General features: G+C 44.8%; 1 pseudogene; it reads left to right on the top strand.

Annotated features, from left to right (window-relative positions):
- Positions 1-15,610: 15,610 nt before the first annotated feature.
- LOC137367053 (probable G-protein coupled receptor 139) lies at positions 15,611-44,832 on the top strand (annotated as a pseudogene).
- The last annotated feature ends 27,257 nt before the right edge of the window (positions 44,833-72,089 follow it).

Raw genomic sequence — 72,089 nt, 5'->3', positions numbered from 1 at the left:
GGTGAACTTCCTCTGCACCCTCTCCAAAGCATCCACATCCTTATTAATGTGGCGACCAGAACTGCACACAGTATTCCAAATGTGGCCGAACCAAAGTCCTATACAACTGTAACATGACCGGCCAACTCTTGTACTCAATACCCCGTCCGATGAAGGAAAGCATGCCGTATGCCTTCCTGACCACTCTATTGACCTGCGTTGCCACCTTCAGGGAACAATGGACCTGAACACGCAAATCTCTCTGTACATCAATTTTCCCCAGGACTTTTCCATTTACTGTATAGTTCACTCTTGAATTGGATCTTCCAAAATGCATCACCTCGCATTTGCCCTGATTGAACTCCATCTGCCATTTCTCTGCCCAACTCTCCAGTCTATCTATATTCTGCTGTATTCTCTGACAGTCCCCTTCACTATCTGCTACTCTACCAATCTTAGTGTCGTCTGCAAACTTGCTAATCAGACCACCTATACTTTCCTCCAAATCATGTATGTATATCACAAGCAACAGTGGCCCCAGCACGGATCCCTTTGGAACACCACTGGTCACACGTCTCCATTTTGAGAAACTCCCTTCCACTGCTACTCTCTGTCTCCTGTTGCCCAGCCAGTTCTTTATCCAGCTAGCTAGTACACCCTGGCCCCATGCGCCTTCACTTTCTCCATCAGCCTACCATGGGGAACCTTATCAAACGCCTTACTGAAGTCCATGTATACGACATCTACAGCCCTTCCCTCATCAATCAACTTTTTCACTTCCTCAAATAATTCTATTAAGTTGGTAAGACATGACCTTCCCTGCACAAAACCACGTTGCCTATCACTGATAAGCCCATTTTCTTCAAAATGGGAATAGATCCTGTCCCTCAGTATCTTCTCCAGCAGCTTCCCGATCACTGACGTCAGACGCACCAGTCTATAATTACCTGGATTATCCCTGCTACCCTTCTTAAACAAGGGGACAACATTAGCAATTCTCCAGTCCTCCGGGACCTCACCCGTGTTTAAGGATGTTGCAAAGATATCTGTTAAGGCCCCAACTATTTCCTCTGTCGCTTCCCTCTGTAACCTGGGATAGATCCCATCCGGACCTGGTGACTTGTCCACCTTAATGCCTTTTAGAATAGCCAACACTTCCTCCCTCCTTTTGCCGACTTGACCTAGAGTAATCAAACATCTGTCTCTAACCTCAACATCCGTCATGTCCCTCTCCTCGGTGAATACCGATGCAAAGTACTCACTTTTCGTTGTGCAGCTTTTCCAGGAGCAGAGGCAGTGCGAGCGAGGAGTGAACAGCTGGGAAGTCAATTTCATCGGGAGTTTCGGTGGAGCAGGGACTGCTGGGTAAGTACAAACCTATATATTTGGGCTGTGTAAATTCTCTTCCCTTTTCGTTGTGCAGCTTTTCCAGGAGCACAGGCAGTGCGAGCGAGGAGTTAACAGCTGGGAAGTCAATTTCATCGGGAGTTTCGGTGGAGCAGGGACTGCTGGATAAGTAGAAACCTATATATTTGGGCTGTGTAAATTCTCTTACCTTTTCGTTGTTCAGCTTTTCCAGGAGCACAGGCAGTGCGAGCGAGGAGTGAACAGCTGGGAAGTCAATTTCATCGGGAGTTTCGGTGGAGCAGGGACTGCTGGGTAAGTGGAAACCTAGATATTTGGGCTGTGTAAATTCTCTTACCTTTTCGTTGTGCAGCTTTTCCAGGAGCACAGGTAGTGCGAGCGAGAAGTGAACAGCTGGGAAGTCAATTTCATCGGGAGTTTCGGTGGAGCAGGGACTGCTGGGTAAGTAGAAACCTATATATTTGGGCTGTTTCTGAACCCGAGACACTACTCTTGTAGTGTCTAACACCCGCCCTCCTCCTCTTACCAAAAAAAAGGACTCGGTTGTGTGTAGGTAAGGTAAGGCTTTTTCTATTTCTCTTCTTGTTTTATCGTGTGATTGGTTAAAAACTTGGGAATTTTGAATAGTGGGAATGGAGGTTAAGGCAGTTGAATGTTCCTCCTGCAAAATGTAGGAGGGAAGGGTCGCCAAGGGTGTCCCTGCTGACTGCATCTGCGGGAAGTACACCCAGCTCCAGCTCCTCGAGGACCGCGTTAGGGAACTGGAGCTGGAGGAACTTCGGATCATTAGGGGGGCGGAGGGGATTATTGAGAGGAGTTATCGGGAGGCAGTCACACCTCAGGTAAAAGAAGAAGGTAGATGGGTTACCGTCAGGGGAAGGAGAGGGAACCAGCAGGCAGTGCAGGGATCCCCTGTGGCCGTTTCCCTCAACAACAAGTATACAGTTTTGGATATTGTTGGGGGAGACAACTTACCAGGGGTAGGCAATGGGATACAGGTCTCTGGCGCAGAGTCTGTCCCTGTTGCTCAGAAGGGAAGGGGTAAGAGGAGCAGAGCATTAGTCATTGGGGACTCCATAGTTAGGGGAACAGATAGGAGGTTTTGTGGGAACGAGAGAGACTCACGGTTGGTGTGTTGCCTCCCAGGTGCCAGGGTACGTGATGTCTCGGATCGTGTTTTTGGGATCCTCAAGGGGGAGGGGGAGCAGCCCCAAGTCGTGGTACACATAGGCACCAACGACGTAGGTAGGAAGACAGATGAGGATTTAAGGCAGATATTCAGGGAGCTAGGGTGGAAGCTTAGAGCGAGAACAAACAGTGTTGTTATCTCTGGGTTGTTGCCCGTGCCACGTGCTAGCGAAGTGAGGAATAGGGAGAGAAAGGAGTTGAACACGTGGCTGCAGGGATGATGGAAGAGGGAGGGTTTTGGTTTCCTGGATAATTGGGGCTATTTCTGGGGTAGGTGGGACCTCTACAAACAGGGTGGCCTTCACCTGAACCAGAGGGGTACCAATATCCTGGGGGGGAGATTTGCTAGTGCTCTTCGGGGGTGTTTAAACTAATTCAGCAGGGGGATGGGAACCTACATTGTAGTTCCAGTGTGCAGGATGTTGAGAGTAGTGAGGTCAGGGATAAGGTTATATGGACACAAGAGGGCACTGGCAAGCAAGAGCTAGGTTTAAAATGTGTCTACTTCAACGCCAGGAGCATCCGGAATAAGGTTGGAGAGCTTGCAGCATGGGTTGGTACCTGGGATCTCGATGTTGTGGCCATTTCAGAGGCATGGGTAGAGCAGGGACAGTGATGGATGTTGCTGGTTCCGGGATTTAGATGTTTCACTAAGAACAGAGAAGATGGTAAAAGAGGGGGGGGGGGGGGGGTGTGGCATTGTTAATCAAGGAAAGTATTACAGCGGCAGAATGGACGTTTGAGGACTCGTCTACTGAGGTAGTATGGGCCGAGGTTAGAAACAGGAGAGGAGAGGTCACCCTGTTGGGAGTTTTCTATAGACCTCCAAATAGTTCCAGAGATGTAGAGGACAGGATAGCAAAGATGATTCTTGACAGGAGCGAGAGTAACAGGGTAGTGGTTATGGGGGACCTTAACTTTCCAAATATTGACTGGAAATACTATAGTTCGAGTACTTTAGATGGGTCTGTTTTTGTCCAGTGTGTGCAGGAGGGTTTTCTGACACAGTATGTAGACAGGCCAACCAGGGGCGAAGCCACATTGGATTTGGTACTGGGTAATGAACCCGGCCAGGTGTTAGATTTAGAAGTTGGTGAGCACTTTGGTGATAGTGATCACAATTCGGTTAGGTTGACCTTAGCGATTGGCTGGGACAGGCGTAGACAGCAGGGCAAGAATTATAGCTGGGGGAAAGGAAATTATGATGCGATTAAGCAAGATTTAGGATGCGTAGGATGGGGAAGGAAACTGCAGGGGATGGGCACAATCGAAATGTGGAGCTTATTCAAGGAGCAGCTACTGCGTGTCCTTGATAAGTATGTACCTGTCAGGCAGGGAGGAAGTTGTCGAGCGAGAGAGCCGTGGTTTACTAAAGAAGTTGAAGAGCTTGTCAAGAGGAAGAAGAAGGCTTATGTTAGGATGAGTCGTGAAGGCTCAGTTAGGGCGCTTGAGAGTTACAAGCTCGCCAGGGAGGATCTAAAGGGAGAGATAAGAAGAGCAAGGAGAGGACACGAGAAGTCATTGGCGGACAGGATCAAAGAAAACCCTAAGGCTTTCTATGGGTATATCGGGAATAAAAGAATGACTGGAGATAGGTTAAGTCCAATCAAGGATAGTAGTGGGAAGTTGTGTGTGGAATCGGAGGAGATAGGGGAAGCGTTAAATGAATATTTTTCGTCAGTATTTACAGTGGAGAAAGAAAATGTTGTCGAGGAGAATACTGAGATACAGACTACTAGGCGAGATGGGATTGAGGTTCACAAGGAGGAGGTGTTTGCAATTTTGAAAAGTGTGAAAATAGATAAATCCCCTGGTCCAGATGGGATTTATCCTTGGATTCTCTGAGAAGCCAGGGAGGAGATTGCAGAGCCTTTGTCCTTGATTTATATGTCGTCATTGTCGACAGGAATAGTGCCAGAAGACTGGAGGATAGCAAATGTTGTCCCCTTGTTCAAGAAGGGGAGTAGAGACAGCCCTGGTAATTATAGACCTGTGAGCCTTACTTCGGTTGTGGGTAAAATGTTGGAAAAGGGTATAAGAGATAGGATTTATAATCATCTTGAAAAGAATAAGTTCATTAGAGATAGTCAGCACGGTTTTGTGAAGGGTAGGTGGTGCCTCACAAATCTTCTTGAGTTTTTCGAGAAGGTGACCAAACAGGTGGATGAGGGTAAAGCCGTGGATGTGGTCTATATGGGGTTCAGTAAGGCGTTTGATAAGGTTCCCCACGGTAGGCTATTGCAGAAAATACAGAAGTATGGGATTGAAGGTGAATTCGTGCTTTGGATCAGAAATTGGCTAGCTGAAAGAAGACAGAGGGTGGTAGTTGATGGTAAATGTTCATCCTGGAGTATAGTTTCTCGTGGTGTACCGCAAGGATCTGTTTTGGGGCCACTGCTGTTTGTCATTTTTATAAATGACCTGGATGAGGGTGTAGAAGGCTGGGTTAGTAAATTTGCGGATGACACGAAGGTCGGTGGAGTTGTGGATAGTGCCGAAGGATGTTGTAGGTTACAGAGGGACATAAATAGGCTGCAGAGCTGGGCTGAGAGATGGCAAATGGAGTTTAATGCGGAAAAGTGTGAGGTGATTCACTTCGGAAGGCGTAACAGGATTGCAGAATACTGGGCTAATGGGAAAATTCTTGGTAGTGTAGATCAGCAGAGAGATCTTGGTGTCCAGGTACATAAATCCCTGAAAGTTGCCACCCAGGTTAATAGAGCTGTTAAGAAGGCATATGGTGTGTTAGCTTTTATTAGTAGGGGGATCGAGTTTAGGAGCCACGAGGTCATGCTGCAGCTGTACAAAACTCTGGCGCGGCCGCACCTGCTGTATTGCCTGCAGTTCTGGTCACCGCATTATAGCAAGGATGTGGAAGCTTTGGAAAAGGTGCAGAGGATATTTACTAGGATGTTGCCTGGTATGGAGGGAAGGTCTTACGAGGAAAGGCTGAGGGACTTGAGGTTGTTTTCGTTAGAGAGAAGGAGGTGAAGAGGTGACTTAATAGAGACGTATAAGATAATCAGAGGATTGGACAGGGTGGATCGTGAGAGCGTTTTTCCTCGGATGGTGATGGCAAACACGAGGGGACATAGCTTTAAGTTGAGGGGTGATAGATATAGGACAGAAGTCAGAGGTAGTGTCTTCACACAGAGAGTAGTAGGGGCGTGGAACGCCCTCCCTGCAACAATAGTAGACTCGCCAACTCTAAGGGCATTTATGTAGTCATTGGATAGACATATAGATGATAATGGAATAGTGTAGGTCAGATGGTTTCACAGGTCGGCGCAACATCGAGGGCTGAAGGGCCAGTACTGCGCTGTCATGTTCTTTTTAGAATCTCACCCATTTTCTCTGACTCCACGCATAACTTTCATCCTTTGTCCTTGAGTGGGCCAATCCTTTATCTAGTTCCCCTCTTGCTCCTTATATATGAATAAAAGGCTTTGGGATTTTCCTTAACCCTGTTTGCTAAAGAAGACTAAATCTAGAATTGCGCCCCCTCTTCGTTTGGCTTGTTACATTCTGGCTAAAAAGAAGTTCACTTGAATGCAGTTCAAGAATTTTGTGCCCTCCGTGCCCTTCACACTGTTTGTCTCCCAGTTAATACTGGGTTAGTTGAAATCCTCAACTATAGCATTAACACTCAGAAATTTGCCTACACATTTGTTGTTCTATCTCTTTCTCGCTATTTGGGGGTCTATTGTACACTACTGATAGTGTGGCTGTCCATTTTTTACATTTCTGAGCTCCACCCATGTGGCCTCGTTTGATGATTTATTTAGCACATCATCCCTCCTCAAAGTTGTTATTGATTCCTTAACTAATAATGCTGTATCCCTTCTTTTTTATCTCCCTCTCTATCCCGCTTGAAAACTCCATATCCAAAGATGTGGAGCTGCAATTTTTGCCCTACTTTAAGCCAAGTTTCCATTATAGCAATGCTATTGTGTTACAATTTGTCTATCTGTGTCCTCAGCTCATCTCATTTATTTGCGAAACTCCTTGAATTTGAATAAATACCCTTTAACACTGCCAAATTCTTGTTCTGCACACTTTTTAACATTTGCTTCTCCTGTCTTTCCGAGTCACGCGCTAATTTTCTGCCTTCCGTCCCCTCGCCTGAAATTGTCCTATCTGAAATTGCCTTCAGATTCCCATGCCCCTTCCAAACTATTTTACACCATCCCCAACAGCTCTGGAAAAACTTCCTGCAAAGAAATTTGTCCCAGTCCTGTTCAGGTGCAGACTCTGTGGCTTTTACTGGTCCCACCTTCCCCAGAACCGGTCCCAATATCCCAGATATCTGAAGCCCTCCTTCCTGCATCATCTCTCCAGCCACACATTCATTTTCCTATTTACATACTCACGAGCACGTGGCCTTGGGAATAATCTGCCCTCGGGAGTAATCTGCCCTAATATCTGCTCTGTGGCTCGGTGACATGTTTTGTTTTATAATTCCTCTGTGATCAGCTTGGAACTGTTTATGACATTAAGTACACGATATAAAGATAGTTTGTTGTTGTTGATATTGGTGCCTTCGGGACAACAATGTGTATAACTCTCCAGCCAGAAAAAAAACAATGGCTCACCACTTCTCCCTATTTTCTGTGCCTTAGCCAATGCAATGTTTACAGAACCATTGCCAGATTGATCCATTGTTTCCAGTTTTCCTAAGAAGCCTATTAAGTGGCAATTTATCACATGCCTTTAAAAGTCTAAATACTTAACATCACCTGCACCACCCTCATCAATTCCCTCTATCACTTCATCACATAACTCCTTCACGTTCGTAAGCTACAATTTGCCTTTAACAAGTTCATGATGGTTAAGATTTATAAACCCTTGATTTTCAAAACAAGGATTTCGTTACCAGTGAGCATAAATGTGATTGGTGAACGGCATTAGGTGCAGGCTAGGAGAATGGCAGTGTAGGTTTAGATGACCTAAAGTTTTCAGAGGGCAGACTGTGTGAATGTTGTCACGACAGCATTGAAATAGCCAAGTCTAAAGATAATAAAGGCATAGATGAGAGTTTCAACATGAGAAGGCCTGAGGTGGGGTTGAGTCGTGGTCGCATACAGAAGTAGAAACCTGGCGACAGGGTGACCAAGACTGGGAATTCAATATTCAAGGATATTCGACATTTAGGAAGGACAGGCCAAAGGGAAAAAGAGGTGGTGTTGTGAGGGTAAGAAAGGGTGAGATCAGTGCTTTATTACGGGAGGATCTCCGATCGGAAGAGCAAAATGTGGAATCTGTTTGGATGGAGCTAAGAAACAGCAAGGGGCAGAAAAGCATTGGTAGAAGTTCTTTATAGGCCACTAAACAGTAGTGGTAGTGTGGAACATGGCATTAAACAGGAGATAAGAGAATCATGTAGCATGGGTAATACAGTAATCACGGGTGCCTTCAATCTTCATGTAGACTGGGTAAACCTAATAATCACTAATGCTGTGGAGGACGAGTTTCTGGGTTGTGCTTGGATGATTTTCTCGAGCAGTATGTTGATGAACTGACAAAAGAACAGGCTATTTTAGATCGAGTGTTATGCAATGAGAAAAGATTAATTAATAATCTTGTTGTAAAATAATCTTCAGGGATGAGTGATCATAATATGAAGAAATTTACATCATGTTTGAATATGAGGCAGTTTAATCTAAAGCCAGGGTGTTAAATTAGAACAATGAAAATTGTGAAGCTATGAGGGGCAAATTGGCCGAGCTGGATTGGGAAAATACATTAAAAGGTATGACGGTACTTAGGCAATGAATAATCTTTAAAGAAATATTACATCGTTTACAGCAACTATATATTCCTTCAAGGAATAAAAAAAAACAAAGTAAAGGCAGTCAACCTTGGATAACAAAGAAAATTAAGGATTGTATAAGATTAAAAGGAAATGCCTATAAAGGTTCCAGATATGGTCGTAAACCTGAGGATTGGGAGTATTTAGAATACAGAAAAGGAAGACGAAGAAACAAATGGAGAATAGAATACGAATGTTAGCCAGTTTAAAAAAAAATCATTAAAACGGTCTGCAAAGGCTTCTCTCGGTATGTAAAACGGAAACGTTTTCTTAAGACAAATGTGCGTCCTTTACAGGCAGAGTCAGGATAATTTACGGGCTGCGCAGTGGTTAGCACTGCCGCCTCACAGCTCCAGCGAACCGGGTTCAATTCTGGGTACTGCCTGTGTGGCGTTTGCAAGTTCTCCCTGTGTCTGCGTGGGTTTCCTCCGGGTGCGTCGGTTTCCTCCCACATGCCAAAGACTCGCTGGCTAGTAGGTTAATTGGCCATGATAAAATTGCCACTATTACAGGTAGGTGGTAGGGAAATATGGAGACAGGTGGGTATGTGGTAGGAATATGGAAATAGTGTAGGATTAGTATAAATGGGTGGTTGATGGTCGGCACAGACTCGGTGGGCCGAAGGGCCTGTTTCAGTGCTGTATCTCTAAACTAAACTAAACTAAACATCATGGAAAATCGACAAATGGCATGGAAACTATATGATTACTTTGTGTCTGTCTTCACTGAGGAAGATACAAGAAATCTCCCAGAGATTAGAGATCCAAGGGATTAGGGAGAATGAGGAATTGAAGGTAATTAGTCTTAGTAAGAAGGATGTATTGCAAAATTTAATGGGTCTGAAGGTTGATAAGTCACCAGGACCTGATATTTTACATTTCTGAGTGTTGAAAGGGTACCTATGATGATAGCGAATGCAATGGCGGTCATCTTCCAAAATTCTATAGTTTTTGGAAAGGTTCCTGTAGATTTCAAGGTCACAAATGTCACCTCACTATTTAAGAAGGGAGAGAGAAAAAACATTGAATTGCAGACGTGTTAGCCGTACATCAGTCGTTGGGAAAATGCTAGAATCTATTTTAAAGGATGTGATGAGCGGATACTTGGATAATAATGATCTGATTGGGCATTGTCAACATGGATTTATGATTGGGAAATCATGTTGCATGAAGCTGTTGGAGTTTTTTGAGGATGTTACCAACTGAATTGATAAAGGGAATTCGGTGGACGTACTATACTTGAATTTTCAGAAGGCATTTGATAAATTCCCTTTAGCAAAATAAAAGCACATGGGATAGGAGGCAATATACTGACATGGATTAAGGATTGGTTAACGGGAAAAAAGCGGATAGTAGAATAAATGGGTCATTCACAAGTTGGAAGGATGTGACTAGCGTGGTATCACAGGGATCAGTGCCAGAGCCCCAGCTGTTAACAATATATATCAATGATTTGGATGTGGGGACCAAATGTAATATTTCCAATTTCGTGGATGACACAAAACTAGGTGGGAGTGTGTGTTGTGAGGAAGATTCAAAACAGCTTCAATGGGATTTGAACAGAATTGATGAATGATCTAGTGCCAGACAATGATCATCTCCAACAAAAGAGAATCAAACCATCTACCCTTGACATTCAATGGCATTACCATCGCTGTATCCCCCACTATCAACATCCTGGGGGTTACCATTGACCAGAAAGTGAACTGGAGTAGTCATATAAATACTGTGGCTACAAGAGCAGGTCGGAGGTAGGAATCCTGCGGCGAGTAACTCACCTTCTGACTCCCCAAAGCCTGTCCACCAACTACAAGGCACAAGTCAGGAGTGTGATGGAATACTGTCCACTTGTCTGGATGGGTACAGCTCCAACAACACTCAAGAGGCTCGACAGCATCTAGGACAAAGCAGCCTGCTTGATTGGCTCCCCATCCACAAACATTCACTTCCTCCACCACCGATGCACACTGGCAGCAGTGTGTACTATCAACAAGATGCACTGCAGCAACGCACCAAGGATCCTTAAAGAGCACTTTCCAAACTCACGACCTCTACCACCAGAAGGACAATGGCAGCAAATGCATGCGAACACCACCACCTGCAGGTTCCGCGCCACGCCATACCCCATCCTGACTTGGAGCTATATCGCCGTTCCTTCACTGCCACAGGGCCAAAATCCTGGAACACCCTTCCTACCCCACGTGGAGTGCAGAGGTTCAAGAAGGCAGCTCCCCACCACCTTCTAAAGGGCAATTAGGGATGGGCAATAAATGTTGGCCTCGCCAGCGACGCTGGCCCCATGAATGAATAAAAAAAAACATGGCAGATGGCGCATAATGTGAAAAAAAGTGAGGTTATCCATTTTGGAAGGAGGAACTGATGTGCAGTGCATTTCTTTTTAACGATAAGGCATTATAAAGTGTAGATGTGCAAAGGGATCTGTGAGTCCTTGTCAATCAGTCATTGAAAGCTAATATGCAGGTGCAGCAAGCCATTAAGAAGGCTAATGGTATGTTGGCCTTCATTGCAGGAGGATTTTAGTACAGGAGTAAGGAAGTCTTGCTTCAATTATATAGAACCTTGGTTAGACCACACTTGGTGTGCTATGTGTAGTTTTAGTCCCCTTTCCTTAGGAAGGGTATTATTGTAATAGAAGGAGTGCAGCGACGGTTCACCAGACTTTGTTCCTGGGATGGCGGACTGTCCTATGAAGAGAGATTGGGGAACCTGGGCTGTATTCTCTGAAGTTTCGAAGAATGTAACCTACAAAATACTTAAAGGGATAGACACTGTAGATGTAGGTAAGATGTTTTCCCTGGTTAGGGAGTCTGGATCCAGGGGACACAATTTCGAAAGAGAGAAGCCACTTAGGACCGAGATGAAGAGAAATTTCTTTACTCAGAGGGCTGTGAATCTTTGGAACTCTCTACCCCAAATGGCTGTGGAAGTTTAGTCATTGAGTATGTTTAAAGAAGACTTACCAGGGGTAAGCAATGGGGTACATGTCTCTGGCACAGAGTCTGTCCCTGTTGCTCAGAACGGAAGGGGGAAGACGAGCAGAGCATTAGTCATTGAGGACTCCGTAGTTAGGGGAACGGATAGGAGGTTCTGTGGGAACGAGAGAGACTCACGTTTGGTGTGTTGCCTCCCAGGTGCCAGGGCTCGTGATGTCTCGGATCGTGTTTTTAGGATCCTTAAGGGGGAGGGGGAGCAGCCCCAAGTCGTGGTACACATAGGCACCAACGACATAGGTAGGAAGATAGATGAGGATTTAAGGCAGAAATTCAGGGAGCTAGGGTGGAAGCTTAGATCGAGAACAAACAGAGTTGTTATCTCTGGGTTGTTGCCCGTGCCACGTGCTAGCGAAACGAGGAATAGGGGGAGAGAGGAGTTGAACACGTGGCTGCAGGGATGATGTAGGAGGGAGGGTTTTGGTTTCCTGGATAATTGGGGCTCTTCCTGGGGTAGGTGGGACCTCTACAAACAGGATGGTCTTCACCTGAACCAGAGGGGTACCAATATCCTGGGGGGGGGGGGGGGGGAGATTTGCTAGTGCTCTTCGGGGGGGTTTAAACTAATTCAGCAGGGGGATGGGAACCTAAATTGTAGTTCCAGTGTACAGGATGTTGAGATTAGTGAGGTCAGGGATAAGGTTTCAAGGACGCAAGAGGGCACTGACAGGCAAGAATTTGGTTTAATGTGTGTCGACTTCAACGGCAGGAGCATCCGAAATAAGGCGGGTGAGCTTGCAGCATGGGTTGGTACCTGGGATCTCGATGTTGTGGCCATTTCGGAGACATGGATAGAGCAGGGGCAGGAATGGATGTTGCAGGTTCCGGGATTTAGATGTTTCAGTAAGAAAAGAGAAGATGGTAAAAGAGGAGGGGGGGGGGGAGGTGTGGCATTGTTAATCAAGGAGAGTATTACAGCGGCAGAAAGGACGTTTGAGGACTCGTCTACTGAGGTAGTATGGGTCGAGGTTAGAAACAGGAGAGAAGAGGTCACCCTGTTGGGAGTTTTCTATAGACCTCCGAATCGTTCCAGAGATGTAGAGGAAAGGATAGCGAAGATGATTCTCGACAGGAGCGAGAGTAACAGGGTAGTTGTTATGGGGGACTTTAACTTTCCAAATATTGACTGGAAATACGATAGTTCGAGTACTTTAGATGGGTCAGTTTTTGTCCAGTGTGTGCAGGAGGGTTTTCTGACACAGTATGTAGACAGGCCAACCAGGGGCGATGCCACTTTGGATTTGGTACTGGGTAATGAACCCAGCCAGGTGTTAGATTTAGATGTAGGTGAGCACTTTGGTGATAGTGATCACAATTCGGTTAGGTTTACCTTAGCGATGTACAGTGACAGGTATATACCGCAGGGCAAGGATTATAGCTGGGGGAAAGGAAATTATGATGCGATTAAGCAAGATTTATGATGCGTAGGATGGGAAAGTAAACTGCAGGGGATAGGCACAATCGAAATGTGGAGCTTATTCAAGGAGCAGCAAAAGCGTGTCCTTGAGAAGTAAGTACCTGTCAGGCAGGGAGGAAGTTGTCGAGCGAGGGAGCCGTGGTTTACTAAAGAAGTTGAAGCGCTTGTCAAGAGGAAGAAGAAGGCTTATATTCGGATGAGACGTCAAGGCTCAGTTTGGGCGCTTGAGAGTTACAAGCTAGCCAGGAAGGATCTAAAGGGAGAGCTAAGAAGAGCAAGGAGAGGGCACGAGAAGTCATTGGCGGATAGGATCAAGGAAAACCCTAAGGCTTTCTGTAGGTATATCAGGAATAAAAGAATGACTAGAGTTAGATTAGGGCCAATCAAGGATAGTAGTGGGAAGTTGTGTGTGGAATCAGAGGAGATAGGGGAAGCATTAAATGAATATTTTTCGTCAGTATTTACAGTAGAGAAAGAAAATGTTGTCGAGGAGAATACTGAGATTCAGACTACTAGGCTAGATGGGATTGAGGTTCACAAGAAGGAGGTGTTAGCAATTTTGGAAAGTGTGAAAATAGATAAGTCCCCTGGGCCAGATGGGATTTATCCTAGGATTCTCTGTGAAGCCAGGGAGGAGTTTGCAGAGCCTTTGTACTTGATCTTCATGTCGTCATTGTCGAGAGGAATAGAGCCGGAAGACTGGAGGATAGCAAATGTTGTCCCCTTGTTCAAGAAGGGGAGTAGAGACAGCCCTGGTAATTATAGGCCTGTGAGCCTTACTTCGGTTGTGGGTAAAATGTTGGAAAGGGTTATAAGAGATAGGATTCATAATCATCTTGAAAAGAATAAGTTCATTAGCGATAGTCAGCACTGTTTTGTGAAAGTAGGTCGTGCCTCACAAACCTTATTGAGTTTTTCGAGAAGGTGACCAAACAGGTGGATGAGGGTAAATCAGTGGATGTGGTGTATATGGATTTCAGTAAGGCGTTTGATAAGGTTCCCCACGGTAGGCGATTGCAGAAAATACGGAAGTATGGGGTTGAAGGTGACTTAGAGCTTTGGATCAGAAATTGGCCAGCTGAAAGAAGACAGAGGGTGGTGGTTGATGGCAAATGTTCATCCTGGAGTTTAGTTACTAGTGGTATACCGCAAGGATCTGTTTTGGGGCCACTGCTGTTTGTCATTTTCATAAATGACCTGGATGAGGGTGTAGAAGGCTGGGTTAGTAAATTTGCGGATGACACGAAGGTCGGTGGAGTTGTGGATAGTGCCGAAGGATGTTGTAGGGTACAGAGGGACATAGATAGGCTGCAGTGCTGGGCTGAGAGATGGCAAATGGAGTTTAATGCGGAAAAGTGTGAGGTGATTCACTTTGGAAGGAGTAACAGGAATGCAGAGTACTGGGCTAATGCGAAGATTCTTGGTAGTGTAGATGAGCAGAGAGATCTTGGTGTCCAGGTACATAAATCCCTGAAAGTTGCTACCCAGGTTAATAGGGCTGTTAAGAAGGCATATGGTGTGTTAGCTTTTATTAGTAGGGGGATCGAGTTTCGGAGCCACGAGGTCATGCTGCAGCTGTACAAAACTCCGGTGAGGCCGAGTATTGCGTGCAGTTTTGGTCAACGCATTATAGGAAGGATGTGGAAGCTTTGGAAAGGGTGCAGAGGAGATTTACTAGGATGTTGCCTGGTATGGAGGGAAGGTCTTACGAGGAAAGGCTGAGGGACTTGAGGTTGTTTTCGTTGGAGAGAAGGAGGAGGAGAGGTGACCTAATAGAGACATATAAGATAATCAGAGGGTTAGATAGGGTGGATAGTGAGAGTCTTTTTCCTCGGATGGTGATGGCAAACATGAGGGGACATAGCTTTAAGTTGAGGGGTGATAGATATAGGACAGATGTTAGAGGTAGTTTCTTTACTCAGAGAGTAGTAGGGGCGTGGAACGCCCTGCCTGCAACAGTAGTAGACTCGCCAACTTTAAGGGCATTTCAGTGGTCATTGGATAGACATATGGATGAAAATGGAATAGTATAGGTCAGATGGTTTCACAGGTCGGCGCAACATCGAGGGCCGAAGGGCCTGTACTGCGCTGTAATATTCTAATAATGTTCTAATAAAGAATTGGTATTTAGAAACCTGTCAATGATATAAAGTGATATGAGGATAGTGTTTGAAAAAGACAGTGAAGTTGATGATCAGCCATGATCATATTGAATGACACGGCATGCTCAATGGGCTGAATGGCCTTCTGCTTGTCCTATGTTCCCATGTAAAATAACAGGCAGCTTTGTGCTTGTTCATGACTGAAACGTTCCCACCATCGTATCACCTTGAGATTCTTACTGCACTGCAATTACATGGTTTATTCTATCCCTCTTTTTTCTTAAACAAAGTTTAACTGATGCAAACCACCAATCCAATGGCACCACTTCCAGAACCAAAGAGGAATGAAAGATGCCTCCAATTGACTCTGCTATTTCCTCCTTCCCTTCCCTCAACAACTCTCAGTTAACCCATCCAAATCGGCTAAATGTCCTACTTCATTGTGGTACAAAAATATTTGATTGAAAGGGGTTAACTGAACCTTGTTTGTTCAATGACTGTAATTAATGTCAGTCTCCATAGACCCTAATTGTAGCATTGGAGGGTTTTGTTATTCTATTAATAAGGGATTGCTTTCAGTGTGTTATTCCATTGTGTCAGTGGGAGCATCATCCCCGGCAATAACAGAGATCAGCAGTTGCAGAGAAACTGAGAGAATAGATCAGAATCTGAGAGCAACAGATTGGAATGTTACAACAATGGGTCAGAATCTGAGAACGATAGATTGGAATGTTACAACAATGGATCAGAATCTGAGAACAATAGATTGGAATGTTGCAACAATGGAAAGGAGTTTATCCTCTTGTTTTTTCCATCTTACTGCAGAATATTATTGGGTAACATTAGACCATCGGATCTATTGGGCACTGATGATGATTCAGTATATTTACTATCCGATTCTCGCTATTGTTGGTGTCCTTGGTAAGTCTCTCACTCTCTATCTAGCTATTAATTAATTAATTAATTAATCGAGCTATCCATCATGACTAATTACATGACCGACTAACACCTTTTTTAATTCATTCATGGGATGTGTGCGTCGCTGGCCAGGGCAGATTTTATTGCTCATTCCTAATTGCCCTTGGTAAAGCCTTGTTGATCCGCTGCAGTCCATGTGAGGTACGTAGTCCCACAGTGGTGATGGTAAGGGAGCACCAGGATTTTCACCCAGCGACTGTGAAGCAATGGCGATATAGTTCCAAGTCAGGCTGGTGTGTGACTTGGATGGGAACTTACTGGTGGTGTTGTTCACATGCATTTGCTGCCCTTGTCCTTCTAGGTGGTAGGGGTCGCGGATTTGGAACGTGCTCTCAAAGGATCGTTGGTGCGTTGCTACAGTTCATCTTGCAGATGGTACACACTGCTGTCACTGTTTGTCAGTGGTGGAGTGAGTGAATGTTTGTGGAAGGGGTGCCAGTCAAGCGGGCTGCTTTGTCCTGGATGGTGTCGAGCTTCTTGAGTGTTGTTGGAGCTGCACCCATCCAGGCAAGTGAAGAGAATTCCATCACACTCCTGACTTGTGCCTTGTAGATGTTGGCGGGCTGTGGGGAGTCAGGAGGTGAGTTACTCGCCACAGGATTCCTAGCCTCTGACCTGCTCTTGCAGCCACGCTATATATATATATGGCTACTCCAGTTCAGTTTCGGGTCAAGGGTAACCACTAGGATGTTGATAGTGGGGGATTCAGCGATGGTAATGCCATTCAATATCAAGGGGAGATAGTTAGATTCTCTCTTGTTGGAGATGGTCATTAACCTGCACTTGTGTGGCACGAATGTTATTTGCCACTTATCAGCCCCAGCCAGGATATTGTCCAGGTCTTGCTGCATTTCCAGAAGGACTGCTTCAGTATTTGAGGAGTTGTGAATGGTGCTGAACATTGTGCAATAATCAGTGAAGATCCCCCCTCCTGGCCTTATGATTGAAGGAAGGTCATTGATGAAGCAGCTGAAGATGCTTGGGCCTGGGACACTACCCTGAGGAACTCCTGCAGTGCTGTCCGAGAGCTCAGATGATTGACCTGCAACAACCACAACCATCTTCCTTTGCGATAGGTTTGTCTCCAACCAGCGGAGAATTTCCCCCCTGATTCCATTGATTCCAGTTTTGCTTGGGCTCCTTGATGCCGTACTCGGTCAAATGATGCCTTGATGTCAAGGGCAATCACTCTCACCTCATCTCTTGAGATCAGCTCTTTTGTCCATGTTTGAACGAAGGCTGTGGTGTGGTCAGGTGCTGAGTGTCCCTGGCAGAGACCAGACTGAGTGTCACTGAGCAGGTTATTGCTAAGCAAGTGCTGCTTGATGGCATTGTCGATGATACCTTCCATCACTTTACTGTGATTGAGAGTAGACTGATGGGGTGGTAGTCAGCCCTATTGGACTTGTTCTGCTTTTTGCGTACATGACATGCATAGGCAATTTTCCACATTGTCGGGAAGATGCCAATGTGGTCGCTGTACTGGAAAGGCTTGGCTACGGGCGCGGTAAGTTCTGAAGCACAGGGCTTCAGTACTATTGCTGGAATACTGTCAGGGCCCACAGTTTGTGCAGTATCCTGTGTCTTGTGTTTTTATTGATATTAAGAAGAGTGAATCGAATTCGCTGAAGTTTGACATCGGTGATAATGGAGACTGAAGGAGGAGGCCGAGATAATTATCAACTTAGAAATTCTGGTTGAATATTTCTGAAAATGCTTCTGCCTTATCTTTCGCACTGATGTGCTGGGCTCCCCCATCATTGAGGATGGGAATATATGTGGAGCCACCTCCTCCAGTTAGTTGTTTAATTGTCCACCACCTTCATGGCTGGATGTGGCAGGACTGCAGAGTTTAGTTCTGATCCGTTGGCTATGGGATCACATAGCTCTGTCTCTCGCATGCTGCTTATGCAGTTTGGCACTCAGATAGTCCTCGGTTGTAGCTTCACCTGGTTGACACATCATTTTGAGGTAAGCCTGGTGCTGCTCCTGGTATGCCCGCCTGCACTCTTCATTGAACCAGGGTTAGTCTCCAGGCTTGATGGTAATAGTAGAGTGGGTGATATGCAGGGCCATGACGTTACACATTGTGTTTGAGTACGATTCTGCTGCTGCTGATGGACCACAGCGCCTCATGGATGCCCAGTTTTGCATTGCTAGATCTGTTCGAAATCCATCCCATCTAGCACGGTGATAGTGCCACACAACACGATGGACGGTATCCTCAATGTGAAGGCGGGACTTCGTCTCCACAAGGACTGTGCGGTGGTCACTCCTAACAATACTGTCATGGATATATGCATCTGCAGCAGGCGGATTGTTGAGAGCAAGGTCAAGTATGCGTTGCCCTCTTGTTGGTTCCCTCATGACCTGCTGCAGACCCAGTCTAGCAGCTTTGTCCTTTAGGACTCAGCCAGCTCGGTCAGTAGTGGTGCTACCGAGCCACTCTTGGTGATGGGCATTGAGGTCCCCCACCCAGGGTACATTCTGTGCCCTTGCCACCATCAGTGCTTCCTCCAAGTGGTGTTCAACATGGAGGGGCACAGACTCATCAGCTGAGGGTGGGCCGTAGGTGGTAATCAGTAGGAGGATTCCTTGTCTATGTTTGGCCTGATGCCTTGAGACTTCATGGGGTCAGGAGTCAATGTTGAGGGCACCCAGGGCAACTCCCTCCCTCCTGTATACCACTGTTCCACCACCTCTGCTGGGTCTGTCCTGCCGGCGGGACAGGACATACCCAGGGAGAGTGATTGCAGTGTCTGGGACATTGTCAGCAAGGTATGATTTCGTGAGTATGACTACGTCAGGCTGTTGCTTGACTTGTCTGTGGGACAGCTCTCCCACTTTGGCACAAGCCCACAGATGTTACTAAGGAGGACTTTGCAGGGTCGTCAGGGGTGGGTTTGCCATTGTCGTTTCTGGTGCCTAGGTCGATGCCGTGTGGTTGCTCGGTTTCATTCTTTTTGTTGACTTCGTAGCAGTTAGGTACAACTGAGTGGCTTGCTAGGCCATTTCAGAGGGCATGAAATAGTCAACCACATTGCTGTGGATCTGGAGTCACCTGTCGGCCAGACCAGACAAGGATAGCAGATTTCCTTCTCTAAAGGACATTAGTGAACCAGATAGGTTTTTACAAAAATCGACAATGGTTTCATGGCCAATATTAGACTAGCTTTTTAATTCCAGATTTATTAATTGAATTAAAGTTTCACCTTCGAATTCTTTTAATTTTACCAACATTGACTGGGATTCACTTAATGTTAGAGGTCTAGATGGAGCAGAATTTGTAAGGAGCATCCAGGAGGGTTTTCTAGAGCAGTATGTAGATAGTCCAACTCGGGAAGGGGCCATACTGGACCTGGTGTTGGGAAATGAGCCGGGCCAGGTGGTTGAAGTTTCAGTAGGGGTCTACTTTGGGAATAGTGATCACAATTCCGTAAGTTTTAGAATACTCATGGACAAAGACGAGAGTGGACCTAAAGGAAGAGTGCTAAATTGGGGGAAGGCCAACTATACCAAAATTCGGCAGGAGCTGGGGAATGTAGATTGGGAGCAGCTGTTTGAAGGTAAATCCACTTTTGATATGTGGGAGGCTTTCAAAGAGAGGTTGATTAGCGTGCAGGAGAGACATGTTGCTGTGAAAATGAGGGGTAGAAATGGCAAGATTAGGGAACCATGGATGACTGGTGAAATTGTGAGACTAGCTAAGAGGAAAAAGGAAGCACACATAAGGTCTAGGCGGCTGAAGGAAGACGAAGCTTTGAAAGAATATCGGGAGTATAGGACCAATCTGAAACGAGGAATTAAGAGGGCTAAAAGGGGTCATGAAATATCTTTAGCAAACAGGGTTAAGGAAAATCCCAAAGCCTTTTATTCATATATAAGGAGCAAGAGGGTAACTAGAGAAAGGATTGGCCCACTCAAGGACAAAGGAGGAAAGTTATGCGTGGAGTCAGAGAAAATGGGTGAGATTCTAAACGAGTACTTTGCATCGGTATTCACCGAGGAGAGGGACATGACGGATGTTGAGGTTAGGGACAGATGTTTGAGTACTCTAGGTCAAGTCGGCATAAGGAGGGAGGAATTGTTGGCTATTCTAAAAGGCATTAAGGTGGACAAGTCCCCAGGTCCGGATGGAATCTATCCCAGGTTACTGTGGGTAGCGAGAGAGCAAATAGTTGGGGCCTTAACAGATATCTTTGAAACATCCTTAAATACGGGTGAGGTCCCGGAGGACTGGAGAATTGCTAATGTTGTCCCCTTGCTTAAGAAGGGTAGCAGGGAAAATCCAGGTAATTATAGACCGGTGAGCCTGACGTCAGTGGTAGGGAAGCTGCTGGAGAAGATACCGAGGGATAGGATCTATTCCCATCTGGTAAGAAAATGGGCTTATCAGTGATAGGCAACATGGTTTTGTGCAGGGAAGGTCATGTCTTACCAACTTAATAGAATTCTTTGAGGAAGTGACAAAGTTGATTGATGAGGGAAGGGCTGTAGATGTCATATACATGGACTTCAGTAAGGCGTTTGATAAGGTTCCCCATGGTAGGCTGATGGAGAACGTGAAGGCGCATGGGGTCCAAGGTGTACTAGCTAGATGGATAAAGAACTGGCTGGGCAACAGGAGACAGAGAGTAGAAGTGGAAGGGAGTTTCTCAAAATGGAGACGTGTGACCAGTGGTGTTCCACAGGGATCCGTGCTGGGACCACTGTTGTTTGTGATATACATAAATGATTTGGAGGAAAGTATAGGTGGTCTGATTAGCAATTTTGCAGACGACACTAAGATTGGTGGAGTAGCAGATAGTGAAGGGGACTGTCAGAGAATACAGCAGAATATAGATAGACTGGAGAGTTGGGCGGAGAAATAGCAGATGGAGTTCAATCAGTGCAAATGCGAGGTGATGCATTTTGGAAGATCCAATTTAAGAGTGAACTAGACAGTAAATGGAAAAGTCCTGGGGAAAATTGATGTACAGAGAGATTTGGGTGTTCAGGTCCATTGTTCCCTGAAGGTGGCAACGCAGTTCAATAGAGTGGTCAAGAGGCAAACGGCATGCTTTCCATCATCGGACGGGGTATTGAGTACAAGAGTTGGCAGGTCATGTTACAGTTGTATAGGACTTTGGTTCGGCTACATTTGGAATACTGCGTGCAGTTCTGGTCGCCACATTACCAAAAGGATGTGGATGCTTTGGAGAGGGTGCAGAGGAGGTTCACCAGGATGTTGCCTGGTATGGAGGGCGCGAGCTATGAAGAGAGGTTGAGTAGATTAGGATTATTTTCAATAGAAAGACGGAGGTTGAGGGGGGACCTGATTGAGGTGTACAAAATCATGAGAGGTACAGACAGGGTGGATAGCAAGAAGCTTTTTCCCAGAGTGGGGGATTCAATTACAAGGGGACACGAGTTCAAAGTGAAAGGGGAAATGTTTAGGGGGGATATGCGTGGAAAGTTCTTTACGCAGAGGGTGGTGGGTGCAATGAATGCATTACCAGCGGAGGTGGTAGACGCGGGCACGATAGCGTCTTTTAAGATGTATCTAGACAGATACATGAATGGGCAGGAAGTAAAGAGATACAGACCCTTGGAAAATAGGCGACAGGTTTAGATAGAGGATTTGGATTGGCGTAGGCTTGGAGGGCCGAAGGGCCTGTTCCTGTGCTGTAATTTTCTTTGTTCTTTGTTCTTTGTTCTGCTGTGGTGGGATTCGACCCCCTGTTCCCAGAGCAATACGCTGTGTGTCCCCGTTATTAGTCCGGTAACAATGGCACCGCATCCCACCGTCTCTTCTGTGATATTATCCTCCGTGTGAACCCCATAGCTGTGGTATTAAATTAAAACATTGCATCTGTCTTTATCAAGGACGAAGATGCACCCCAGGAAATGTTGAAAGAGGAGGTAAGTCAGACACTAGACGGGTTTAAAATAGATAATGTGGAAGTAGTAGATAGGCTGTCTGTACTTAAGTGGATAAAGCACCAGGGAGATGCATCCAAGGATACTGAGGGAGGTGAGGGTGGAAGTCCCTGAGGCACTTGCCATAATTTATCATTCTTCCGTAGACTGGGGTGGTAGCAGAGGACTGGAGAATTGGAAACGTGACACTCCAGGTCAAAAAATAGTGTCAAGATAAGCCCAGCAGCTGCAGGCCAGTCAGTTTAACCTCGGTGGTGGGAAAGCGTCTAGAAAAAATAATTTGGCCTAAAATCAATCGTCACATAGACAAATGTACGCTAATTATGGAACGGCAGCATGATTCCATTAAGGCAAAAGCATGTTTAACTAAGTTTCTGGAGTTTTTATAAGAAGGTTACAGAGCGGGTTGATGAGGGTGATGCTGTTGATGAGGCGTACATGGACCTCCAGAAGGCATTTGATACAGTGCCACACGCAACACTGATACAAAATTAGCTTAGTGACAGGAAACAGAAAGTAGTGATTAATGGATATTTTCGAGCTGGAGGAAGATTTGTAGTGGAGTTTCCCAGGGATCAGTGTTGGGATCCTTGCTTTTCCTGGTTTATATTAATGACCTGGACCTTGGTGTGCAGGGCTCAATTTCAAAGTTTGCAGATTATACGAAACTTGGAAGCATTGTCAACTGTGAGCAGGATATTGTAGAACTTCAAAAGGACATAGACAAGTTGGTGGAATGGGCAGAGAGGTGGAAAATAAAGTTCAATGCATAGAAATGTGAAGTGATTCATTTTGGTAGGACTTGTGTAACTTGTGAGATGGACTGAAAACACAAGCATGCTCATTTTTTGTGAAACTGTGTTCTCCCTTGTTTGTGTCATACTGATGTTTTTGATTGGTTTGTTTGTGTTCAACGTTAGCAGTCCGGTTTGGTAGACCACACTCAAAAATGAGTCCATAGCATTCTCTACATGCTGTGGCATATAGGAGCTCATGGACACACCATGCGTCCAAAACAACCACTTCTGCAGGAAGTGTTACCGGCTGCAGAAGCTTGATCTCTGGGTTTCGGAAGTCGAACGGTGGCTGGTGTCGCTGTTGTGCATCCGCGAGGCAGAGACCTATGTGGATAGCACGTTTAGAGAGGTGGTCACACCGCAGGTTAGAAACATACAGGCAGATGACTGCCAGGCAGTTTAAGAGAACCAGGCACGGAGTGCAGGATTCCCCTGATATGATCTCACTCACTAATCGAATTTCCATTTTGGATACTGGTGAGGGTGACGGTTCCTCAGAGGAGTGCAGTAAGAGCCAGGTTTGTGGCATCACAGGTGGCTCAGCTGCACGGGAGAGGAGGAAGAGGAGTGGAAGAGCAATAGTGATAGTGGATTCGTTAGTTAGGGGAACAGACAGGCGGTCCTGCGGCAGTAAACGTGACTGCATGATGCTGTGTTGCCTCCCTGGTGCCACGGTCAAGGATTTCATGGAAAGGCTGAATAACATTCTTCTGGGGGAGGGTGAACAGCCAGAGGTCGTGGTCCATACTGGTACCAATGAAATATGTAAGAAGGGGATGAGCTCCTGAAAGCAGATTTTAGGGAGCTCGGAAGGATATTATAAAGAAAGCCCTCAAAAGCAATAAACTCAGTATTAGTCCCAGTCCCACTGTTAGTGAAATAGGAATAGGAGAATTTAGTGAACACGTGGCTGGAGAACTGGAGTACGAGGGAGGGCATCAGATTTCTAAGACATTGGGACCGGTTCTGGGGCAAGTGGGACCTGTACATGATGGATGGGTTGCATCGTATCGGGGCTTGGATCAATATCCTCGCAGGGCGATTTGCTAGTGCTGTTCGGGAGGGTTTATGCTAAATTGTCATTGGTATGGAACTTGTCAGGTGTGCGAGAACCAGGAGCAACTATTAGAGAAGAATACCAAGGTGCACAGAACGGTGGGGTTGATAGATAACACGCGAGTAGGGATAGTATGTTATTAGGTGGTGCCAGAGTAAGGGAGAAAGTAATAAAGTCTGAATAAAGGTTAATGCACTTGTATGTGAATACAACGAGTGTTGTTAATAAGACTGGTGACGTACAGGTGCAGTGTGCCATGAGGAAATATAGTGTTGCAGCAATAACAGAGACCTGGCACAATGAAGGGCACAACTGGGTGTTAATATTCCTGGATACTCGGTATTCAGGAAAGACAGGAACGTGAAAAAAGGGGGAAGGTTGGCATTATTGATTAAGGAGAACATTGCAGTGCTGGAGAAGTAGGATGTCCCAGAAATGTAGGACCGATTCAATTTGGCTAAAGCTAAGGTTCAAAAAAGATGCAGTTACATTGCTCGGTGTTGCCTATAGGCCACCAGCGAGTGGGAAGGACGTGGAGGAACAAATTTCAAGGAAATTACAGAAAGGAACAACAATTATAGGGTAGTTATAAAGGGGGACTTTAATTAACAAAACATGGACTGGAATAATATTAGTGTAAAGGGCAGTCAGGGGCAAGAGTTCCAAGAATATGTTCAGGAACATTACATAAACAGGTCATTCTCACATTGGCAGGCTGTGACTATTGGGGTACTGCAGGGATCTGTGCTTGGGCCACAGCTGTTCACAGAATATATCAGTGACTTGGATGTGGGGACCAAATGTAGTATTTCCAATTTTGCAGATGACGCAAATTTTGGTGGGAATGTGTGTTGTGAGGAAAATGTAAAGCGGCTTCAAAGGGATTTGGACAGAGTTAGTGAGTGGGCAAGAACGTGGCAGATGGAATATAATGTGGAAAATGTGAGGTAATCCACTTTGGTAGGAGGAATAGATGTGCAGAGTATTTCCAAAATTGTAAGAGATTAGAAAATGTAGATGCACAAAGAGACCTGTGTGGCCTTATTAATAAATCACTGGAAGTTAACATGCAGGTGCTGCAAGCCATTAAGAAGGCTAATGGCATGCTAGCCTTTATCTTAAGAGGATTTGATCACTGGAGTGGTGAAGTCTTGTATCAATTGTATAGAACCTTGTGTAGACCACACCTGGAGCACTGTGTGCAATTTTGTTCCCCATACCTTAAGAAGGATATTATTGCCTTAGAGGGAGTGCAGCAAAGGTTCAACAGACTTGTTCTTAGGATGGTGGGACTGTCCTACGAAGAGAGATTGGGGAAACTGGGCCTGTATTCGCTAGCGTTTCCAGGAATGAGAGGTGATGTAATTGAAATCTACAAAATACTTAACCGGTTAGACAGGGTAGATGGAGGTAATATGTTTCCCCTGGTTGGAGAGTCTAGAACCATGGGACACAATTTCAAAACAAGGGGGAATTCACTTAGGACAGAGATGAGGAGGAATTTCGTTATTCGGAGGGTTGTGAATCTTTGTAATTCTCTACCCCAGAGGGCTGTGGAAGCTCATTCATTGGGTCTGTTTAAAGCAGAGATTGACAGATTCCCAAACACAAATGGCATAATGAGATATGAGGGTAGGGCGGGAACAAGCATTGAAGTGGATTATCATAGAATCATAGGAAGTTTAAGGCACAGAAAGAGGCCACTTGACCCATCTTGTCTGTGCTGTCCGAATAACGATCCACCTATTCCAATCTCAACTTCCAGTATTTGATCAATAGCCCTGCAGATTATGGCACTTAAGGTGCATATCCAGACTCCTTTTGAATGAGTTGAGGGTCTCTGCCTCAACTACCTTTTCAGGCAGTTATTTCCAGAGCATCACCACCCTTTGGGTGAAAAGGTTTTTCCACATCTCTCCTCTAATGTTTCTCCCAATCCCTTTAAATCTATGCCCGCTAGTCACTGACCTCTCTGCTAAGTTGAGTAGACACTTCACCTCCACTCTATCCTGGCCCCTCAAAGTTTTGTACATTTCAATCAGATCTCCTCTCAGCCTTCTCTGTTCCAATGAGAACAACCCCAGCCGATCCAATCTTTCTTCATAGCTGCATTTTCCCAGTCCTGGATAAATCCTCGTAAATCTCCTCTGTGCCCTCTTCGTGCAATTGCATATTTTCTGTAATGTGGTGACCAGAACTGCACACAGTACTCAAGTGTTGTCCTCGCCAATGAGTTATACAGTTCCAACATAACCTCCTGCTCTTATATTCTATACCTCGCCTAACAGAGAAAAATATTCCATATGCTTCTTATCCACCTTATCGACCTGTCCTGCTACCTTCAGTGATCTTTGGACATTCATTCCAATGTCCCTCACTTCCTCTACACGTCTCAGTATTTTCCCATTAATCGTGTATTCCTTTGCCTTGTTTTACCTCCCCAAATGTATCACCTCACACTTCTCCAGGTTGAATTCCATTTGCCACTTTTCTGCCCATCTGAATAGACCATCAATATCTTCTGCAGCCTACAGCTATCCTCCTCTCTATCTATCACATGGCCAATCTTTGTGTCATCTGCAAACTTCTTGATCATGGTCCCTACGTTTACCTTCAAATTATTAATATATACCACAAAAAGCAGGGGACCCAATACTGAGCCCTGTGAAACACCACTGAAAGCAGCCCTCCAGTCGGTAAAACGCCCATCAACAATTACCCTTTGTTTCCTGCCACTGAGCTAATTATATACCCACCTTGCTGTATTTCCCTGGATCCCATGGGATTTTATTTTTCCAACCAGTCTGCCAGGTGGGACATTGTCGAACGCCTTGCTAAAATCCACGTAGTCCACACCAATTGTACTATCCTCATCTATCTTCCTTGTTACTTCTTCAAAAAATTCGATCAGGTTGGTCAAACAAGATCTTCCCTTAACAAATCCATGCTGACTATCCTAGATTAACCTGTGCCTTTCTAAGCGCCAGTTTAGCCCGCCTCTCAGAATAGATTCCAATAATTTCCGCACTACTGAGGTGAGACCGATTGGCCTGTAATTATTCAGTTTATCCCTCAATCACTTTTCAAATAGATGTACAATGTGAGCAGTTCTCTAATCCTCCGGTACTACACCTGTATCCCGTGAAGACAATAAAATGATGGTCAGACCTTCTACTAATCCATCTCTTGCTTCTTTTATCAGTCTAGGATTCATTTCATTCGGTCCTTGTGATTTATCAACTCGCAAGGATGCTACTCCCATTAATGCTTCCTCTCTCCCTATGTTTATCATATCCAAAACTTCACAGTCTCCCTCCTTAACTACAATATCTGCGCCCCCCCCTTTTGTAAAGACAGACGCAAAGTATTCATTAAGAGCCATACCAATATCTTCCTCCCCGACACATAGGTTACATTTTCGGTCTATTACGGGCCCTACTCTCCACTTAGTTATCCTCTTTCTCTTAATGTACTGCAAAAAAAATCCTTGGGTTCACATTGATTTTGCTTGCCAATATTCTTTCATGATCTCTTTTTGCTTTCCTAATTTCCATTATGATATTAGCCCACCACTTTCTATGCTCTTGGTTTTCTGCAATGTTGAGTTTTCGGTGTCGGACAAAAGCTTTCCTGTTCTGCCTCATCTTATCTTATCGGGTGCTTGGGGCGGCACAGTGGCGCAGTGGTTAGCCTCACAGCTCCAGCGACCCGGGTTCGATTCCGGGTGCTACCTGTGCGGAGTTTGCAAGTTCTCCCTGTGTCTGCGTGGGTTTCCTCCGGGTGCTCTGGTTTCCTCCCACATGCCAAAGACTTGCAGGTTGATAGGTTAATTGGCCATTATAAATTGCCCCTAGTATAGGAAAGTGGCAGGGAAATGTAGGGACAGGTCTGGATGTGGTAGGAATATGGGATTAGTGCAGGATTAGTATAAATGGGTGGTTGATGGTCGGCACAGACTCGGTTGGCCGAAGGGCCTGTTTCAGTGCTGTATCTCTAAACTAAAACTAAACTTAATATCCACGGGGGTTGAGATTTGGCCGCCTCACCCTTTTTCTTTGTTGGAACATGTTTACCCTGAACACCTTGAATCTCCCCTTTTAGTGCCTCCCGCTGCTCTGAGACTGATTTACCTTCAATTAGCTGTTTCCAGTCCACTTTCGCTAAATCACTCCTCAGTTTAGTAAAATTGGCTTTGCCCCAATTGAGAACTCGAACTCCTGTTCTCTGCTTGTCCTTTTCAACAATTATGTTAAAACTGACTGAATTATGATCACTACCACCAAAACACTCTCCCACTGCTACTTCTACCTGCCCACCTTCATTTTCTAAAAGTAATTCTAAAATTGCCCCCTCTCTTTTTGAACTTGGCAGATACTGGGCAGAAATGTTCTCCTGATTGCATCTCAAGAGTTCTGCTCCATCAAATCCTTTCAAACTAAAACTATCCTATTTAATATTTGGGGAATTTAAATCCCTTATATTGCTGCCCTATTGTTCATCCAGTTCTCAGTTCTTTGAGCACATGTCTGCTCTTCTACCTCCCTCTGACTTTGTGAGGGTCTATAGTACACGCTCAGCATCATATTGAATGGCAGGGCAGGATCGATGGCCTGAATGTTCTACTCCTGCTCCTATGTTGCTATATTCTACAACTGTATGTTTCTAGTCCAACGAGAAAGCAGGCAGTGCTAGACTTAATTCTTGGGAATGAGGTGGGCCAAATGGATCAATTATCAGTAGGAGAGCACTTAGGGATAGCGATCATTGCATCATAAGAATTAGGCTGACTATGGGAAAGGATAAAGAGCAATCCAGACTAAGAATGATTAACGGGGGGGGGGGGGGGGGGCTAACTTCAATGGGGTAAAAATGGAACTGGGGCAAATAAACTGGAGTCAAAAGGTGACAGTAAGGCTGGTAGATGAACAATGGGCGACCTTCAAAGAATAGATAGTTTGGGCACAGTCAAGGTATATTACATCGAAAGGGGAAAGCACGGCAAACAGATCCAGAGCTCCTTGGATGTCAAAAGAGGTAGTGATTACGATAAAGTAGAAAAATTGCGCTGATGACAGATGCCAGGTAGAAAATACTAGGCTGAATATAGAAGGTCCAGAGGGGATGTGAAAAAGCAAATATGAGAAACAAAAAGAGTGCATGAACAGAGATTGGCAGCTTGCATTAAAAGATATGCCAAAGTATTTAATCGACATTTAAATAGTAAAAGGGTGGTAAAAGCAGAAGTGGGGCCTATTAGGGACCGAAAAGGGGATTAACCCATGGAGGCAGAGGGCATAGCTGAGGTATTAAATGAATACTTTGCATCTGTCTTTACCAAGGAAGAAGATGCAACCCAGGCAATGGTGGAACAGGAGGTAATTCAGACAGTAGAGAAGTTTAAAATTGATAAAGAGGATGTATTCTCTAGGCTGTCTGTACATCAAGTGGATAGAGCACCAGGACCAGATAGATGCATCCAAGGTTACTGAGGGAAGTGAGGGTAGAAATTGCAGACTTTCAAAAGGCATTTGATACAGTGTCACACAACAGACTAGTGAGCAAACTTGTAGCTCATGGAATAAAATGGATGATGGGAACGTGGATATGAAGTTGGCTGAGTGACAGGAAAGAAAATGTATTGGTTGTTGGATGTTTTCCAAGCTGCAGAAAAGTTAGTAGTGGAGTTCTCCAGGGGTCCGTGTCGGGACCCTTGCTTTTCCTGATATATATTAACAACTTACACCTTGGAGCACAGGGTATGATTTCAAAGATTGTAGATGAAACGAAAGTTGGAAGCATCGTGAACTGTGAAGAGGATAGTGTTAATCTGCATAAGGACATAGACAAGTTGGTGGAATGGGCAGGCAGGTGACAAAAGACGTTCAATGCAGAGAAATGGGAAGTAATTCATTTTGGTAGGAAGAACATGGAGAGACAACATAAAATAAAGGGTACAATTCTAAAGGGAGTGCAGGAGCAGAGGGACCTGCGTGTATATGTGCAGAAGTCATTGAAGGTGACAGGACAGGTTGAGAGAGCGGTTTATAAAACACATAGTATACTGGGCTTCATTAATAGGAGCAAAGAGTACAAGAACAAGGAAGTCATGTTGAACTTGTACATGACACTGGTTCGGCCTCAGCTGGTGTATTGCGTCCAATTCTAGGTGCTGCACTTTAGGAAATATGTGATCACATTGGAGAGAGTACAGAAAGGATTCGTGCGAAGGTTTCGAGTGATGAGGAATTTCAGTTATGAAGATAGACTGGAGACGTTAGGACTGTTTTCCTCACAGAAGAGAAGGCCGAGAAGTGATTTTATAGAGGTGTTCAAAATCATGAGGAGACTGGACAGAGTAGATAAAGAGAAACTGGTCCCACTCGTGAAAGAAATGAGAACGAGTGGGCACAGATATAACTAAATTGGTACAGAAGTAAAAGTGAAATGAGGCAGTACCTTTTCGTGCAGCGAGTGGTTAAGATCTGGAATGTGTTGCCTGAGAGTGTGCTGGAGGCTGGTTGAATTGAAGCATTCAAAAGGGAATTATACAGTTATCTGAAAAGGAAGAACGTGCAGGGTTACGGCGAGAAGGCAGAGAATGGAACTGAGGGAGTTGCTCTTTCAGAGAGCTGGTGAGGACACGATCGGCAGAATGGCCTCCTCCAGCACATTAACGATTCTGTGATGTACCAAAACCTCAGCAGGTGTATACCCTGTACTGGAGGGTAAGATTGTTCTATCCTTCAGCAGGAAATTAGCCAACCGCTGAAACATACTGGGATTTGAACAACCATGAAGCATGTGTTTCGTCATTGCTTCTTTCACTATCCTAAGGATCTTTCAGCAGCTCCATTTGATGCCAGATGATAATGAAGTGAGGGGAGGTTTGATAGCATTTCGCTTCATGAAATTTTGGAACGAGGCAGAATTGAATTGAGAGCCATTATCTGAGACAAACTCGTTTGGTAAAGCATGAGAAGCAATAATAGCATTGGTGTTTACATTCATGACCTTGATTTGATCCATTTCGAGTGGTTATCAATCAGAACTAAGAAATTGTAATTTTATTTTCTTACAAAGCTATACATGAATTCTTTGAAATGGTCGACTCGTCCATGGCCATAATTGCTAAGGCATTTGAAGCAGCTTATTTCCGCAGTTTTGGCACATAGTACATTTGCTCACCAATAATCCTCGATAGCTGCCTAGAAAAGGCCAATAAACTAAACGTCTTGCATAGATTTCATACTGACCATTTCTGTGTGTTCGGTATGGAATTCTGTCAGAATTCTATCTCTCAAACAACTTGGTACCACCACTTTATGACCCCACTTCATGCAGTCTTGTTCACAAGGCAACTCATTGTGATGATTGTGGAATGGTTTCAGTTACCCGCCTGTACACTGGTCACTTTCTATCCATCCATTCAATGCCTGTTCATGGATTTTTTTTTCAACACTGAGTCCTTCTGAGTTTCAGCTGCAATTTCAGTTGCAATGATTGGAAAGTCATCATCCACTACACCTATTATGAAGATTGCACCTTCACTGCCTAATTCTGAGATCTAATGCAGCAAACACGACAGTATATCAGCGTTAACATTTTTTTTTAGAACATCGATGTTGCGCCGACCTGTGAAACCATCTGACCTACACTATTCCATTTTCATCCATATGTCTATCCAATGACCACTTAAATGCCCTTAAAGTTGGCGACTCTACTGTTGTTGCAGGCAGGGCGTTCCACGCCCCTACTACTCTCTGAGTAAAGAAACTACCTCCAACATCTGTCCTATATCTATCACCCCTCAACTTAAAGCTATGTCCCCTCGTGTTTGCCATCACCATCCGAGGAAAAAGACTCTCACTGTCCACCCTATCTAACCCTCTGATTAACTTATATGTCTCTATTAAGTCACCTCTCCTCCTCCTTCTCTCCAACGAAAACAACCTCAAGTCCCTCATCATTTCCTCGTACGACCTTCCCTCCATACCAGGCAACATCCTAGTAAATCTCCTCTGCACACTTTCCAAAGCTTCCACATCCTTCCTGTAATGCGGTGACGAGAACTGCACGCAATACTCCAGGTGCGGTCTCACCAGAGTTTTGTACAGCTGCAGCATGACCTCGTGGCTCCGAAACTCGATCCCCCTACTAATAAAAGCTAACACACCATATGCCTTCTTAACAGCCCTATTAACCTGGGTAGCAACTTTCAGGGATTTATGTACCTGGACACCAAGATCTCTCTGTTCATCTACACTGCCAAGAATCCTCCCATTAGCCCAGCACTCTGCATTCCTGTTGCTCCTTCCAAAGTGAATCACCTCACACTTTTCCGCATTAAACTCCATTTGCCATCTCTCAGCCCAGCTCTGCAGCCTATCTATGTCCCTCTGTACCCTACAACATCCTTCGGCACTATCCACAACTCCACCGACCTTCGTGTCATCCGCAAATTTACTAACCCACCCTTCTACACCCTCTTCCAGGTCATTTATAAAAATGACAAACAGCAGGGGCCCCAAAACAGATCCTTGTGGTACACCACTAGTAACTAAACTCCAGGATGAACATTTGCCATCAACCACCACCCTCTGTCTTCTTTCAGCTAGCCAATTTCTGATCCAAAGCTCTAAATCACCTTCAACCCCATACTTCCGTATTTTCTGCAGTAGCCTACCGTGGGGAACCTTATCAAACGCCTTACTGAAATCCATATACACCACAGCCACTGCTTTACCCTCATTCACCTGTTTGGTCACATTCTCGAAAAACTCAATAAGCTTTGTGAGGCACGACCTACCCTTCACAAAACCGTGCTGACTATCGCTAATGAACTTATTCTTTTCAAGATGATTATAAATCCTTTCTCTTATAACCTTTTCCAACATTTTACCCACAACCGAAGTAAGGCTCACATGTCTATAATTACCAGGGCTGTCTCTACTCCCCTTCTTGATCAAGGGGACAACATTTGCTATACTCCAGTCGTCCGGCACTATTCCTGTCGACAATGACGACATAAAGATCAAGCACAAAGGCTCTGCAATCTCCTCCCTGGCTTCCCAGAGTATCCTAGGATAAATCCCATCTGGCCCAGGGGACTTATCTATTTTCACACTTTCCAAAATTGCTAACACCTCCTCCTTGTGAACCTCAATCCCATCTTGCCTAGTAGTCTGAATCTCAGTATTCTCCTCGACAACATTTTCTTTCTCTTCTGTAAATACTGACGAAAAATATTCATTTAACGCTTCCCCTATCTCCTCTGATTCCACACACAACTTCCCACTACTGTCCTTGATTGGCCCTAATCTAACTCTAGTCATTCTTTTATTCCTGATATACCTATAGAAAGCCTTAGGGTTTCCTTGATCCTATCCGTCAATGACTTCTCGTGTCCTCTCCATGCTCTTCTTAGATCTCCCTTTAGATCCTTCCTGGCTAGCTTGTAACTCTCGTGCGCCCTAACTGAGCCTTCACGTCTCATCCTAACATAAGCCTTCTTCTTTCTTTTGACAAGCGCTTCAACTTCTTTAGTAAACCACGGCTCCCTCGTTCGACAACTTCCTGCCTGCCTGACAGGACATGCAGTAGCTGCTCCTTGAATAAGCTCCACATTTCGATTGTGCCCATCCCCTGCAGTTTCCTTTCCCATCCTACGCATCCTAAATCTTGCCTAATCGCATCATAATTTACTTTCCCCCTGCTATAATTCTTGCCCTGCGGTATATACCTGTCCCTGCCCATCGCTAAGGTAAACCTAACCGAATTGTGATCACTATCACCAAAGTGCTCACCTACATCTAAATCTAACACCTGCCCGGTTTCATTACCCAGTACCAAATCCAATGTGGCATCGCCCCTGGTTGGCCTGTCTACATACTGTGTCAGAAATCCCTCTTGCACACACTGGACAAAAACTGACCCATCTAAAGTACTCGAACTATAGTATTTCTAGTCAATATTTGGAAAGTTAAAGTCCCCCATAGCAACTACCCTGTTACTCTCCGAACTGTGATATTTGACGATGTAATCATACTGTAAGAGAAGTACAGCCCACCTTTCATCCTTCATGCTACCACTGTCAATATTGTCGAATTTGGTCCCAGAATAATTCGTTGATATTTATGATCTGTTACTGGGGTGTAGTTTTCATATTTCAAAAACTGGTGAAGCCTTATCATACAGAAGATGATTCCAATCACTTCCTTTTCTACCTGCGTGTAGTTGCATTCACTCTTAGTCAATGCACATGAAGAACATGCTTCTCTTGACCATCATACATGGCATGATTGATCACTGCTTCAACTCCATAGGTGAAGCCTTGCATGTTGGCTGCAGGTCACGATTTGTGCTATGATGAATGTGTAGTGCATCACCTGTCAAACTTATCTTACGTGCATACCTTCAGAGAGAACAAAGGCACACTTGCTCTTTTTTGAACTTCTCATTGAGATCAGGGAGACCTTTTAATACTTCATCCATCACTTGAAGATTCTCTTCCTCTGTTGCAGTCATGAACAACGCATCATCCTGATTACACAAGCAATGGATAACTCATTACAAAATCTTATTAATTGTATGTTGGAAGCTTTTTGGAGAGAACCTCACACCATAAGACAGCTTTGTGCACGAGTATAACACCACGTGTGCATTTATTGTAAGATACTGCCGACTCCTTAGATCCACCATGAGCTATGCATAAGCATGGGACAAATCCAACTTCATGAAAAGCTTGCATCCCAGGAAGTCCGCATACAACGTTTGGGAGGTCGGCAGTGGGTACTGCTCATTATCCACTGCCTGGTTGATTGCAACTTTGTAGTCCTTGCATAGTCTTATGATTTTGTTCTGACCTGGGCACGACTACAATCGGGGTTACCAATCTCTGAAATCAGTTTTCTCTCACACACTGTTCCTCTATGGCGTCTATATCTCGTCTTCAGCCTGGGTTCTTAGAGCATAAGGAACTGGCCCAGCTTTTCAATTTACTGGTTTTGATTCAGACCTGATTCAGATGTGCACTTTCACACCGATTATGTCTTCATAGCTAGCCACGGACATGTTGCTGAAAATTATTCAATGGCTGAGAAAGTTTATTGACTGTCTCAAAGTGGAAAATGTGCTTCCACTCTAACTTCAGCTTGTCAAGTCAGTCTTTGATCACTAACATTGGTTGGTTGAGATATTTCACTGCAACAATAGGTAACTTGAGGGACTTGCCATTATGTTGGAAATTACACTCCATTTGTCCACACGTTTCTAACACATCAGAAGAGTAGTTTTCCACCTGAGCTGTGCTCTCAGTTAGAGGTACGACACTGAATTTGACCTCGTAAATATCTGCATTCATAATGGAGCAATTTTCACTGCTGAGTTACTAACTCCTTTGCACAAAGCTCTCTGTCATTTGAGTTATTGCGAGTGGCATAAACATTGAAGAGCCATAGCTCCTCTTTACTTAAGCACTCTTGATTTACTGAAGATTTTGAACTGCACCCTTGTGCTGTAAGTGTTTTGCATTCCACCGGAATGATTTCCCTTTCTTGCTTTGGCCTTTTCTCAGCTAGCAGTTGCAATGTGGTCATTCGTTTGGCAATTAAAACATTTGCCATTTCCCTACTGACACGCTAATGCGTGTGGTTGCCCTTCCAGTGATAACGAGACACTGAACCGCCATCACCAGCATACTTCTGACTAGTTTTCTCCTCATAGGCTTGGCAAAATCCTTCTAACTGTGGAAAAAAGCTGTACTAGTCACTTGCACAGGATGAATTCTCCGTGCATTTTTGTGGTAACTTCTATAGAACGAGTCATCGTTTACACCAGCTCAAATATAAGATTTTGTGTATTTAGTAACTCCACCAATCCACACACAAATCTGATTCATAATGCACGGTCAAAGAATGTGCTGAAACTGCAATGGAATATTAAATTGTTCACTGCCGCAATGTACTCACCAACTGTTTCACCACTTTTTGCATGTCTGGTTCCTACTTTGTAGCTTTCCACTATCTCTAATGGCTTTGAGTTGAAATGTTCCACCAACTTATTGATGATTGTTTCAAATGACACATTGTTTACCTTGTTCGGGTAGGATTTGTTCGTGTGCCACACACTTCCAAGCCAATCTCCATTAATAGCATTGTTTTCTTACAGTCTGAGCCTTGATATCTTCATTTTCACCTTCAAAATGTTATTAGCCCTAAAAATCATATCAATTATTTTAATATAAGAACTGAATGTTTGTTGAGCACTCTCATATGTTCCTCGTCTTCCACTGTATCCCATGGGCTCTGCCATATTGTCCCAAAATAAGCACGTTTATCCGATGTACAAATGGTATCTTCACCATCTGATTCAGCCTTGGAGCCAGCCAAATTCTCCATCACCCAAGTAGGACAGTCACCAGAAGCCGCATGATCTTTTTCACTGCAGTCCCTGCTGCTGTCAACTGCCTGTATTAATGAACTTTTATCTCATCTTGTCATCACCATTTTTAGCAAGCTGATGAAATCTGCAGTTTGTGGAGCAATGGAGGGGTGAGGGGGGGTGGGGGCGGAGGTGTCGGCTGTGCCAGCTGCTGGCTGATCAAATGACTTGTTGAATGTTGGGTCACTGACATTTTTTTTTCAAAGCTTGTCTTTTAAGACATGCCCTAACTGAAAGGGAAACTAACATTGAAACAGAAATGGAAAGCAATGCTGAAACAGAAACTGGGAAAATCTTTGGGTTTCTGGGGAAACTGAAACTGATTGGAATCAGATAAAATAAGACATATTCCTCTCTATATCAGGCCAATCACCCAGGAGTGGACCACCGTCAAGCTAAAGAAAGTGAAGATTGAATTCAGCAACTGTTTCTTTTACTTAAAGTGGCTGATTAAACAGACCTGGCCATTAAGTGCTTACAGCTGTCACTGAAGGGCTTGGATAAATGTGCTACTGGTGGATGCACACCATCGAGACTGTAGTAAGCAGAGTTGAGGAAGTTCCGGAGAGGTGGGCTGTTCTGGTGGAAACTGTACGTGTTCAGTTTGCAATAGAATGGAAACTGCTGTCAGATTAAAGACAGCAGTCAAATCCTGGGAGAAAGGAGCTGAGGAGGTTCAGAACTTTGATGGACTTTGTGGCTGCAAATGGTGCCAGATATGCTGAGAGGACAGCCCAGTAATTCTGTAGGATCTATTTCTGTTTTGGCTGCAGCAGCCGTCACACAAGGGGGTAGCAACAGGTGTACTTGAGTTTCGAAGTAGCAGTCCAGCATTAGATGCTTTCTTGATATTTCAGTATCTCCCAATACAAAAGAGGCAACAGGAATCACTCTTGAGGCAGGGATTCTTCAGAGACTGGAGGCAAAATGAATCTGTTACCTTTCAAACTGCAGGGGCTTCCTATCTGCAAAACAGCTTTTCCTCCACAGAGAGTAGCAACTCCTCTTTTCCTGGGTATGTTTCTCCCTCCGGGGGTCCTTTCCTCTCTCCAGGTAGGCGATAGCCACACCTCAAAAGTAGGATTTCTTTTTGCAAGAGAGGCAAGTCTTCTTTTACAGAGAGTTGCTTTTTTCGCTGGTTTGCAAAAGGCTCACTGCATGTTGCTGGTCCAGGTTGCACGTATTTCACAGTGCAAACTGAGACTAAAATTAACAATCAAATCATGTGACAGTTATAACTATTCCTCTCATTTTCTTGTTGTGCTGCTTGGAACAAGGTGCCTTGCAGTCTGTGAACACTTCACTCAGTCCACAATTTAAATATCATCTCTTAAAGAAAAAAAAGAACCACTCCCATAACATCATTATGCTATCAAAGCGTTGAGTTATTAGCATTGTATACAAATAGGTTACATGTACAAACCATGTCCCAATGATGGTTATTTTCATATCTGCTATATGTCTGCAGAAATACATCCCCTCCAATAAGCACTTTCAACTTCCAAAGTTTATCAGACAATTTTCAAGACGTGATGTGTTTCATTCCTTCATTAATGCCTTTGTACAAAGTTTGGGAAGAGATAGTGATGGGAATGATTGACAGGGAAATCTTCTAAACATATATTCATAGCTCCTGCTCTCTCACAAAGAAATGTAAACTGATGGATTTAAAAGAACCTGGAAATGTAATATCCAGGATAAACACATCAACAGAGACCTGTAATAACCTATAGCTCAAGGAAAGCACATGGCAATATTTTGCTCTGTGACTCAGTTGGTGAAAAACAGCTGTCTGGTAAACAGAATATCCTGGCTTAAAATCCCAGCACAGCCTGAATTCAGACGATGTTGTGAAATTGAGTAGGACAATCAGGCAGGAAAGTTATCTACCTTTGCTTCGGAAAGGATTTCGGAATGTCTGATTGAAACACTTGCTCTGCGTGCAGAAATTCACTGTAAATATTTGAAAGGCATCTCAATCACCCACTATTTGTTCAAAGTTGCATTCGACCTGAAAACAACTCTCAAAATTAATCAGACTAAATCTGAATGTGACCGTGTTGTGTCTGTAAGCGTGTTGGTGTTGCTATGTGTCACTTCTAACCGAGACTGGGACATGACGCAAGGTTGATCTGAGATTTGTAATACGTTGTCAGTCCGGAAGGTGAAAACTTAAAAAGAAAAAAAAACACAATAACTCCAGTGCCCAAATTGCAGAATCTGTAGATCCGCTTTGGAAAAGTGAATCAGGGCAGAATCAAGATGTGAATTGCCTAACTGCCCAGAAATGATGAAGTGCATTCTCCCGATTAATGATGAAGTGCATTCTCCCGGTTTATGATGCTGGAACATACCTCACATAGAGGTTATTGCAACAGTGCTACCAATTGAAGAAATGTCTAACGTGGTTACCGAGTGACAGTAAATATGTTATTCAACTTTGTTCCATTCAATCCAGCTGTGATGAACTTTGAAATTTGTTCTCATTTCTTAAACAATATCTGAAGGGTCTCGATAAGGATATTGACTGGTTCGGAGAGCGGGGCCTGGGTGAGCAGCAGGTAAGTGTAACAGGGCCAAGACTGGATATAGGAAGTTGCTCGACCGTCTCATCTCTCTCTCTTCTCTCACTCTCTTTCTCGCTCTCTCTCTCTCTGATTGGGCTGTATTGATTGACAATTGCTGATTTTTGTTTTTTTTTGATAAATAAAGGAAGTTCCCTCCAACAGTTTGTTTATTGTGATTGACATCTGCAAACAACTTTTTTGTCCCAGGAAACAAGAACATGACTAAAGTGAATTAGTGCAAGATCATTCTTGATCTGTATTAAATGCATGTGATTTCAGCTGCCATGGTCCAGTGGTTAAAACTTTCAACTTATCCCACTTTTATTTGAGCCCTGTTCGCAGAGGACCTATTCAGGAATTTAAATTATCTCTTTTTCTTTAATACTCAATTCCCACAGAACGCTTGCATTGGAATTCCTCATAGTTCTCGCCATTGCTATCCATTCTGGAGGTACTGACAGCATTGGCCAAATGTAGGCACGCTCAGAGGGCTGTGGGAGGGGGTTTCTTTTTGGATTTTATGGCTCTATTAGTCCATTAACAGCAACAGTATGGATGCAGAGAAATTTCGAGCGCCCGGCCCCTCAGAGGGCATTCTGCCGGGATGAAATTTAATCTGGGGACGAAATGAAGGTGAGAATAAAAGGTGAAAGGAATTGGGGCCAAAATTCCCGGATATTTGGGAAGCAGAACATGGTGGGTGTGCATTGTGATAATAGGTGTATACGAACTTGGGTTATTGTCCAGGCTATGCTGAAGGAGGGGAAAGAAGTTGTTTTGCCTTCCCATCGAAGCTGAATGTTGGGTTTGAGGCGACAAACAGTTTCTTAGCGGAAGTGGATCAAACGCCTTTTGAAAGTCCATAGACATAACTTCAATCATGTACATTCATCAACCACCTCCTTTGCTTCATCAACGAACTCCATCAAGTTTACCTCACCGCCACCTCTCTCCACTCCTCCACAGTTGTTAAATTATCAGACTGCATATCCAACACCCAGTACTGGATGAGGAGACATTTCCTCCAATTAAATATTGGGAAGACAGAAGTCATTGTTTTGGTCCTTGGTCCAAACTCCCCTCCATTGCTACAGACTCCATTCCTCTCCCTGACAACGGTATGAGATTACATCGGTCTGTTTGCAACTTTAGTGTTACATTTGACTCCGAGATGATTTTCTGACCTGATATTTGTTCCATCACTAAAATCGCCTGCTTACACCTTAGTAACATCAAGTCCCGTTCCTCTGTCACCACTGTGTTTGCTGACTTACACTGGCTTCCAGTCAGGAAAAGTCTAGATTTTTAAATTCTCAACCTTGTTTTCAAATCCCACCAAAGGCACGCCCCTCCCTATCGCTGTAATCTCCTCCAGCCCCGCAACCCTCCAAGATAGCTGCTCTCCATTAATTCAGACATCTTGTGCAACCCTCTGCAATAACCTCCCTACACCTCTCCGTAATCTCCACCTCACTTTCCTCCTCTAAGACTCTCCTTCAAACCCACCTCTTTGATCCAAGCTTTTGGTCATCTGATCTGATATCTCCTGCTGTGGCTCACTGTCATGTTTTGTTTTGTAATGCTCCTGTGAAGCACCAATGGGTGTTCTACTATATTAAAAACACTTTATAAACAGAATTTTTGAAATCTGCCAGACCTGCTTTGTCATTACTGTATCCAGGCTGCAAGTTATTTATAAATCTATCATTTTCCAAACAATTAATATTTTTGTCCTGGGTTGTGAACGCTTAACATTTCCCAGCGGTGGCACTATGCTGGCTACTCTGTAGTTACAGGAGTTATTCTCTGTATCCTTTTGTAAGCAGGGTATAAAATGTACAAACCTCCAGCCCTCTGTTATCATTCCCATATCCAAGGATGATTGGAAGATTATGGTCAGTGCCTGTGCCATTTCCACCATTCCTTCCTTCAGCAACCCTCATATCTATCATCTAGACTGGGTAAATGGTCCGTTTATTGCGGTACAAAAAGTGCTGGTTTAAAAGGGGTTTACTGAACCTGCTTGTTGAGTGACTGTAATTAATGTCTGTCGCCATGGACCCTAATTGTGTCACTGGAGGGTTTCCCTCTTCTATTAATATGTGTCATGAAAAACTCCACAAGCCAAAGGTGAAATATTAATGGAATTAATTGGTAACTTACATTAAACTTTTAATGAAAAGTCTTGCAAGTAACTTTAAAAAGCAAACGGCTGGCATCCAATATGGCCACCGTAAGTTAGATGTGAAACAGTAAAAGATCAAACTGCAGACGAAAAGTCTCCCAAAGCCTAACCAGAACAATGGCTTACTCTGATTGAATTATCTGGAATTGCTTTATCAACACGGGGGCATGCAGCACCTTGAATTCCAGAAGGGGAATCCAGAATAACCCTCAATAATATAAAAAACAAAAGAGTTTGATGGACTCATGTGAAAGCCTTCACAGCTCTGCAGAAACTGTAAGCTTTATCCCATTGACAGCAGACACAGTAACTGAAAATCCATCACCAAAGCAGGCTCTTTCTCTCTCTCTCTCTCCACCGCTCCAGCATCTATAGAATTTTGGGAGATGGTCACCAATGGATCCACTACCTCCATTGCCACCTCTTTTGACACTCTGGGATGTAGAATATCAGGTCCTGGGGGCTTATTAACCTTCAACCCCATCCATTTCTCCAATACAACCTTCTTACTGATACTAATTTCCTTCAATTCCTCATTCCCCCTAATCCCTTGGATCTCAAGTTCTGGGAGATTTCTTACATATTCCTAATTGAAGACAGACACAAAATAATCATTTAGCTTCTCTACCATTTCTCTATTCCCCATTATAAATTTCTTGACTCTGTCTGCAATGGACCTTCATTTGTCTTAGCCAAACGTTTCCTTTTTATGTACCTATGGAAGATTTTTACAGTCCGTTTATATGTTTTTGTTAGCTTACTTTCATATTCTAAACTCCCTTTCTTTATCATTTCTTCATTTGCTGTTTTCTACAATGATCCCAATCCTCAGTTACATTACTATTTCTGGTAACTGTGTAGGCCTTTTCTTTTAATCTTATACAATCCTTAACTTTCTTTGTTATCCATGGTTGACTGCCTTTACTTTTCTGGTTACTGTGCCTTGAATGTATCGTTGCTGTAAACTATGTAATATTTCAGCCAATTTGCCCCTCATCCCTCTATAATTCCCTTTGTTCAATTTGACACCCTAGCATTAGATTGAAAAACCTCAATTACAAACATAATGTAAAATTCTATCATATTACGGTCATTTATCCCGAAAGGTTATTTTTCAACAAAATTATTAATTAGAACTTTCTCATTACCTAATACTAGATCTAAAATAGCCTGTTCTCTAGTCGGTTCCTCAACATACTGCTCAAGAAAATCATCCCGAAGACGCACTTAGAAACTCATCCTGCTCATTAGGTTTACCCAGTCGATTTCCAAATTGGAGTCACCTATGATTACTGTATTACCGATGTGACATGCTTCTCTAATCTCCTGATTAATGCCATGTCCCACACTACTACTACTGTTTGGTGGTCTATAAACAACTCCGACCAATGTTTGCTGCCCCTTGCTGTTTCTTAGCTCCACCCAAACAGAGTCCACATTTTTTTCTTCCGATCTGAGATCCTCCCTTCCAAATATACTGTCTTCATCCCTTATTATCAGCGCAACACCACCTCATTTTCCTTTTGCCTCACTGTCTTTTCTACCTCCTGTTATCAGCTTTACTTCCAATTTGAGCTACCCTTCACGTTCCCACTCCCATGATAAGCTAGTTTTAAACCTCCCCAACAGCACTATCAAATCTTGCTGTGAGGATGTTCGTTCCAGTACTGTTAAGGTGTAGCTTGTCCATCTTGTACAGGTCCCACCTGCCCCAGAACCGGTCACAATGCCTCAGAAATATGATTCCCTCCCTCCTACATCAATTCTCCAGCCACGTCTTCATTTGATCAATCCTCCTATTCCGATGCTCACTAGCACGTAGCAGTGGGAGTAAACCTGCGATTACTGCACTTGAGGTCTTGCTTTTAATTTCCTTCTTAACTCCCTAAATTCTGATTTCAGAACCTCATCCCTTTTCCCACCTATACCATTGGTCCCTGGCCTGGTGTATTATTGGCAGTGGCCCTACTCAATGATTGGCTCCAGTGTCCTTGCTTCTGTTGCCAGGGGTACAGATCTCCAGTCAGGGTCCTGGTCCCAGGGCTGTCCTGGCAGTGGCCATGACCAGTTGACTGGATCTGGTGTCCTCTCCACACTAATCTAGGGTTTAAGGATCCAGAATGGCCCTGCATCCAGGCCTTGTGAAGTACTGGCAGTTCCCAAGGTCCGGGTGGTGTTGCAAATACAACTGAGCTGCTGGCCCTCTAATTGTTCAGCAACTTTGGCAGGCGGAATCCCCAACCTTAAAGGGATGTGCACCATGGAACCAGGCAATTAATTGCCCGAGTGCCACTGAATTGTGTCAGTAATCAGCTCTGAATTGCTAAGATCTGGTTCCGCTCATATATTCGGCCTGCCGTCAGGAACCCTGCTGGCTCCACTATATTCAGCTTCCTGTCCCCAGCAGAAATTGCTGTCATTGATACAAAAACTAGATCCATCCCTGAATGTAGTAACAAATGTACAAATGTCACCCCAAATTCCTTCAAAATGTTGTTTTTTCTTCCAACCTGGTGTAACATTTCCTGATAACTTCCCTTGTTTACAGTCAACTTAGTAACAATTGAGATTATTTGTTTCATTATTTTTTCAGGGGACTCATTCTCAATTGTTGCTTTGAAATAATTAAATTCTGTGCTGCCTTTCCCAGCTGCGGGAAATTCTCAGTCAGTCCAGCATTTAGCTTTATATACAACAGCAAAGTGCTGCAGATGCTGGAAATATGAAATAAAAACAGAATATGCTGGAAATATTCCGCAGGTCTGGCAGCATCTGTGGAAAGGGAAGCAGAGTTAATCTTTCAGGTCAGTGATCCTTCATCAGAACTGGGAGAGATTAGAGATGGAACAGTTTTTATACCAGACGGGGAAAAGAGGGAGGGGGCGTATTATGATCAACATTCAGTTTGACAATTTCAATATCATCCGTTTGTTATTTAATCTCTCCTGTCTTCCACCGTATCATAGACCTTCCCATTTGTTCATTCAGGTCCAATCATTTTAATACCTCCACTGGATACAGGAACACATTTATAAATCTCAATAAGTACTCAATCAAACTGGTAACTTTGCTCCAGCCTGATGTATAATTTCTCTGTTTATTTCCCTTCCTCACAGTTAACTTGCTGACGATTGGGATCCTGTCTCGGGGAAGGTGCGGTCTCTCCAAATGTGTCACTCGCTACCTGGTGGCCATGTCAGCGGCGGACCTACTGGTCATTATCCTGGACCTGATATTGAGACACATTCCCATTGTTTATGGGGAACGGTTTATGTACCTGTATTCCATCCCCGTGTGTAATATCCACGCCGTCCTGCTTTACACAGTCACAGACTGTTCTGTCTGGTTCACCGTCACTTTCACCTTTGATCGATTTGTGGCCATTTGTTGCCAGAAACTGAAAAGTAAATATTGAACTGAGAAAACATGGGCTGTGGTTGTGGGAACAGTGACTGTGCTGAGCTGTTTAAAGAACATCTTCTGGTATTTTATGTTAACGGGTCGGTATTTGCTGGTGAACAATCCCTGGTTTTGCTTGGTAACAATGGAGGTTTATTATTCTCGTGTATGGGCAGCAATCGAGTTCCTCCATAACATTCTAACCCCGATTGCCCCATTTATATTGATTCTGATGCTCAATGCTGTCACCGTCAGACACATTTTAGTGAGCAGCAGAGGACGCAAGAGACTCCGGGTTCACAGCAGTGGGGAGAGTCGCAGAGACCCAGAGATGGAGAGCCGAAGGAAATCCATAATTTTACTGTTCGTTATTTGTGGGAATTTCATTCTGTTATGGGCAATGTTTACGGTGAGTACAATAAGATGGCGGATGTTGAACTTGGGGCCTGTGGTTGAGTCTGAAGCTCCACCTGCTTATTTGCAGGAATTGGGCTTCATGCTGCAGCTCTTGAGTTGCTCCACAAACACTGCGATTTACGCCGTGACTCAGAGTCAGTTCAGAGAGCAGTTGAAGAATGTGCTGAAATATCCCTTTACTACAATTGTTAAATTCATTCAGTGATGAGAGAAACTAAATTACTGACTATTTCCAGCAGCCGGGGATCGTGGCCTGTCACTCTGGAGAGAGAGTGACGTGGGGCCTGTCACAATGGAGACATGGCGGGGGGTGCGGCCTGTCTCTATTGTGACAGAGTGGGGCGGGGCATGTTACTATGGTGCCAGAGAGGGGCGGGGCCTGTCATCATGGAGGCAGAACGAGGACGGGGGCACACAGTATGGAGCCAGAGCGGTGCGGGACATGTCGCTATGGTGACAGTGTGGGGCGTGGCCTGTAACTATGGTGACAGCGTGCGGTCGGGAACTTTCGCTATGGAGTCAGAGCTCTATGGAGAGCGCGGTCTGTGCGATGGTGGAGGGTGAGAGCGGGGCCAGTTTCTCATGATGACGGTGACTGGAGGCGGGGTCTGTTGGCCAGAGTGATGGAGAGAGGGGGCGGGGCCAGTTTCCAAGGATGATGGAGAGTGTGGACGGGGAATGTTTCCAGAGTGATGGGTTGGGGGTGGGGCATATTCTGTGACACAATTTATAACCTTTACAATATTTAGACACGTTTATCAATGTTTATAACTATTTGTAAACATTTAAACATCTGTACATGTTTATCTGTATATGTTGCCTGGTATGGAGGGCGCTAGCTATGAAGAGAGGTTGAGTAGATTCGGATTATTTTCATAAGAAAGATGGAGGTTGAGGGGGGACCTGATTGAGGTGTACAAAATCATGAGAGGTATAGACAGGGTGGATAGCAAGAAGCTTTTTCCCAGAGTGGGGGATTCAATTACAAGGGGACACGAGTTCAAAGTGAAAGGGGAAAAGTTTAGGGGGGATATGCGTGGAACGTTCTTTACGCAGAGGGTGGTGGGTGCATGGAACGCATTGCCAGCGGAGGTGGTAGACTCGGGCACGATAGCATCTTTTAAGATGTATTTAGACAGATACATGAATGGGCAGGAAGTAAAGAGATACAGACCCTTAGAAAATAGGTGACAGGTTTAGATAGAGGATTTGGATCGGCGTAGGCTTGGAGGGTCGAAGGGCCTGTTCCTGTGCTGTAATTTTCTTTGTTCCTTACACGCCTTTATAACCATTATAATACTTGATGACCATTTATACCCCATTTTAAACCTTTTTAAACCTTTATAATACTTTATAACACTTTCCAATCATCCATAATCCCTTGTAACTGTTTAAAATCCTTTATAACCCTTGATAAGCTTTTATTATCCTTTATGATTGTGTTTGATTTATTATATAGTATACTACATTGAAAGCAATACAAGTAAATCGCTGCTTCACCTGAAAGGAGTGCCTGGGGCCTTGGTTAATGAAGAGTGGGTAGGTGAAAGGACAGGTATTACATCTCCTGCGATTACATGGAAAGCACACAATGTGATATACTGTATTCGCTGCTCACCATGTGGTCTCCTCTACATTGGGGAAGCCAAATGCAGACTGGGTGACTGCCTTGCGGAACACCACCCCTCAATCTGAAAGCATGATTCCGAGAGTTCCGGTTGCTTGCCATTTCAACACTCCCCCCTGCTCTCATGCTCACACCTCTGTCCTGGGATTGCTGCAGTGTTACAGTGAACATCAACGCAAGCTCGAGGAACAGCATCTCATTTACCAATTAAGCACGCTGCAGCCTGCCGGACTGAACATTGAGTTCAATAATTTCAGAGCATGACAGGCACACCTTTTTTACTTTTAGTTATTTTCTTTCTTTTTTACATTTGGTTTGCTTATTTTATTGTAGTTTTTTTCATTTTGCATTTTTAAACCACTTTTTCATGTTTGTGCTTTGTGCCAAGGCTGTTCATTGTTCTGTCAATTAATACCCTCTCTGCACTACTGGTCTGTCTTTCAGCACACCATTAACATACCGTTTGCCTTTGCTGCATGACCTTCTGGTCATTTATTCTCTGTGACCTGTCCGATCAACACCTCCCCTTTTGTTATCCCGTGCCCCACCCCCGATTTATTTGCTTAAAACCTATTACATTTCTAACCTTTGCCAGTTCTGATGAAGGGTCACTGACCTGAAACGTTAACTCTGCTCCTCTCTCCACAGATGCTGCCAGACCTGCTGAGTATTTCTAGCACTTCTTGTTTTTTATTTCAGATTTACAGCATCTGCAGTATTTTTCTTTTATATTACCACTTTGTATTCTATCTGCCATTTTCCTGCCCACTCACCCAACCTGTCTATATCCCAATGCCGCTTGTTTGTGTTCTGCTCACTGTTTACTTGTCCACATAACTCTGTATCATCAACAAACCTGGATACATTACACTCAGTTGCATGTTATGGACAGGTAGGTAATAGGGTTGCTGGCTTCCACTATCACATCCCAACTGCCCACTGAGGTAGTGTTTCTGTTAAAGTACTGTTTAAGCCGCCGAGTGTTTTAAGGGTTAGATAAACTGACCAACGGCAGGTTTTCTCTTCCATTGAAACAAAGCAAGATAACTATTTTTCCACAATAACTAAATTGTTCATAACCTTTGTTCACTGATGCATTCACTCACAAACAAACATAAGCATAGATAGAAAGGAAAAGTTAAGATGCACTGAAAGTCCCAAGTGATGTAAGAGTTTTGTTTTTTTTTAAACCTGTTGCATCACCTCGGGAGGAAAGTCTTTTCAAAGGTGCAGGCCTGAATGTTTGTAGTCTAGAACTTGCTGAAGTGTTGCAGATTCCTGCTTTAATTCCACTGGTGGGGATTTCAAAGTCACCTCGCAATTACTGTCTGCCTCAGTTGTTCAAAAAGTATGTGAAACTGTTTTTGCAGGTCGGGCAGGTTTGCTTAGCTGGTCAGCCTCACATTGTCTCTGTCTGGATGTAAGGCCTTCAGTTCAGTTCAGTTCAGAGATACAGCACTGAAACAGGCCCTTCGGCCCACCGAGTCTGTGCCGACCATCAACCACCAATTTATACTAATCCTACACTCATCCCATATTCCTACCGCATCCCCACCTGTCCCTATCTTTCCCTACCACCTACCTATAATTGGGGCAATTTATAATGGCCAATTTACCTGCCAACCTGCAAGTCTTTTGGCTTGTGGGAGGAAACTGGAGCACCCAGAGAAAAGCCACGCAGACACAGGGAGAACTTGCAAACTCCACACAGGCAGTACCCAGAATTGAACCGGGGTCGCTGGAGCTGTGTGGCTGCGGTGCTAACCACTGCGCCACTGTGCCGCCCCGAAGTCTCTCTCTCTCTCTTTTTAAGGAAAAAATGTCTGACAGGCTTGGTTTCGGTCATGTGACCAAAGAATGCTCTCCCCTGCAGGGTTTATACAACAGCTTTGAATTTGCACAGTTGTTGAAAATGGGATTTTAAGATGGCTCATCATGATACCGTGGTGTTAGGTCAAACCTATTTTGACTTTTGAATCTGCAGTCTCCCTTTCTGCCAGGGTGTTTCATAACACAATAGTTGAAGACAGGTGAGAATGGTGAGAGACTGGGAATTGTTTGCATTCAGAGGGACATGATGTTCGCTTTGCTTTGAATAGCCTGTTTCCAATTGTAATGAATTCCCAGGGCTGGACCAGATGTGATGATGGATTTTGATCTCCAGCGACCCAGATACTTTGTATTACAGGAGTAGAGTTACCTGACCAAAAGCCAATCTTGTCTGTAAAAATGTGTCCATGTTTTGGAGTTTAACTCACCACGTCATTTTTATAGTTAATTCCTGTTGCAGTTCGCTTCATTTTTCATCCTTGCTTTTTCTGCGAGCATAACAACTGAATCCGACTGGGCTTACTTCTGTACTCAGTGGTTCCTCTCTGTCCTCCCCTGAAGGTGCTGACTCTGACTGGTTTCAGTTCTACACTCCCTGGTTCCGCTCTCTCTCCTCTCCGAAATTTGCTGACTCTGACTGTGTTCATTTCTACACTAACTGTTCTTCTCTCCCCTACCCTGACTCTAACTGGGTTCAGTTCGACACTCTCTGGTTCCTCTCACCCTCCTCTGAAGGTGGCGATTCTGACTGGGTTCAGCCCGACACTCATTTGTTCCCCTTTGTCTCCTCCCCTGAAAGTTCTGAAACTGACTGTGTTCAGTTCTACACTTATAGGCTCCTCTCACTCCTCACCTGAAGTTGGTGAATCTGGCTGAGTTCAATTCTAAACTCACTGGTTCCCGCCTCTCTCTCCTCCCTGATGGTGCTGACTCTGGATCTATAATTCTATACTCACTGCTACACAGTTTGTAAAGGATGTGAAACCGGTCAGTGTCGATATTGGGAGAGACTTGGGGGTATTCGTCCAAGGAATGCACAAAGTTATCATGCAAGTGCAACAGGCTCTTCGGAAGGCAATTGGCATGTTGATCTGTATTGCAAGGGGATTGGAGTACAGGAATAAAGACTTCTAACGAAAATTGTATAGGGCTTTAGTGAGACTGCAAGGAATACTGCATGCGGTTTTGGTCTCCACATTTAAGAAAGGATATAGTTGAACTGGAGGCTGTCTCACGAAGATTTACTAAATTGATCCCAGGGATGAGGGGGTTGTCCTTTGATGAGAGGCTGAATAAATTGTGCCCGTATTCTGTGTTGTTTAGAAGAATTAGAGGCGATCTGTTGGCGATATAAAATATTCTGAAAGGGCTGAGTAGAGTAGAAGCTAAGAGATTGTTCCCACTGCTCAGGGAATCTAGAACACGGGGAGCACAGTCTCAGGATAAGGGACCGATCATTCAGGACTGAGATGAGGAGAAATTAATTCACTCAAAGGGTTTTGGATCTTTGGAATTCTCTAACTCAGAAGGTTGGGGATGCTCCATCCTTGAATGCATGTAAGGCTGAGATAGACAGATTTTTTGTCTCGCAGGGTATCAAAGGATATGGGGAGCGAGCAGGAACGTGGAATTGAAGCTCAAGATCTGTCATGATCGTATGGAATGGCGGAGTAGGCTCGATGGGCTGTATGGTCTACTTCTTTTATTTCTTGTGCTCTTGTGTCCCTTCACTGTTTTCCCCCTCTCTCTCTTTTCCCCTGAAGATGCTGATTCTGTCTGTGTGTACGTGCTCTCTCCCCATCATCCGACACTCTGGCCCTCCCTTTTCATTACAACATCTCCCAGTTCTGATGATGGGCGCTCACTGACCACTCTCCATTTCTCCTTCTTATTCAGATTCTCGCTGATATTCCCCACTTCACATAATGATGCACCAGAGAAAGAGGCCATTCGATCTATTATGTATGTGCTGGCTGTCTGAAAGAACTAACCAATATGTCACCTTCCCCATAGCCTTGGAAAATTTCCCCACTGAAGTTTTTATTTAATTTCCTTTTGGAAGTTGTTATTGAGTCTGCTTCCTCCATCCTTTCAGACATTGAATTCCAGATCAGAACAACTCTCTGTCTGAAAACATTTCTTCTCACCTCCTCCGGCTGCCTTCATTGGCCAATTATTTTAAATGTCTGCCCTCTGGTTACTGATCCTTCTGCCAGTGGAAAGAGTGTCTCCCTCTCTACTCAAAGAAAATCCCTCATCATTTTGAACATGTCCATTAAATCTCCCATTAACCTTCTCTGCTCGCAAGAGAACAATCCCAGCCTCTCCAGAGAATTAAAACCCCTCATTCCTGGTATCAATCGAGTAAATCTCTCCTACACTTTCTCCAAAGCCTTGAATCTTTTCTCAAGTCTGATGCCCAGACTGGATACAATAATCGAGCTGAGATCTAATTAGTGATTTATAAAGGTTTATCAGAATCTCCTTGCCTCTGGTCTGCAGGCTTCTATTTATAAAGCCAGGTATCCGGTATGCTTGTTAAACCACTTTATTAATTTGTCCTGCAATCATCAAAGATTTCTGTGCATGCACCCCGGGTCTCCCTGATCCTTCACACTGTTTCAAATTGTATCATTTATTTTATATTGCCTCTCCTCATTCTTCCTTCCAAAATGCATTACTTTACATTTTTTCTGCATTAAATGTCTTCTGCCATGTATCTCCCTATTGCACCAGTCTCTCTGTATTATCCAGAGATGAGGTACCATCCCTTTCCACTACTTACCAATCCTCTGTCATTTGCAGACATTCCAAGACGAGTCCACATTTCTCCTCCATTTACAGACACTCCCTGAGTGTTCCCAACTCTTCTTGTTCCTCTTGGAGTTTGCTGTTTACACTGTGCTTTCCGGCCGGTGTTTACCTGGGACCTACTCCTCTCAGCGTTTATTAACCGACTCGCTCCACCTCTTGAACTTGGCAGCTCACAACATCCGGCTGGTTGATGATATCTCTGGACCAATAGGAAGAAAAAAGGCACGGCTGGGGGACTGAGCTGGAAGTTGGTCCTCCAACCAAATGGAGAGAATGAGGGGCGGTGCCTATGGCCCTGAATGGGCGGGGCTGAGCCCAGATCTCCCTCATTGGGTGAAACTCTGCATCATTTTGAAAGCTGATTTCTCTCAAACACCAGGAGCTAACTGCCCATTTCGGTGGTGGTTCACCGTACACCACTATGAATTCCCAGAAAAACGAACGCTCCGATTTCTACTTTCTGGCCACCTTTCCATGCAATCTGCTGCCTGGTCGTTCGCCACAGACAGCCTGATCTTGGTTACCTAGCGGATTGTACAGACAGTTATGGAGACTAAGCTGGTTACCAAGCAGAAAACAGAGGTTCGGGGTGAAGTGTAGTTAGTCAGACTGGCGGAAAGTGGGAAGTGGTGTTCCACAGGGATTGGTGCTGGGACCACTGCTATTCACTCTGTTCACAAATGATTTAGACCCGGGAACCGGAAGTACAATTTCAACATTTGTGGATGACACCAAATTGGGAGATAGTTACTCCTGAGGAAAACTGAGACGAAATGCACCAAGACATCGATAAACTTGCAGAAAAGGAATTGTAATCGGCAAATGAATGTCAATATAGATAAAACTGCTGTGATGTATTTTGGCAGGATGAATAAGGAGGATACACTACAATTTGGAAAATAAGAGTCCAAATGGGACAGAGGAGCAAAGGTACAGATACATTGACCAATTAAAGTAGCAACACCGCTGAATAAGGCCATAAAAGATGAAAATGAAGATCAAAGGTTCATTTCTATAGGAATAGAATTGAAAAGAAGTGAATTTGTGTTAAACTAGTATTGAGCATTGGTTAGACTACACGTGGAGAACTGCGAACAGTTCTGGTCTCCTCATTATCAAAAGGATATGAAGGCACTGGAAAAGGTGCGAAGAATATTTGCAAGATTTGTCTAAGTATTGAGAGGATAAAGTTATCAAGAAAGGCTGAACAGACTGGAGCTCTTTGCTGGAGATAATGGAGATGGTTGATGGGTGAGCTCATAGAGGTCTTTCGGATTAGTCAAAGCTTAAACAGGCCGGACATGGTGAAAATATTTCCATTTGAGGGCGGTTCCCAAACTAATGATCATACATATCAGATAGTCACCAATAAACCAATACTGAATTCAGGAGAGCCTTCTTTACCCAAAGCGAGGGAAGAATGTGGAATGTGATACCACAGGGAATAGTTGTGATGAATAGCAGAGATACATTTAAAGGGAAGCTAGGTAAATTTAAGCGGGACAAAGGAATGGAAGGATATGCTGATCAGATTCGCTGAATTATGGACCATCTCATTTCCAAAGATCTCTCAGCTTATCTAATAGCTGATTTTGTCTCCTTCAATTGTGGGTGGTATTTGTCCATATTCTCCTCGCATCTTGTTCCAATCTGGGTTCAGTGTCATACAGTTCGGGTAGTCAGGCATTATTCATCCCTGGTCCTCTGCTGACTGGTACAACCCCAAACAGTTCCTTTGTAAGGATTCTTCTGGTTCTTCATGTATTTGACAGAATACTGAAACCTAGCTTTCTTACAGTCCACTCCTGGAGGTCCCATTTCCAAGAAACATTCGCACCACACAAGTGCCAATGGCCATCACCAACTAGAGCAAACCTAACCATCTCCCCTTGGCATTTCCATCACTGAATTCACCGCCATCAATAACCTGGGATTACTATTGTCCAGAAAATTAACTGGACCAGCCATAAAAAAGTGTGATGACAAGAGCAGACCGGAGGCTGGGATTTCTGTGGTAAGTAACTCACCTCCTGACTCCACAAACACTGTTACCATCTACAAGGCACAAGTCAGGAGTCTGCTGGAATACTCTCCACTTGCCTGGATGTGTGTGGCTTCAACAACACTCAAAGCTCAACAACCTCCAAGACGAAGCAGTCTGCTTGATCTGCACCATATTATGCATTCACTCCCTCCACCACCTGCACACAATGGCAACAGTATGAACCATATACAAGATGCACTGCAGCAATTCAACAAACCTCTTTCCACAGCACCTTCTGAATCTGTGACCTCTGGCACCCTGAAGGCAAAGAGCAACAGGCACATGGGAACACCACCGCCTGCAAGTTCCCTCTCAGGCACACACCATCCTGACGTGGAACAATATCGCCGTTCCTTCACTGTCTGGGGCGAAAATGCTGGAACTCCCTTCCTAACAGCACTGTGGGTTTATCTATCTCACATGCACTGACGAAGTTCAAGAAGGCGGTTCACCACCACTTTCTCTAGGGGTGGGCTACAAGTTCTGGCCTTGCCAGCGATGCTCCCATCCCATGTGATAAAAAACTCCAATCTGCAACCTACAGCAGCGGAGTTCCACAATGGGAGTGATTCCACAGTAACTGTTAGGATTGCATCCACGAGTATGTTTTGGCTAATTTATCCTGCCATCAAGCACTATAGATCCAAATAAAAGATTAGGGCATAGAAGGAAGCCATTCAGGCTGTCGTGTCCATGCCAGTCGAGAATACTAGCCGCGCAATCTAATCCCACCTTCCAGCACCTGGTCTATAGCCTAGGTTTCAGAACCTCAGATTCGTGTCCATGTACCTTTTAAAAGATTTGAGGATTTCTGCCTCCACCACCATTCCTGGCAGTTAATTTCTGACACCCAGCACCCTCTGGGGGAAAATGTTTTTCCTCATGTTCCCTCTAACACATTAATAGGGAAGTCCTGGAAACACATTGAAGATCTGTACTCTGTACGATTTAAGGTAGTTATGGAAAAAGACAAAGAAGGGCCGGAAATAAAGGTAATGAATTGGGAATAGGCCGATTTCAATATGATAAAACAGAATCTGCCCAATGTGGACAGGGGGCAGCTACTTGCAGGGGAGTCTACATCACATCAGTGGGAGTCATTCAAAGAGGAAATTGTGAGAGATCCGAGCCGACATGTACCTGTTAATGTGAAGGGTAGGACCAACAGGTCCAGGGAACCCTGAATGTCAAAGGAAGTAGAGGATTGGATAAGGAAAAATGAGGCTTACGGCAGATACCAAGTGCTGAAAATAGTGGAGGCACTAGAGGAGTATAGAAAGTGCAGGGAGGGACTTAAAAAAGTAACTAGGACAGCGAAGAGGTGTCATGAAAAAAATACTGGCGGGCAAAATAAAGGAAAAGCCTAAGACGTTGTATAAGTATATTACGGCTCGGAGAACAACCTGGGGAAGGTTATGAGCCATAGGGGACCAACGTGGCAACATTTGTGTGGGGCCAGAGGGCGTAGGTGAGCTTTTAAATGATTATTTATCATCGGTGTTCACTATGGAGAAGAACGATGTAGGTGTGGAGAGCAAGGAGGGAAATTGTGATACACTTGAACATATTAGGATTGAAATGGAGGAAGTACTAGCGGGCTTAAAAGTGGTGAAATCTCCAGGCCCAGATGAATTGCATCACAGGCTGTTATGTAAGGCAAGGGTGGAAACAGCAGGGGCTCTGAGACAAATTTTCAAATCCTCTCTGGCCACAAAAGAGGTACCAGAGGACTGGAGGACAGTGAATGTGGTACGATCATTTAAGAAGGGTAGCAGAGATAAACTCGATAATTACAGGCAGGTCAGTCTAACATCAGTGATTGTAAATATTGAGAAAAATTCTGATGGACAAGATTAATCTCCATTTGGAGAGGCAAGGATTAAGTACGGACAGTCAGCATGGATTTGTTAGTGGGAGATCGTGTCTAACTAACTTGATTGATTTTTCCGAGTTGGTGACTGGATGTGTAGATAAGGGTAACACAGTTGATGTAGTGTATATGGACTTCAGTAAGGCTTTTGATAAGATCCCGCATGGGAGATTTAAAAGGAGGTAAGAGCCCATGGGATCCAGGGCAAGTTGGCAAATTGGATCCAAAATTGGCTTTGTGGCAGGCGGCAGAGGGTAATGGTCGAAGCCTTTTTTTTGCGATTGGAAGCCTGTGACCAGTAGTGTACCACAGGGATCGGTGATGGGACCCTTGCCGATATAGTGTATTTTAATGACCTAGACGTATATTTAGGAGGTATGATCAGTAAGTTCGCAGTTGACACGAAAATTGGTGGTGTTGGAAATAGTGAGGAGGAAATCCTTAGATTGCAGGGAGATATAGATGATCTGGTAAGATGGACAGAGCAGTGGCAAATGGAATTTAGTCCTGAGAAATGTGTGATAATGCATTTTGGGAGGGCGAACAAGGCAAGGGAATACACAGTGCAAGGTATGACCATAGGAAGTACAGAGGGTCAGCGGGACCTTGGTGTACTTCTCCATAGATCATTGAAGACAGCAGCACAGATATATAAGGTGGTTAAGAAGGCATATGGGATACTTGCCTTTATTAGCCAAGGCATAGAATATACGAGCACGGTGGTTATGATGGATCTGTATAAAACGCCAGTTAGGCCACAGCTGGAGTACAGTGTCACAACACTATAAGAAGGATGTGATTGCACTGGCGAGAGTGCAGAGGAGATTCTCCAGGATGTTGCCTGGGCTGGATCATTTCAGCTATGAAGAGAGACTGAAAAGGCGAGGGTTGTTTTCCTGAGAGCAGAGAAGGTTGAGGGGGAACATATTGAGGCTTGCAAGATTATGAGGGTCATTAATAGGATTGATAGGAAGAAACTTTGTTTTCCATTACTGGAGGAGCCAAGGGGGCACCAGGGGGCATAGATTTAAGGTAAGGGGCAGGATGTTTTGGGAAGATTTGAGGAAACGTTTTTTCACGCAGAGGGTGGTTGGAATCTGGAACACACTGCCTGAAGGGGTGGTAGAGACAGTAACCCTCACAACATTTAAGAAGTATTTAGATGAGCACTTAAAACGCCACAGCATGCAAGGCTATGGGCCAAGTGTTGGAAAATGGGTTTAGAATAGTTGGGTGCTGGATGGCCGGCACAGACATTTTTATTTATTTATTTTTTTATTTAGAGATACAGCACTGAAACAGGCCCTTCGGCCAACTGAGTCTGTGCCGACCATCAACCACCCATTGATACTAATCCGATACTATTTTCATATTCCTACCACATCCCCATCTGTCCCAATATTTCCCTACCACCTACCTGTATTAGGGGCAATTTATAATGGCCAATTTACCTGTCAAACTGCAAGTCTTTTGGCTTGTGGGAGGAAACCGGATCACCAGGAGGAAACCCACGCAGACACAGGAAGTAATTGCAAACTTCACACAGGCAGTACCCAGAAATGAACCCGGGTCGCTGGAGCTGTGAGGCTGCGGTGCTAACCACTGCGCCACTGTGCTGAAGGGCCTGTTTCTGTGCTGTATAACTCGATGTTTCTATCTGTCCTTATCTAGGGATTAAATGACTGTTGCATAATTGTACCGCAACCTTCAAAGCAGAATTTAACTGATTTACTTTCAATCGGACTTCAGAGCAGCAACTTTGGTGATGGCAGGGCCCAGCGCCCTCTTGATCGCTTCGCACATTGCTCATATTCCCTTTATCACATGCAGTTTGGATTTCTTGACATAATCTGATTCAGTGGTTGTGCAAGATCTCGCTTCTTTACACAGTTTTCTTGGCTACTTTCAGGTCGTGCAGTGTCTAAGCTGTCAGGCTTATGTTGTGCATCATAGAGGCGTTGTTTTTACATCACTGATACATTATCTCAGCTGAGCAGGTGTCAAACCAGCCCATGTTGCGGGTTCTACCTTTACCAAATGATGCTTCTGCTGCTTCATAAATAATTCAGCTTCGTGATTTCCAAACTCCATCAATCTCAGCATCGGTGCTTCCTGTTAAGGCTTTGGTGGGTAACAAGTGTTCCAATGACAGTGCAAAGTGCTGGTATTTGGCATCATTGCTTCGGTAAGGGATGTTGATATGTGGTGGGCCTTCGTGTTTGGAGCTGTGGAGATTCTGGAAGTGCAACTACACTTTGCAGCTGATAAGAGAGTGTTCGGTGTTGTGATCTGTGCTATGATAGGTGCGGGTGTGGAGAAAACTGGGACGATCGCACCTCTGCGTGATGTAAAGGTCTGGTTGGTGCCAATGACTTAACTTGTTCTCCTTGACTATACGTGTCATGAAAACTGTGGTCATGGGACAAGGTGTTGAATCTCTGCCCCTGATCGCACTAAATAACACCCTACAGGAAGTGGTTAGCAAATTCTGCTGCATTGAGCCCACCGTGACAGACAACCTGCCCTTTGATGCAGAGCTCAATGCACACATAGGGAAAGCAGCTACCACCTTTGGCCAACTCGTGAAACACACATGGGATAACACCGAGCTGGGCCTGAGGACCAAGCGGATGGTTTATAAGGCCTGTGTTCTCAGCACTTTGTTGTATGGCTGTGAAACATGGGCAACTGACAGCTACCAGGAAAAGAAGCTCAATAATTTCCACCTTCACTGTCGGCCGCACATTATGGGTATATCCTGGCAGGACAAAATCACAAATGCAGCAGCCCTCCCAAAGACAGAACTCCCAAGCGTAATCACAAATCAAACAGAAGCAGCATCGGTGGATCAGACACGTCCGCAGGTTGGAAGACAATCGGACACCCAAGGACTTTCTGTATGGTGAGTTAGCCGGGGTCAGGCAACCAGTGGGGCGCCAAAAGCTCCACTTAAAGGATGCTTGCAAGTGTGACATGAAGGTCCTAAATGTCGACTATTGCACTTGGGAGTCACTAGCTGACGAAAGAGGGAAATGGCAACACATCCTGTGGAAAGGAAATTTAGCAGTGTCCATGAGACACTCTGTACCCTGAGCTGCCCACCGGATGCAGAAGGTATCAAGTGTGCTCCCTTTCCACGGTCCCCAGGCACAGACAATATCTTGGGAGAGAGGCTGGCAGATAAATTGACTCCACCCAACATGGCCCACGCACATCGTGGACCTGCACAATTTAATCATGCCCAAGAACAGGTCCTGACGAAGCTGCTAAAAAGCCTGTTGCCGAGGGTTCTCCATCTCCCTGCGTAGTGACAGTGACCGCTCTTGACATGGGTAGGCGGTGGCATAGTGGTGTAACCACTGGACTAGTAACCCAGAGACCCAGGGTATTTCTCCGGGGACATGGACTCGAATCCAACCACAGCAGAAGGTGGAATTTGAATTCAAATAATAAATCTCTAATTAAAGTCTAATGATGGCCATGAAACCATTGTCGATTGTTGTCAAAACCCATCTCGTTTACTAATGTCCTTTAGGGAAGGAAATCTGCTGTCCTTACCTGGTCTGGCCTACATGTGACTCCAGACCCACAGCAATGTGGTTAACGCTTACATGCCCTCCGAAATGGCCTCGCAAGCCACTCAGTTGTACCTAACCGGTACGAAGTTAATGAAAAGGAATGCAACCAGACGGACCACCCAGCATGGATCTAGGCACCAGAAACGACAACGGACAACCCAGCCCTGTCGACCCTACAATGTCCTCCTGACTAACATCTGGGGCATGTGCCAAAGTTGCGAGAGCTGTCCCACAGAGCAGTCAAGCAACAGCCTGACATAGTCATACTCACTGAATTATACCTTACAGACAATGTCACTACGCTGCAGTCACTATCCCTGGGTATGTCCTGTGCAACCGGCAGGACAGACCCACCAGAGGTGGTGGCACAGTGGTATACAATAGGGATGGAATTGCCCTGGGAGTCCTCAACATCGACTCCGGACCCCATGAAGTCTCATGACGTCAGGTCAAACATGGCGAAGGTAACCTCCTACTGATTACCACCTGCCGCCCTCCCTCAGCTGATGCCTCAATACTCCATCATGTTGAACACCACTTGGAGGAAGCACTGAGTGTGGCAAGGGCACAAAATGTACTCTGGGTGAGGGACATCAATGTCCATCACCAAGAGTGGGTCGTTAGCACCACTACTGACCGGGCTGGCCGAGTCCTAAAGGACATAGCTGCTCGACTGGGTCTGCGGAAGGTGGTGGGAGAACCAACACGAGGGAAAAACATACTTGACCTCGTCCTTATCAAACTGCCTGCTGCAGATGCTTCTGTCCATGGCTGTATTGGTAGGAGTTACCACCACACAGTCCTTGTGGAGACGATGTCCCACCTTCGCATTGAGGATACCATCCATCGTGCTGTGTGGCAATCTCACCGTACGAATTGGGATAGATTTCGAACAGATCGAGCAATGCAAAACTGGGCATCCATGAGGCGCTGTGGGCCATCAGCTGCAGCAGAATTGCACTCAACCACAATCTGCAACCTCAGTCTACCATTACCATCAGGCCAGAAGACAATCCCTGGTTCAAGGAAAAGTGCAGGAGGGCATGCCAGGAGCAGCACCAGGCATACCTCAAAATGAGGTGTAAACCTGGTGAAGCTACAACCCAGGACTACTTGCGTGCCAAACTGGGTAAGCAGCATGCGATAGACAGTGCTAAGCAATCCCATAACCAGCGGAGCAGATCTAATCTCTGCAGTCCTGTCACATCCAGCCGTGAATGGTGGTGGACAATTAAACAACTAACTGGAGGCGGTGGCTCTACAAATATCCCCATCCTCAATGATGGGGGAGCACAGCACATCAGTGCGAGAGATAAGGCTGAAGCATTTGCAACAATGTTCAGAGAGAACTGCCGAGTTGATGATCCGTCTCGGCCTCCTCCTGAAGTCCCCAGCATCACAGATGCCAGATTTCAGCCAATTTGATTCACTCCACGTAATATGAAGAAACGACTGAAAGCACTGGATACTGCAAAAGCTATGGGCCCTGACAATATTCCGGCAATAGTACTGAAGACCTGTGCTCCAGAATGTGTCGCACCCCTAGCCAAGATGTTCCAGTACAGCTACAACACTGGCATCTACCCTGCAATGCGGAAAAATTTCCCAGGTATGTCCTGTACACAAAAAGCAGGACAAGTCCAACCCGGCCAATTACCGCCCCATCAGCCTACTCTCAATCATCAGTAAAGTGATGGAAGGTATCATCAACAGTACCATCTAGCAGCACATGAACAAAGAACAAAGAACAAAGATAATTACAGCACAGGAACAGGCCCTTCGGCCCTCCAAGCCTGCGCCGATCCAGATCCTCTCTCTAAACATGTCGCCTATTTTCTAAGGTTCTGTATCTCTTTTCTTCCTGCCCATTCATGTATCTGTCTAGATACATCTTAAAAGACTCCATCGTGCCCGCATCTACCACCTCCGCTGGCAATGCGTTCCAGGTGCCCACCACCCTCTGCGTAAAGAACTTTCCACGCATATCCCCCCTAAACTTTTCCCCTTTCACTTTGAACTCGTGTCCTCTAGTAATTGAAACCCCCACTCTGGGAAAAAGCCTCTTGCTATCCACCCTGTCTATACCTCTCATGATTTTGTACACCTCAATCAGGTCCCCCCTCAACCTCCGTCTTTCTAATGAAAATAATCCTAATCTACTCAACCTCTCTTCATAGCTAGCGCCCTCCATACCAGGCAACATCCTGGTGAACCTCCTCTGCACCCTTTCCAAAGCATCCACATCCTTTTGATAATGTGGCGACCAGAACTGTACGCAGTATTCCAAATGTGGCCGAACCAAAGTCCTATACAACTGTAACATGACCTGCCAACTCTTGTACTCAATGCCCCGTCCGATGAAGGAAAGCATGCCGTATGCCTTTATAAATGACCTTCCTTCAATCATAAGGTCAGAAGTGGGGATGTTTGCGGATGATTGCACACTGTTCAGCACCATTCGTGACTCCTCAGATACTGAAGCAGTCCGTGTAGAAATGCAGTAAGACCTGGACAATATTCAGGCTGGGCTGATAGGTGGCAAGTAACATTCACGCCACATAAGTGCCAGGCAATGACCATCTCCAACGAGAGAGAATCTAACCATCTCCCCTTGACATTCAACAGCATTACCATCGCTGAATCCCCCACTATCAACATCCGAGGGGTTACCATTGACCAGAAACTGAACTGGAGTAGCCATAGAAACACTGTGGCTACAAGAGCAGGTCAGAGGCTAAGAATCCTGAGGTGAGTAACTCACCTCCTGACTCCCCAAATCCTGTGCACCATCTACAAGGCACAAATCAGGAGTGTGATGGAATACTCTCCACTTGCCCGGATGGGTGCAGTTCAAACAACACTCAACAAGCTCCACACCATCCAGGACAAAGCAGCCCGCTTGATTGGCACCCCATCGACCAACATTCACTCCCTCCACCACCGACGCACAGTGGCATCAGTGTGTACCATCGACAAGATACACTGCAGCAATGCACCAAGGCTCCTTAGACAGCCGCTTCCAAACCCGCACTGTGGGTATACCTACCCCAAATGGATAGCAGCGGTTCAAGAAGGCATCTCACCCGCACCTTCTCAAGGGCAATTAGGGATGGGCAATAAATGCAGGCCTGGCCAGGGTCGCCCAAATCCCATGAATGAATAAAACAAAAAACATCAAGGCAGCACTTGACCAAGTATGGCCTCAAGGAGCCCTAGAAAAAACTGGAGTCAATGGGAATCAGGGGGAAAACTCTCTGTTGCATACACACCTAGCCGAAAGGAAGATGGTGTGGCTGTTGGAGGTCAATCATCTCAGCTCCTGGAAATCACCGCAGGTGTTCCTCAGCGTAGTGTCCGAGGACCAACCATATTCAGCTGCTTCATCAATGACCTTTCAATCATAAGGTCAGAAGTGGGGATATTCGCTGATGCAAACATAAGAGATTAGCATGTAAAATTAAAGCACATGGGATTCGGGGTAGTGTATTGTGATGCATAGAATATTGGTTGGCGGATAGTAAATAAAGAGTAGGGATAGATGGGTCTTTTACTGAATGGCAGGCAGTGACGAGTGGGTCACCGCAGGGATCGGTGCTAGGACCCCAGCTATTCACAATATACATTAATGATTTAGATGAGGGAACTAAAAGTAATATCTGCAAATTTGCAGATGACACAACACTGGATGGGAGGGTGAGTTGTGAGGAGGATGCAGAGAGGCCTCAGGGTGATTAGGACAAGTTGAATGAGTGGGCTAATGCATGGAAGATGCAGTATAATGTGGAAAACTGTGAGGTTATCCACTTTGGGAGCAAAAACAGGAAGGCAGACTATTATCTGAACAGCTGTAAAGAGAGTAAAGGGAATATGCAGCGAGACCTGGGTGTTCTCCTACACCAGTCGCTGAAGGTAATCAAGCAGGTGCAACAGGCAGTAAAAAAGACAAATAGTATGTTGGCCTTCATAGCGAAAACATTCGAGTACAGGAGTTGGGATGTCTTGCTGAAAGTTTGCAGTGCATAGGTGAGGCCACAGCTGGAATATTGTGTGCAATTCTGATCCCCTTATCTGAGGAAGAATGTTCTTGCTATAGAGTGAGCGCAACGAAGGTTTACCAGACTGATTCCTGGGTTGCGGGACTGACATATGAGGAGAGATTGAGTTGATTAGGATTATATTCGCTGCAGTTCAGCAGAGTGAGGTGGGGAATCTCATAGAAACCTATAAAATGTTAACAGGACTTGACAGGGTAGATGCAGGAAGGATGTTCCCGATGGTGGGGGTTGCCAGAACCAGGGGTCATAGTCTAAGGAGTGAATATTTCAGGACTGCGATGAGGAGAAATTTCTTCACCCACAGAGTGGTGAGCCTGTGGAATTCGCTTCCACAGAAATCATTTGAGGCCAAAACATTGTATGTTTTCAAGAAGGAGTTAGATATAGCTCTTTGGCCGAAATCGATCAAAGGGTATGGGGGGAAAGTGGGAACAGGCTACTGAGTTGGATGATCAGCCATGATCATAACGAATGGCCGAGCAAGCTCGAAGGGCCGAATGGCCTATTCATGCTCCTATTTTCTATGTTTCTATTTATCTATGATGCTTGCACAATGTTCAGCACTATTCGTGACTCCTCAGATACTGAAGCAGTCCGTGTAGAAATACAGCAAGTCCTGGATACTATCCAGGCCTGGACTAATAATTGGCCAGTAACATTCGCGCCACACAAGTGCCAGGCAACGACCATCTCTAACAAGAGAGAATTGAACTATATACCCTTGACATTCATTGTTATTGCCGTCTCTGAAAGCCCCACCTGGTGATTAACAGTGACCAGAAACTGAACTGTAACAGTCACATAAAAATGGCTGCAAGAGCAGGTCAGAGGCTGGGAATTCTGCGGCGAGTAACTCACCTCCTATCTCCCCAAAGCCTGTCCATCATCTACAAGGCACAAGTCAGGGGTGTGATGGAATACTCTCCACTTTTCTGGCTATCTGCGGCTTCAACACTCAGAAAGCTCTACATCATTCAGGACAAAGCATCCCGCTTGATTGGCATCCAATCTATTAAACATTCACTCCCTCCACTACTGACGCACAGTGGCAGCAGCGTGTACCATCTATAAGATACACTGCAGAAACGCACCAAGGTTCCTTCAACAGCACCTTCCAAACCCTTGACCTCTACCACTTAGAAGGACAAGGACAGCAGATACATGGGAACATCACCACATGCAACATCCCCTTCAAGTCATACACCATCCTGACTTGGATCTCCACCACCATTCCTTCACTTTCGCAGGACCAAACTCCTGCAACCCCTTCCTAACAGCACTGCGGGTGTACCCACAGAAGATGGACGGCAGTGGTTCAATAAGGCAGCTCACCACCACCTTCTCAAAGAGAATTAGGGATGGGCAAAAATGCTGCCCTGGCCAGCGATGCCCGTCTCCCATGCAAAGATCAAATTATTCCAGTGGCAGTCCCACCAAAGCCTTTTACAATTGCAGAAAGACTTCTTTATATTTGTACTCCAAGCCGCTGCAACAAAGGCCAACATGCTATTTGCCTTCCTTATTGCTTGCTGGACTTCCATGGTAACTTTCTCTGTTCCTGGAACGAGTACACACAGGTCTCTCTGAACATCAACATTGACAATTTTCACGTCTTTTGAAAAAAATTCTGCCTTTCTATTCTTACGGCCAAAGTTAATAACCTCACACAGTCCCACATTATACTCCGAAGAAGGGTCACTGACCCGAAACGTTAACTCTGCTTCTCTTTCCACAGATGCTGCCAGACCTGCTGAGTGAATCCAGCATTTCTTGTTTTTGTCCCACATTATACTCCATATGCTATCTTGTTGCCAACTCACTGAACTTGTCTCCATCTTCTTGCAGTCTCCCTGCGTCCTACTCACAGTTTCCATGACCACCTAACTTTATATCTTCAGCAAAGGTAGATACATTACTCACTGTCTCTTCATCTGCGTCATTCATAAAGATTGCATACAGGGAACAGGGTTGGATTGACGCTCGGGTTCACAGGGCCCAGGGATGAATTAATACTCGGGTTCACAGAGTCCAGGTGTGGATTAACGCTTGGCTTTACAGCGGCGGGGGGTAGATTAACGGTCGGGTTTACAGGGTTTAAGGGTGGATTAATACTCGGGTCCACAGGGCCCGGGGTGGGAGGGGGCCGTGGTGGAGATTAACGCTCGGGTTTACAGGGCCCAGGGGTGGACGAACGCTGGGGTTTGCAGGACCCAGGGGTGGATTAAAGTTTTAGATTACAGGGCCCAGGGGTGGATTAGCGCTCGGGTTTACACTGCCTGGGGTGTATTGATGCTCGGTTTACAAGGCCCAGGGGTGGTTCAATGTTCGGATTTACAAGGCCCAGGGGTAGATTAGTGTTCAGCTTTACAGGACCCGGGGTGGATTAATGCTTGGGTTTATCGGCCTTGTGGTGGATTAATGAAAGTTCTGTCTCTCGGTTTTAGACAATGTCCACTGGTACTATATGAAAATTGAGGGGACACAGTGGCATAATGCAAATGACATAATCCAAAGGCCTAGGGACATATGTTCACGTCCCACCATGACAGTTGGTGCAATTGAAAGGTTATTTCATTGATAAAAAAACATCTGAAATTGAAAGATTGTTTCATGGCACCATTATTGAGACTATCATAGATTGTCATAAAGCCCCATCTCATTCACTAATGTCCTTCAGGAAAGGAACTCTGCTGTCCTTACCTGGTCTGGCCTACATGTATCCCCAGACCCATAGCAATGTGGCCGACTCTTAAAAGATCTCTGACATGACTAGCAATCTTCTCTGTTCTCAAGGGTAATTAGGATGGCCAACAAATCGTTGTCTTGCCAGTGACACGCACATTCCAAGAAAGAATAAAAAGATCCCCAATGACAGTTGATAGAGATAAACTATTTCCAAAATGTTGCAATTAATTTCTCGAACACTGTAATCAAATCACCCCATCGCTTCATCTTCTAAATTTCAGGGAATACAACCCTTAGTGTGAGGTGGTGCATTCTGGCAGAAGGGATCGGAAGAGGGAATATCTGCTTAATGGTACAGTTATAAACTGTGTGCAGGGACAGAGGGACCTGCGGATTCAAATGCACAGAGGACACATTGAAAGAATAGTTGGCAAAGCATTTGTCATCTTGGGCTTCATAAATAGAGGTATTGAGTGCAAAGGTAAGTTATGCTGAACTTTTATGAAGCTCTGGGTAGGCCACAGCTGGAGTATAGCTTCCTGTTCTGGTGACCACACTTTAAGAAGGATGTGAATGTCCTGGAGAGGGCGCCGGTTGGAGAAGCTGGAATTGTTCTCCTTGGAGCAAAGGAGATTGAGCAGAGCTCTGATAGAGGCGTTCAAATTTATGATGTTCTATGTAGGATAGGCAAAGAAACGCTGTTCCCGTCAGCGGATCGGACAAGGCCTAGGGGTCAAGATTAAGGTTTTGGGGAAAAGATACAGGAGGCTGCGAAGAATAATTTTTTGATGCGTGGAACACATGGGCTATGAGGGTGGTAGAAGCAGGGATCATCAATGATTTCAAAGTGAAATTGAATGGACATTGAGAGAAATAAACCTGCTGGACTACGGGGATAGAGCGGGGAAATGGGACTGACTGGATTATTCCACAGAGAGCTGGCAGGGAATCAAAAAACGGAATGGCCTTTTCTGTGATGTAATGACTATGACTCATTTGTGTAATCACTCCTGGTAATTTAACCCTTGGTGTCCAGGTATCATTCAGGTAAAGCGAGACTGCACTCTCTCCAAGGGTAATATGTCCTTCCTAAAGTGTGGTGTCCAGAAGAGTTCAGGTGTGGTCTAACCAGGACTTTGTATATCTCAGTGCTTTTCCAGTCGCACTGACACCTGAAACCCGTTCCTACAGACAGAACAGACAAAGCATTTTCTTCCATATTGAAAGCCCGATTATGTTCAGGCCCTAATAAATTAAGTGACTCTGTCAGATTTTAATGTGATGTTTGAGTTTACTGTCTGAATAACAGAGAGATCGGTGGGGGGGGGGGGATGGGGGTGCGGTGCAGAGAGAGCAGGGGGTCGGGAACAGAGAGAGCGGAGGGGGACAGAGAGAGCGGGGGGGCAGAGAGAGCTGTGGGTGGGAACAGATTGAGCGGAGGAGGACAGAGAGAGCGGAGGGGGACAGGGAGCGGGGGAGACAGAGAGCCAGTGGGGTGGGGGAATGGAGAGCACGCGGGGCGGGGGGGGAGGCAGAGTGAACGGGGGGCAGAGAGAGCGGCGGGAACAGAGAGAGCGGGGGTGGGGATGCAGAGAGTTGGGGGACAGAGAGAGTGGGGGGTGAACAGAGAGAGCAGGGGTGGGGTGGGGGAGAACAGAAAGCGCGGGGACAGGTATGGCACCACGTCAGTTTTCAATATATTGACGGGACAGTAGGTCAGTAAATTAGTATTCTAGTTTAAAGCTTCTTCATAAAAATGCCCCTTTATTGTTGTTGTTTTATGAGAAATAACTGTTACTGGCTTTATCTTTTGAAATTTACTCATGGGCCCCTGGGTTGAGGAAAAAATATCATAATGCGACTCTCTGTCCATAAAGGGTGGAGAATCCTGTTTTGGACTATGCCCACTAGTACTAGATCATAAATTGAGGGGAGACTGTGGAGTATTGGTAATGTCATCAAACTAGCAATCTAGATGCCCAGGCTAATGCCCTAGGGACACGAGTTCAGTTCTCACCATTCTTTAAATTCAATTAAGTAATGAAAATCCTGGCATTGAAAGCTAGTCTCAGTGCTAATGGTGCCATGAAAATATCATGGATTGTCATTAAAAAAAAACGCTGGTTCACTAGTATCATTTAGGGAAGGAAATCTGCCATCCTTGTCTTTCCTGGCCTATATGTGATTCCAGGCCTACACTCTTAACGGCCCTCTGAAATGGCCTAGGCAGCCAGTTGATCTTGCCAGTGACGCCCAGATCCCATAGATCAGAATTAAGAAAAATCCTAAATGATACAGTATATAAAGAGAAACTATTTCCAATTAGTTGCAATTAATGTCTGGGAAACATTGATCAAATCATGCCTTAATCTTGCAAATTGCAAGAAATGCAACCGTCAGAGTGAGATGATGCATTCTGGCAGAATGGATGGGGAAAGGTAATTATTTACTTAATGGCACAGGTCCAAAGAGTGTGCGGGGACAGAGTAACCTGGGGATTCACGTGAATAACTATTGAAGTTGGAAATAAATGTTCAGTAGTTGGCAAAGCGTTCGGGATCTTGTGCTTCATAAACAGAGGTATTTCGTGCAAAAGCAGGAAAGTTATGCTGAATCTTTATAAAGCACTGTTCAGGCTCCAACTAGGGTATTGCATCCATTTCTGGTCATCACACTTTAGGAAGGATGTGAAGGTCCTTGAGGGTGCGCAGGTTGGAGACACTGTGGTTGTTCTCCTTGGAGCAAAGGAGATTGAGCGAAGATCTGATAGAGGTGCTCAAAAATTATTACGGTTTTAGATAAGGTAGACAAATAAAAGCTGTTCCCATTACATGATTGGACTATGATTGGAGACAAGATTAAAGTTTTGGGAAGAGATACAGAAGGGATTCTGAGAGACAGCATTTTTATGCATCTGGAAAGGCATGGTCTGATTAGAGATGGTCAGCATGGCTTTGTGCGTGGAAAATCATGTCTCACGAATTTGATTGAGTTTTTTGAGGAGGTGACCAAGAGGACTAACGAGGGCAAGGCGATGGACGTTGTCTACATGGACTTTAGCTTGGCCTTTGACAAGCTTCCGCATGGTAGGCTGGTCCAGAAGGTTCGAACACATGGGATTCAGGGTGAGCTAGCAAATTGGATTTTCAAAACATTGGCTTGGTGATAGGAGGCAGAAGGTGGCAGTGGAGGGTTGTTTTTCAGATTGGAGGCTGGTGACCAGTGATGTGCCGCAGGGATCAGTGAAGGGCCCTCTGTTGTTTGTCATATATATTAATGACTTGGATGTGAATGTAAGCGGCATGATTAGTAAGTTTTCAGATGACACCAAAACTGGTGGTATAGTGGACAGTGAAGAAGGTTGTCCAAGGTTACAACAGGATATAGATCAACAGGGAAAGTGGGCAAGGGATTGGCAAATGGAATTTAACACAGACAAGCGTGAAGTGATGCAATTTGGGAAGTTCAACCAAGGCAAGACATATACAATGATTGGCAGGGCCCTGGGGTGTGTTCTTGAGCAGAGAGACCTTGGGGTGCAAGTACATAGTTCCCTGAAAGTGGCAACACAGGTAGACAGGGTGGTGAAGAAGGCATATGGCATGCTTGCCTTCATCGGTTGAGGCATTGAATACAAGAGTTGGAACGTCATGTTACAGTTGCACATAACGTTGGCCAGGCTGCATTTGGAGTACTGTGTGCAGCTCTGGTCGTCACACTATAGGAAAAATTTGATTAAGCTAGAAAGCGTTCAGAAAAGATTCACAAGGATGTTGCCTGGTTTGGAGGGTTTGAGTTATAAAGAGCGATTGGATAGGCTGGCTCTGTTTTCCCTGCAGCGAAGTAGGCTGAGAGGGGATATGATAGAGGTATATAAAATTACGAGAGGCATAGATAGGGTAGATAGCCAGAGTATGTATCCCATGTTAGGGGTGACTAAAACTAGAAGGCATAGATTTAAGGTGAGAGGGAGGAGGTTTAAAGGGGATCAAAGGGCTAATTTGTTCACACAAAGAATTGTGGGTATCTGAAATGAGCGGCCTGAGGAGGTGGTGTAGGCAGGAATGGCAGCGACATTTAAGAGGCAACTGGACAGGTACTTGAATGAGCAAGGCATAGATGATTATGGAATGAATGCAGGAAGGTGGGATTAGTATAGATAGGCATTATGGTTGGCATGGACGCGGTGGGCCGAAGGGCCTGTTTCTATCCTGTATGACTATATGACTCTAGAACTCTAAGTTTTCTTTTTCACACAGCGAGTGGTAATGACCTGGAACTCGCTGCCTACGAGGGTGCTAGAAGCAGGGACAATCAATGATTTCAAAAGGAAATTGGATGGACACTTGAGGGAAATAAACCTTCAGGACTCCGTGGATAGAGCGGGGGAATGGGACTGGCTGGATTGCCCCAAAGAGAGCTGGCAGGGAATCAAAAATCTGAATGGCTTCCCTCTGTGCTGGAATGACTATGACTCATTTGTACAATCTCTCTTCATAATTTAACACTTGGTTTCCAGGTATCATTCAGGTAAATCTACAGTGCACTTCCTCCAATTTTAATATATCCTTCCTAAGGTGTGCTGCCGAGAACTGAACACAATACTCCAGATGTGGTCTATCCAGAGTTTTGCATATCTCAGTCCTTTTCCAGTCACACTGATACCTGAATTCCTTTCTCAGCAAGAACAGACAAACCTTTTTCCTACCACATTCGAAGTCGATGATATTCACATCCCGATGAATCGAGTTACTGTCAGATCTTGATGTAATGTTTGGTTTGAGTTTGCTGTGTGTAAATCCTCCCCTTCTAAGGACCTGTAAAAGGAGTTTACAAAGCCGTCACTGTCAGTCCAGGACAGAAATTCAGAAGAGAAACATCGGGCTGAATGTTATGCTGATTGGGAAAGGTAGCTAAACCTTGGCTGACAAGGGAAATTAGAGATAGCATTACATCAAAGGAAACGGAATGTAAATGTGCCAGGAAAAACAACAGAACTGAGGATTGGGAGCAGGTTAGAATTCAGCAAAGGATGACCAAGGGATTTATTAAGAAGGGGAAAATAGAGTACAAGAGCAAGCTTGTGGTGACCATTAAAACTGGCTGTAAAAGAATCTATGGGTATGTGAAGAGAAAAAAGATTGGTGAAGCCAAATGTCGGTCCCTTACAGTCAGAAGCATGGGAATTTATTATGGGGAATAAAGAAATGGCTGACCAACTAAATGCATACTTTGGTTCCGTCTTCACAAAAGCTGACACAAATATCATACCAGAAATGTTGGGGAACACAGAGTTTAGTGAGAGAGAGGAACTGAAATAAATCAGTATTAGTACAGAAATGTTGTTTGGAAAATTGATGGGACTGAAGGCCGATAATTCCCGGGGCCTGATGGTCTGTATCACAGAGCACTTAAGGAAGTGACACTCGAAATCATGGAAGGTCATTTTCCAAGGTCGTATCGTCACTGGAAAAGTCCCTACAGATTGGATGGTGGCTAATGTAACCACACTATTTAAAAAGGGAGGTAGAGAGATATCAGGGAATTATCGACCAGTCGGCCTGACGTCGGTAGTGGGCTACATTCTCGAGTCCATTATCAAAGATTTTTTGGCAGAGAGCTTGGAGAACAGTGGTACAATCGGATAGAGTCAGCATGGATTTGCGAAAGGGAAATCATGCTTGACAAATCTACCAGAATTGTTCGAGAATGCAACTCGTTGAGTTGATCAGGGACAGCCAGTGGATGTGGTTTATTTGGACATTCAGAAGGCTTTCGACAAAGTCCCACATAAGAGATCAGCATGTAAAATTAAAGTACATGGGATTGGGGGTAGTGTATTGCGTGGGATAGAAAATTGGCTGCCGGACAGGAAACAAAGCGTAGGTATAAATGTTTTTTTTTTCTGAATGGCAGGCAGTGACTAGTGGGGTACCGAATGGATCGGTGCTAGGACCCCAGCTATTCACAATATACATTAATGATTTAGATGACAGAAAACTGGGTGGGAGGGTGAGTTGTGAGCAGCATGCAGAAAGGTTTCAGGATGATTTGGACACGTTGAGTGAGTGGGCTAATGCATGGCATGATGCAGTATAATGTGGACAAATGTGAGGTTATCCACTTTGGTAGCAAAAACAGGAAGGCAGATTATTACCTGAACGGCTATAAATTGTGAGAGGGGAATATGCAGCGAGAACTGGGTATTCTTGTACACCAGTCACTGAAGGTAAGCATGCAGGTGCAACAGGCAGTAAACAAGGCAAATGGTATGTTGGCCTTCATAGCGAAATGATTCGAGTACAGAAGCAGGAGTGTCTTGCTGCAATTATACAGGGCCTTGGTGAGGCCACAACTGGAATATTGTGTGCAGTTTGTGTCTCCTTATCTGAGGAAGGAGGTTCTTGCTATAGAGGGAGAGCAGCGAAGGTTCACTAGACTGATTTCTGGGATGGCAGGACTGACATATGAGGATAGATTACGTAGGTTAGGATTATATTCGATGGAGTTCAGAAGAGTGAGGGGGGATCTCATAGAAACCTATAAGATTCTAACTGGACTTGATAGGGTAGATGCAGGAAGGATGTTCCCGATAGTGGGGGATTTCAGAACCATGGGCCATAGTCTAAGGATACGGGGGTAATCTTTCAGGTCTGCGATGAGGAGAAATTTCTTCACACACAGAGTGGTGAGCCTGTGGAATACGCTACCACAGAAAGCAGTTGAGTCCAAAATTTTGAACGTTTTCAGAAAGGAGTTAGATATAGCTCTAGGGTCTAAAGGGATCAAAGGGTATGGAGCGAAAGCCAGAACAGAGTTAGGTAATCAGCCATGATCATAATGAGTGATGGACCAGTCTCGAAGGACCAAATGGCCTATTCCTGCTCCTATTTTCTCTGTTTCTATGCACCAGGATAGGAGACCTCTCCTCGCTTTTGGGGTTCAGACAATCACTCTCA

This window comes from Heterodontus francisci, unplaced genomic scaffold (genome assembly GCF_036365525.1).
Source record: "Heterodontus francisci isolate sHetFra1 unplaced genomic scaffold, sHetFra1.hap1 HAP1_SCAFFOLD_85, whole genome shotgun sequence".
In the NCBI taxonomy this organism is placed as follows: Eukaryota; Metazoa; Chordata; class Chondrichthyes; order Heterodontiformes; family Heterodontidae; genus Heterodontus; species Heterodontus francisci.
This window is presented reverse-complemented; position numbering and strand designations above follow the sequence as displayed.